Consider the following 72089-nt stretch of genomic DNA (forward strand, 5'->3'; position numbering starts at 1 on the left):
GGGGTTGACTTGGCAGAGTGAATGGCAAAGACAGATTGAAGTCAGATCTCCTGTCATCTCTAAAATAGACTTACAAATATCTCACTGTTGCTGAGAAGATTCTAAATAGCATAGGTCAACACCGAACTGGGCTTGGCTCAGAGAAGGTGCCTTAGAAGGGGGTGCCTACCACAGGATCAAAGCCAGGACCATACAAGCAGTGAGTCCAGCACAGGGTGGCTGCCCAAGGAGGGACACAAATAGAGGAGAAGACGTAGCCCCTCTCACCTGGAGGCACCAACGGCTCTCAGGTGAGGACCAAGTCCTCCCGGGGCCGGGATCCTGTCTCAGATTTGTCTGCTGTTCCACTGAAGGTCAATCCCATCACCTAAGCCTGGTGTCCCACCCCTTTCTGAGCCCGCAAAGGAGCCTGCTCCATCCTTCCTGTCTTGTTATCACCAATTCCTCTGTACTGGGGTGTTCCTGTGGCATACAAGCATGCCTTTTTTTAATCACCCTCTGCTTTCTGCATCATTTCTCTGCTCCCCTATAAACAAAGCTCTTGGAAGGAGTTGTTGGCGCTGGACACTCCCTCAGCTCTCGTTCCCTCCTCAATCCACTCCAGTCAGGCTATCGTCCACCTCCTTCTGCTGGGCCAGCTCATATCAAGGTCAAAAATGACCTACGGCTTGCCAAAGGCAAGGCCTACTCCAAGCGTCACTGTGCTGAGTTCTCTGTGGAAATCAACATGGGCACTCCCTAAACTCTTGGAACATGTGCTTCTCTTGCACCCACTTCTGCCGGCCATCTGTCTACCTCCCTGGCCCTCCCTGGTCACCCTCTCACTCTTTTCTGTGCTGCAGGCCCTGTCCTCAGCTTCTTCTCTTCTCTACCTGCACCTGCTTCCTAGTGATCTCATCAATGCTGTCAATTACATGCTGAAAGACTCTTGATTTTATATCCAGTTTTACATCTGATTTTATACTTTAAGCTTGAGCTTCTATAATGAGCTTTGGACCTTTATATTCAAGTGTCTATTTGAGTCCATGAATGTGTCCATTGACTCCATTTCTGTCTCAAAATGTTTGCATTGCCTGGCTGCCACCCCGTCTTTCGGATTTCAACTCAAATGGCACTTTTTAGAGAGCCCTTTGCCACCGCCCTGGCTGAAACAGCCTCACAGGAATTCTTTGTTACATTAACTGACACTATCATCTTTATAACATGGATCAATAACTGAAAGTTTTCTTCCCACTCTCTCTCCCCTCTCTTCCCCTCCTCCCTCCCACCTCCCTCCCTCCTCCCTCTCTCCTCTCTTTTTCTTTCTTCCTCCCTTCCTTCCTTCCTTCCTCCTTTCTTTCTTTCCTTCTTTCTCTTTCTTTCTTTTTTCCAAAGTCATCCAGCTACTAAGTGGAAAAAGCAGGATTTGAACTCAGTACATCTACCTTCCAAGGCTGCATTCTTCTACCTCACTGTAACTCCCTTTATTAGCATATCACAAGCCTTTATAGTAATTAAATTATTCTAATTTTGTCCCTTTAAAATTGGTAATTATGCAACTACCAATCAGAATGTCAATCAATGTAAAAGTACCAGTGTTTCTGAATGAGTTAATATAATTATGACTTAAAAAAATGAGTCTTAATAGACTGTCAGCTCCTTAAGGGCAGACACAATGCCTTAACCCTACCCATTTCTGCATCTCATCATCTAGACAAGGGCTTGCACAGAGTAGATTTACTCATGAGTGACTGCTACAAGAATGTTGTATAATGAACATCCCTAAATGTCAGTAGCTTATAACAACAAGCATTTTTTCTTTGTCTCATGAAGGTCAACTGTGGTTTAGCTGATCTAGGCTGGGTTTCACTGGGTGACTCTGTTCTAAACTATGGTCGGCTGGGCTTGGCTTCAGTTGGTGGGTTTGCCTTGGGGGCTAAGCTGAAGGACAACAGCTATCTGAGAAACTGTCCCATGACAGATCACCAGACCACAAGGGTCCAGCCAATCCACCAAGATATGTAAGGCTCTGCTTGCATCACACCTTCTGACATTCCATTGGCCAATGCAAGTCACATGCCCAGCCCAACATCAGCTGGCAGGGAGGGGGAAGAGAGTGACTATTTACTGAACACTAACCTGCACTACAACCTAGACCTTCATGAAGGCTGACCTAAGCTTTGGGGCCTGACTTTAGATAAAGAGCACTCTTCTTCCTGGGCCAGACACCCTGAGACTAATGCCTTTGATTCTTGAGAATCTGAGGATCACAAGTCAGAAGCCACTTAGCAAGCCAGTCTCAAAGGACGCTCTCAGGACCATGTTTGGTGAGTGCCCTGCCTGTGTCCATGGGATCTCCTGGCTTGTACCTAAGGGCAGCCCAGGGCTAGGAGAAGGACATGAGTCTAGTGTCAGGGAGACTGAATCCTCCACATAACAGAGAATCTAGATTCTCATCTAAGGGCCTCATGCCTGGCTTTGCTCCCTGGCTGAGCTCACCTCCCTTTATCTTTTCCCTTGTCTCCCTCATCCTGGACTTCCTCTGGTTTCTGGCACACAGCAAGCTCTCCTTCCTTCCTCAGCTTTCTACTTGCTGTTCTCTTTGCTCAGAAGGTCCTCACCTGAGATATTCACATGGCTGGTTCCTTCTTACCCTCCAGATTCCAGCTCAATTTTCATCTGTTCACAGAAGTCTTTCCTAACCAACTGATTGAAAATAGCACCCCCATTGCTCTCTCTTACCACCTGGATTTATTTTCTTTATTGCCTTTGCCATTATCCAAAATAATATTTTTTTAATTTATTATCTGTCTGCTTCTAGAAAAGAAATCCCATGAGGGGAAGGATCAAATCTGATTCAGAGCTGTTTTCGGAGGCTAGAATATCCATAGAAGGTGCTGAATAAATATTTGTTGAATGAATGAACACACGAATTACCTGGATAACCTGTGCAAATGACTCTGTAAACTTAGTTTCTTTTTCTGTAAAATGGGACCACTACAGTAAGCATTGGTAATTGACAGGATTTGGGGGTAATGTATGTACAATGCTCAGCATGGTTCTAGGTACATAGTAGGTGCTTGAAGTGGAAGCTTCTGAAATAATAATAATAATAATAATTATCTAAGCCCAGGGCTTTTTCTGTTACCTGCTCCAGCCCTGAAGCTTTTTATTTTTCCCAGGGCTTTCCTGGCTGGTCTTGGCAGTCCCCATCTCCCCACCCTCCAGGAGCCACGGAGGCCAAGAACATGGCTGAGGCAATGAAAGGAAATGGGATTGGAAAGGATACTTAATTCTCAGGAATTGTCCCCAAACCCAGAAACAACGTGCTAAATCAGAGTCCTTCCCATAACTCACAGTCTATCTCCATGGAAATGGGCACCACATGGAGTTAATTAGTAGAACAACAAAACAATCAATTAGTTCCTTAATTAGTTTTACTAAGAAATGATAACAAACAAACACAAACACTATTCCAACTAATGCCTGAACCACAGGGATAGTTTAATGGCCTTGGGAAGCCAGCTCAGGCACCCAGCAGCTGAGAATGGAGATTTATTCCCCTGATATTGACAGGTTCCCGGGTCTCTGTCCAGCTTGTGTGTTTCATCTTTATGATCAATTATTTACAATGTCTGAACACAGCTGAGGGGTCGTCTGGGAGCTTTTCATTCTAGATAGGGAAAAATATGCAATAACTCAAATCATATGAAGCCACCAGGCTCTGGAATGGTCATTCCCCGAATCATTTATTTGACAAATATTTATTGAGTGTTTGCTAGGTGCCAGGCATGGGGCTGGGCACAGGGTAGACAGGGCGGTAAGAAGTGATTGCCTGAGGGGCTCACTTTGGAGAGGGGTGTGGGAGGGGAGGGCAGATCAGAGGAGTAAGTCAACACAATTGTCACACATCTAGTTAAATGCTGGGGTAGGGGCTCCAGAGCACAGAGGGGGGACTGGGGGTTGTGAGAGGGCCGGGGAGGGATCTGGAAAGGCTTTAAGGAGGACGTAGGTGGTGGCTGAGCCTCCAGGGGTGAATAAAATTAAGATCCTTCTCAACAGGTAGACTGGTCCAGTGGAAGGAGCACAAGGCTGGGATTTGGAAGACCTAGACTCTCCAGGCTTGAGGCTGCATCAAAATCCATATGGTTCCCCACCTGCAAAATGGAGAGAATGATACCCAATGATACCTCTCAAAGGGTTGTTATGAGGATCAAATAGATGGAGAAGCTTCTTATAAATCACAAGAAGTTTCCCACAACCAGACAGAAGCTCTGAACAGAAGACTGGAGGTGAGAGGAGGGTCCTAGAGATGCTCCTCCTTCCTGAGGGATCTACAAAGGAGAGGGACACTCCAGGAGCACCTGGGACATATCTTTATCTATATCTACATCTATGTCTATATATATATATCTATCCATATCCATCTGTGCATGTGTATAAAGCATACATATATGTATGTATGTATCTAGGCATACGTGAATATCTATCTATCTATCATCTACCTACTTATCTATCATCTACCAAGGAAAATCCATTTTTAAGAGATAATGCATGTTAATGATAAAAATAATTGAACCCTAGAGATTGTCATACTGAGTGAAGTAAGTCAGACACAGAAAGACAAATATCACATGATATTGCTTATATGTGGAATCTAAAAAAAGGGTACAAATGAACTTATTTACAAAACAGAAGTAGAGTCACAGATGTAGAAAACAAACTTACGGTTACCAGGGGATAAGGGAAGGGGGAGGGATAAACTGGGAGATTGGGACGGACATATACACACGACCATATATAAAATAGATAACTAATAAGAACCTACTGTATATATAGCACAGGGAACTCTACTCAATACTCTGTAATGAACTACATGGGAAAAGAATCTAAAAAAAAGAGTGGATATATGTATATGCATAACTGATTCACTTTGCTGTAAACCTGAAAGTAACACAACTATTATAGTTGTAAATCAACTATACTCCAATAAAAATTAAAAAAAATAGTAATTGAAGCAGTGAAAAATAAGTCGCCTTCTTCCTGTCCCTGACCCCCACTTGCAAAGTCTCCAGAAGCACCACTGTTACCTGTTTCTTCTGCACCCTTCAGAGGCACTCTCTGTTTAGGCAGCACATTTTCATAAAGTCTTTCTTTTCTCTAAAACATACTGTTGTGCACTTTTAGTTTTTCACGTATTACACCCCGGACAGTGGTCCATCTCAGTGTCTTTGGATTTACCATATTCTTTTTTATGGCTAGTTGCCATTTTATCCTATGGATGTTAGTTTATTTAACCATTCTCCTTTTATGGACAATTAAATTGTCTCCCGTATCTTGTGACCCTAAGCAACGGGTTCTTCTGTTCATTATCTATGAAACTTTAAGTAATAGATCCATTTTTCTATTTCTTGAGGTAGTTTCTGTTGACTCACTTGATCTTTATTGATGGTTGAGGGTAATCAGTACCCCCTTTTTATTTTTGTGCCTTTTTTCATGTGTTTATTGCCAGTAAGAACTTGAACTAATGTGAAATAATTGATGACAAAACATACAAATGAAATGCAAGTTCAGTGTTGCAGATATCTTGGCTTAACTCACTACTATTACAGGGACAGAAACAGGTAGTAACACACTTGAACATAAACATTAAATAACAGTCCACTAAAAGGCAGACATGAGTCATCTTTCCCTCCATTCCCCCATCCCCACTCAAGACCTCACAGGTGTTTAGACTATAATTATGGTCTTCTGGTCCACTGATTGGCTGGCCTATAATTTGAACAAAGAGAACTAGGAGTGGGCAGTAGATAAGTCTTATAAGACGTGTGGCTCCCAGCCACGGTGGGCAAAGGAACCTGGTTGAGAGCCAGCCCAGGGAGAAGCAGAAGCACGTGGCCTGTAGGAACTGATACCTTTGGTTCCTGGTACATTCCTGCTTAGCTACTCTGAGCCTATGAAAACATTCTTGCCTGAGCTATCTCAGGGAGGGAGTCCGTTCCTTTGTTGTCAAACAACACCTAAGTCAAACAGTAGATAAAAATGATATTCCTTTCCTATAAGATTGCAAGAGACTAGAATAATATCTAGATAAAATGTGTTCATTTGATCACTAGTCCTTAAATGTGATCAGTTATGGCTTAATCAAATTCTGGTTTTTCTCCGCAGGCTTGAGTAATGCATATTTTTCTATCTCTTTTGGCCACCTTTTTTTTTTTTTTTTTTTTTGCGGTACGCGGGCCTCTCACTGTTGTGGCCTCTCCCGTTGCGGAGCACAGGCTCCGGACGCGCAGGCTCAGCGGCCATGGCTCACGGGCCCAGTCGCTCCGCGGCATGTGGGATCTTCCTGGACCGGGGCACGAACCCGTGTCCCCTGCATCGGCAGGCGGACTCTCAACCACTGCGCCACCAGGGAAGCCCTCTGTTGGCCACCTTTAATTGAAGACACTTTTTCAAAAGCTTGTCCTTAGGCAATAGCGTTCTTATGCCAATGTGGGCTCAACGTTGGAGAGGCAGCTTGATGTAGAGGTGGCAGTGTGGATTGTGGTCCCCGGGTTCGAATCCCAGTGGTACCTCATATTATTTGTGAGACCTTGAGCAACTTGTTGCATCCTTTTGTCTCCTTGTCTGTAAAATGAAAATAATGATAATAACCTCACTGGGTTATTGTGAGGCTTAAACGTGCTAATGTAGGCAACTGCTTTGAATACTGTCGTAGGTAGAAAGTTTTATGAGTGTTTCTCCTATTATTAGTTTCTCATATGTGTTGTTTTCAGGATTGTTAGAAAAACTTCCCTTTGAACCATGAGTTTCTTAAGAGCAAAACAAATTTCCCTTCTCTATGTATCCATTTCTCTCTGTTTCAGCTAACTTGCCGGAGAGGATATTATGGAGAACACAAAGCAAGCATCTTTCCTTCAGTTCTTACCATCTCCAATTAAACAAAGAAAAACAGTACAATTCCAGTCTCTCTCCACCTCAGGGACGGTGACCCTCTAGCCAGACTTTCAGTTTTCCCTCAGTTTGAAGAAAATAATTTTACCCTCTCACATCCAATCAATATCTTTGCTGGGTCTATTGTGAGCTGATAATTTAAATACAATTGTCTCCCTAGCAACCATCCTTTCACAGTCTGCCTTCTTGCCTTTGAAAGAGCTTGCAGTTACAAAATTCACAGTTTCAGCCAGAAACTTTTTTTGTTCTCTACAGGGACTAGCTTCTCTTCCAAAATAAACTCTTTAAAAAATGGAACAGAATTTCTAAAGTAAAAGTTAAAAAAAAATTTTTTTTTAATTATAAAGGTAATTGAACAGGATTTTAAACAGAGATGGAAGTGGTTTTATTGCCTCTATTTCTTTAGCTCCAGAATGGTCTATATGGGGCAGGGAGAACCCAGTTAGGCTCAGGGAATGTAGGAGTTGGAGGAAGGCATATAGGTAATTTAGTCTGACCTCCTGTTTCTCCTTCTCTATTTGACAGGTGAAGAAACAGAAGCCCTGAGATTTAACAGCAATGCCCAAAGGCAGGGAGCTGGGATTGGAGGCCAAACTGGGATTTCAGCCCTGTCCGGTCTCTAAGCCCAAAGGATTCTTGCCACTATAATGTGGCCTTTGAGATTTCTTGTGGGGAGGTGATGATGAACAAATACAAAGAGGACAGGGCTTTGAAATCAGGTAAACCCACAGTGGAGTCACTGGGTATAGTGACCAGCTGTACCAGTTTGCCAGCATGGGAGGGGGTTTCCAGGACATGGGACTTTCAATGCTCAAACTGGGAAAGTCTTGGGCAAACCTTGACAAGTAGGTCATCTTACTGCTAAGCCAGTCTCTAGGTGATTTGGGGAAATTTGGGTCTCAGTTTCCTTATCTGTGTTCAATCATAATAGTTCATCTCATGGGGTGTTGTGAGGATAAAATAACAACAATGAATATTAGCTTCTTTCCTTTCTCTTCTGACTTATTCTGTCCAATAAGAAGCTCTTGAATTTCTTTAGCTGGAAAAAGGTTAAAAGTGATAGTGATGTTTCTTCCCCAGGTTGGCCCAGGTCGGGGGAGGCAGAGGAATGAGATTTTTATTCCAGAAGGTCTGATACTCAGAGATAACAGTCCTAGGAGACTCCCCCAAATGCCACCCACAACGTGAAAAATCAAAATTAGCTTCTTGGCTGCTTTTGGCAGCTGTGATTAATCATTTCGTAATGAGACTGTCGAAGCACAGCTATTTATCTGCATGGGATCAGGAAGATTATGGAATATAACATTTTCATAAATTTGTTAGGATTCTAGATATATGTTAGTGTGATGAATAGTTCAGGCTGCAATAGATGTTTTCATTTCAATAAAGTTATTTTGGGGATATGTTTACATGATGAAATAACCTATTATTTATCCAACTGCATTTTTATGAACTAATTTTTCTTTTTATGCCGACTTGCAATGGTGATTCATTACTTTCGGCCCTTCAATTTTTCTTTCCTTATAAATGGTTTCTTGTTTATTATTATTATTTTTTTAGTATGATCACAATTTTATTATATCTTATATATAACTTTGATAGTACATATACCAACATGTTAATAAAAGTTACCTTTTGCTTTGCCATTATGGGCAATTTTTAGTTGCTTTTTTTAAAACTTCTTTATTAGAGTGTAATTGCTTTACAATGGTGTATTAGTTTCTGCTTTATAGCAAAGTAAATCAGCTATACATATACATATATCCCCATATACTCTCCCTCTTGCGTCTCCCTCCCACCCTCCCTATCCCACCCCTCTAGGTGGTCACAAAGCACCGAGCTGATCTCCCTGTGCTATGCGGCTGCTTCCCACTAGTTATCTATTTTACATTTGGTAGTGTATATGTGTCCATGCCACTCTCTCACTTTGTCACAGCTTACCCTCCCCTTCCGCATGTCCTCAAGTCCATTCTCTACATCTGCATCTTTATTCCTGTCCTGTCTCTAGGTTATTCAGAACCTTATTTTTTTTTTTAGATTCCATATATATGTGTTAGCATACAGTATTTGTTTTTCTCTTTCTGACTTACTTCACTCTGTATGACAGACTCTAGGTCCATCCACCTCACTACAAATAGCTCAATCTTGTTTCATTTTATGGCTGAGTAATATTCCATTGTATATATGTGCCACATCTTCTTTTTTTTTTTGCGGTATGCAGGGCTCTCACTGTTGTGGCCTCTCCCGTTGCGGAGCACAGGCTCCGGACGCGCAGGCTCAGCGGCCATGGCTCACGGGCCCAGCCGCTCCGTGGCACATGGGATCCTCCCAGACTGGGGCATGAACCCGTGTCCCCTGCATCGGCAGGTGGACTCTCAACCACTGCGCCACCAGGGAAGCCCTGCCACATATTCTTTATCCATTCATCTGTTGATGGACACTTAGGTTGCTTCCATGTCCTGGCTATTGTAAATAGAGCTGCAATGAACATTGTGGTACATGACTCTTTTTGAATTATGATTTTCTCAGGGTATATGCCCAGTAGTGGGATTGCTGGGTCGTATGGTAGTTCTATTTTTAGTTTTTTAAGGAACCTCCCTACTGTTCTCCATAGTGGCTGTATCAATTTACATTCCCACCAACAGTGCAGGAGAGGTCCCTTTCCTCCACACCCTCTCCTGCAGTTATTGTTTGTAGATTTTTCGATGATGGCCATTCTGACTGGTGTGAGGTGATACCTCATTGTAGTTTTGATTGGCATTTCTCTAATGATTAGTGATATTGAGCATTCTTTCATGTGTTTATTGGCAATCTGTATATCTTCTTTGGAGAAATGTCAGTTTAGGTCTTGTGCCCATTTTTGGATTGAGTTTGCTTTTTTGATGTTGAGCTGCATGAGCTGCTTGTAAATTTTGGAGATTAATCCTTTGTCAGTTGCTTCATCTGCAAATATTTTCTCCCATTCTGAGGGTTGTCTTTTCATCTTGTTTATGGTTTCCTTTGCTGTGCAAAAGCTTTTAAGTTTCATTAGGTCCCATTTGTTTATTTTTGTTTTTATTTCCATTTCTCTAAGAGGTGGGACAAAAAGGATCTTGCTGTGATTTATGTTATAGAGTGTTCTGCCTATGTTTTCCTCTAAAAGAGTTTTATAGTGTCAGCCTTACATTTAGGTCTTTAATCCATTTTGAGCTTATTTTTGTGTATGGTGTTAGGGAGTGTTCTAATTTTCTTGTTTATTATTTTAAAGTATATGTCTCCCTTCAGATCCATTGGCCAGTTTCACATGGGATCTTTGCCCTACAGCCAACTGCTTCGAAAAACCAAAGGATTTCAAATAAAATGAATCATTTTTTACTAAATTGTGTCTGGGCTGTGCCACTTCCTGTGTCTGTGACCTTAGGCAAGCCACTCTGTCTCTCTGAGACTGAGTTCCCCAACTCTGAGGGATTTTGATCACAATATGTTCTCAATTAGTACTTGTCAAAGGAATAAATGGATGATTGAATGAGGAGGGTGAAGGCATTTGTTTGGCCTTGGGAAAGGTTTAGGTTGGGAGGGTCATATCAAGGCATGCTTCTTTTGGTGGGAGGTTTACCTGTTATCTGCCAGCGAGGTAGACAGAAACATCTCTCTCTCTTTCTCTCTCTCTCTTTGTTAACCAGTCTGCCATTTTTTTCATCAACAATAAAATAAGAAGAGGCTATTGATTCTTGAAAGGCTTTGGACACCTGTTACTTTGCTGAGTTTGGGGAATTAAATTTCTTAGAAAAATAGGGGTTTTTTTTCCTTCTAATAAATCAGGGCAACCATCAATAAATGGCATAGAAGAAGGTTGTAATTATATGGAGAGAGTGTGATTAGGTAGATATCTATCAACCTAATAGCTATCAAAATAATCTAGAAGGGAAAGTAGATTCCAGAAGAACCAAACCCAGGAGTCCCAGGTTCTAATCTGCATTGCCATGTGACCTTGAGCAAGCCATACCCCTCTGGTTCTTCCTTTCCTCATCTATGTGACAAGGAAGCTGGATGAGGTAGCCATGGGTTATTTAACGTCCTAAGAGTTTAGTCCAGTGTTTCTAAAAATGGGGTCATGAGACTTTGGGGGCTGCAAAAATATTCTTGAGGACTCCTTGAGTTATGAGAATTTGTTTCATTGCTTTCATTTCCTTCTCCTTTTACAAGTTTTATAGACAAAGCTTCTCTAGCAGTGCTAATTCACCATTGCAAGACATTTTCATACAATAAGACTTCATTTTATTAACTTAATATTTTTCCAACCCAGGTTGGAGGACCTGGGAGGACTGGGGTGGCCTGTGAGAAGTATTTTCCTTGAAAGGGGATTTATATAGTATTCAAATTCTAGAAATAGTGCTTGGCTTATATGTATCAATACAGAGTTTTCAAAGCACAAGAAGGAAAGATGAAAAACTTGATTCATGAAATGGCCAAGAATGAGAATAAAATACTACAAAGCAGGTGGTGGTGACAGGATGGTGGTTGTTCTGTGTGTCATTGTTAGTGGTGGAAGGGAGGCAGGAGACAATTTAAATAATTCATTCAACAGATATTCACTGAGTGTTTACTATATGTTGAGAACCCATAAAACATAAGCACTGAGGAGACAGGAAAGTTATTCAGTACCTGCCTTCCAGATGGTCATGGTAAATGGGGCTGGTGTACAAGTAAGCATGTATTATAGTTTAGTGTGACAAGGGCTGTGTTAGAACAAGCATGGTGGCCATGGAGTCCAGAAGAAGGTGGATTTGGGTATATGGAGAGAGCATGGACGGTGGGAAGGTAACTTCTGAACTGAGCTGTGAAGAAAGGGTAAGAACTCTCAGACAGAGGAAATGCAGCAGAAAGAATTGCTTGTGCAAAGGGGGAAATGATAGAGGAGTGAGTAATTCACTCCGACTGGAGTATGAAGGCTGCAGTGGAAACATTTAGAGGGCTGTATCTTCAAGGACTGTGTGGACCAAATGGAGAAATTTGGTCCTTTTCCTATAGCGATAGGGAGCCATGGGAGGTTTGTACACAAGAAAGTGACACAGTCAGATATGAGTTTTAGAAAGATCCCATTGGCAGCTGTTTGTGTTGAGGGTAGACTGGAGGCAGAGGGGGATGAGTAAGGGGGGATGGATTCCGTTGTCCAGGGGAGAGATGATATATGCTGGCCAGGACTGTGGCAGAGGATGTGGGTAAAAGGGGGTCGGTGCTGGGCTGAGTGATATTTAAGGAGACTAAAGGGAGATTAGATATGAGAGGCGATGGAGTAGGAGACTCCAAGAAGACTCCTAGGTTCCTGGCTTGAAAGCTGTTTGCTGAAATCAGGAGAGGATCAGGTGGGGTAAAGACAGTTTTGTGCAGGTTGATTTTGAGATGTTCCTGGGAAATCTAAAATGGAGCAAAAGTTTGGAGGGGAGACCAGGAGACTCTTCTTTTCCCTCCTGATCTCATCATGAAATTGTTTCATGAACTTAAATTCCCAGCCACATAATGGGTAAGACAGGCAGTTCTGTCATTGGGACTTAGATCTGAGTTTGAATTCTCTTCCATTAGTTACTTATTCGGTGACTTTAGGCAGGTTACATCCTGCTTGAGTCCCGTCTAATTTCTGTAATGGAGAAAATAGTGTCTATGTCATGTGTGTCTAGGAAGCTTAAGTAACGTAATGAATGTAGTAGGTGTACCAGGAAGGGTAGTTCTTTCCAACTTGTTTTGTGTTTATATCCTCAGCTCTGCTTCTCCTCTAATCTTCCCAGTGTAGCAAATTCTTAAAAGTTGAAACCTGAATTTCTTTTAGGGAAGAAGTTGTCTTTGTTTATAAAAATACCTTCTTGGGGCATAGGGGCCATAAGAGGTAAAGCATTGGAAAGAGATGCCCAAAGTGTTCTGTTTAACTTAGTTAGGGAAGGTGAGAGGGAAGGGAGGAAGGGGAGAGAAGGGAAGGGGATGGGGAGAAAGAAAGAGAGCTTGAGGTAGTGAGAGGGATGGGGGATTGTGGTTGGTGAAAATTCCTTGCTGGTGGTGGGACCAGAGGGTATATTAGAAACCATGATATCTAATGTTTGCTAAAAAGTTATTTGCATTCATATGATATAAATTCCTTCTCTAGCCCCTTACCCCAAATGATCAGTAAAGTTGACTATGGCCAAGAATGCTCTGTGTGCATGAAATGTTTCTGGTGACAACTGTGGATGGATTTGAGTTTCTCATTGGGTCTGGGTGGTATGAGATAAGATAGAACATGATCAGAAGGGAGATGTTCCATTAATAGAGCAAATTCTACAGATGCAAGAAGTCAGAGTTAGGTTGACTCTGGAGAGCTGTGTGCTTCCACAGGTGTGGAAGGAACGGACCTGATTGGCAAACCTGATTATCATCTTCATTCATGCATTCATTCATTCATTTCTTCAACAAATATTTATTAACTGCCTACTATATGTCAATCACTTTCATAGGCACTAGGAACATCTCTGTAAGCAAAACAAAGTTCTTGCCCTTAGAGAGCTTGCATTCTTATTGAGGAGAATTACTAAAAATTAATAGAAAAAATATCTTATACCATGTCAGATAGCGATAAGAGTTATTAACAAAACTAAAACAGAGTAAGCAAAGATACAAGGTTGGTGATTTAGAAAGGGTGATTCGAGAAGTTCTCCTTAAGGAGGTGGCATTTGAACAGAGACCTAAATTAAGTGAAGGGGAAAGTCATAGTTAGATCCTGGTAGAGCTGCTGGACAGACATAGTAAGAGATTTCTCCTCATCTTCCTTGTGACCTTGGGCAAAGGACAACTTCTCAGCCCTCAGTGTTCTCATCTAAGACTAGGGTTGATATCAACTTCCCATGGTGGAGGTAAGTGTTCCAAGAGATCACAAAGGTTATTTGGAAATAGAAAATGCAGCCCAGAGCCGGAGGAAGATGGCGGAAGAGTAAGACGCGGAGATCACCTTCCTCCCCACAGATACATCAGAAATTCATCTACACGTGGAACAACTCCAACAGAACACCTACTGAACGCTGACAGAAGACCTCAGACCCCCCAAAAGGCAAGAAACTCCCCACATACCTGGGTAGGTCAAAAGAAAAAAAGAATAAACAGAGACAATAGGATATGGACGGGACCTGCACCAGTGGGAGGGAGCCGTGAAGGAGGGAAGGTTTCTACACACTACAAGCCCCTTCGCGGGCGGAGACTGCAGGTGGCGGAGGGGGAAAGCTTCGGAGTAGCAGAGGAAAGCACAGCAACAGGGGTGTGGAGGGCAAAGCAGAGAGATTTTGGCACAGAGGATCGGTGCCCTCAGGCACACACCAGCCCGAGAGACTTGTCTGCTCGGCCGCCAGGGCGGGCGGGGCTGGGAGCTGAGGCTCGGGTATCGGCTTTCAGTCGGAGCGCAGGGAGAGGTCTGGGGCTGGCGGCAGGAAGAGACCCTGAAGGGGTTAGTGCTAGCCCGGAGGGAGTCCGGGGAAAGGGTCTGGAGCTACCGGAGAGGCAAGAGACTTTTTTCCCTTTTGTTGCCTGGTGCGCGAGGAGAGGGCATTCCCCTCCCTCCCCTCTGCCTGAGTGAGCCAGAGCCCCCGAATCAGCGGCTCCTTTAAACCCGTCCTGTCTGAGCGAAGAACGGACGCCCTCCGGCGACCTACGCGCAGAGGCGGGGCCAGGTCCAAGGCTGAGACCCGGGAGCTGTGAGAGCAGAGACAGGGAAATCTCTCTGTGCAGCCTCCGAGGCAGCGGATTAAAGCTCCACGGTCCATTTGATGTGCCCTGCGTCTGTGGAGTGCATGAATGGACAGCGAATCATCCCAAATTGAGGAAGTGGACCTTGAGGACAAGATTTAAGACTTTCCCCCCCCTTTTTTTCCTCTTTTTACAACGAATTATCTCAAATTAAGGAGGTGGACTTAGCAAGATTTCAGACTTTTCGCCCTTTTCCTCTTTTTACAACGAATTATCCCAAATCGAGGAGGTGGACTTGGAGAGCAAGATTTTTGATTTTTCCCCCTGCTCTCTTTTTGTGAATGTGTATGTGTAATCTTCTGTGTAAGATTCTCTCTGTATAGCTTTGCTTCCACCATATGTCCCAGGGTTCTTTCGGTCCGTGTTTTTTTTTCAATAATTACTTTTTAATTTTAATAACGCTACTATATTTCATACTTTATTCTATTTTATTTTACCTGCTCTTTCTTTTTTTCCTCCCTTCCCTTCCTCCCTCCCTCCCTCCGCTCCTCCTTTCCTTCTTTCTTTTTCTTTCCTCCATCCCTCCCTCCCTCCCACCCTTCTTCTTTCCACTTTCTTTTTCTTTCCTTCCTCCCTCCCTCCCTCCCTCCTGTCTTTCTTTCTTTCTTTCCTTCCTCCCTCCCTCCCTCTCTTCTTCCATTCACTCTTCCTTTTGCTTTCATTCCTCCCTCCCTCCCTCCTTTCTTTCCTTTCTTTCCATCCTTCCTCCCTCCCTCCTTTCTTTCTTTCTTCCTTCCTTCCTTACTTACTTCCCTTCTTCCTTTCTTTCAATCTCTCTTTCTTTCTTCTACTAATTATTTCTTTCTACTTTTTCTCACTGTTATTCTGAGCTGGGTGGATGAAAGGCTCTTGGTGCTGCAGCCAGGAGTTAGTGCTGTGCCTCTGAAGTGGGAGAGCCAACTTCAGGACACGGGTCCACAAGAGACCTCCCAGCTCCACATAATATCAAGCAGCGAAAATCTCCCAGGGATCTCCATCTCAACACCAGCACCCAGCTTCAGTAAACGACCAGCAAGCTACAGTGCTGGTCACCCTATGCCAAGCAACTAGCAAGGCAGGAACACAACCCCACCCATTAGCAGAGAGGATACCTAAAAACATAATAAGGCCACAGGCACCCCAAAACACACCACCAGACGTGGACCTGTCCACCAGAAAGACAAGATCGAGCTTCAACCACCAGAACACAGGCATTAGTCCCCCCCACCAGGAAGCCTACACAACCTACTGGAACAACCTTAGCCACGGGGGACAGACACCAAAAACAACGGGAACTACGAATCTGCAGCCTGCAAAAAGGAGACCCCAAACACAGTAACATAAGCAAAATGAGAAAGCAGAAAAACACACAGCAGGTGAAGGAGCAAGATAAAAACCTACCAGACCTAACAAATGAAGAGGTAATAGGCAGTCTACCTGAAAAAGAATTCAGAATAATGATAGTAAAGCTGATCCAAGATTCTATTTCCCAGATCCAAAATCTTGGAAATAGAATAGACAATATGCAAGAAACAGTTAACAAGGACCTAGAAGAACTAAAGATGAATCAAGCATCGATTAAAAACACAATAAATGAAATGAAAAATACTCTAGATGGGATCAATAGCAGAATAACTGAGGCAGAAGAACGGATAAGTGAGGTGGAAGATAAAATAGTGGAAATAACTGATGCAGAGAAAAATAAAGAAAAAAGAATGAAAAGAACAGAGGACAGTCTCAGAGACCTCTGGGACAACATTAAACGCACCAACATTCGAATTATAGGGGTTCCAGAAGAAGAAGAGAAAAAGAAAGGGACTGAGAAAATATTTGAAGAGATTATAGTTGAAAACTTCCCTAATATGGGAAAGGAAATAGTTAATCAAGTCCAGGAGGCACAGAGAGTCCCATACAGAATAAATCCAAGAAGAAATACGCCAAGACACATATTAATCAAACTGTCAAAAATTAAACACAAAGAAATCATATTAAAAGCAGCAAGGGAAAAACAACAAATAACACACAAGGGAATCCCCATCAGGTTAACAGCTGATCTCTCAGCAGAAACTCTACAAGCCAGAAGGGAGTGGCAGGACATAATTAAAGTGATGAAGGAGAGAAACCTGCAACCAAGATTACTCTACCCAGCAAGGATCTCATTCAGATTTGATGGAGAAATTAAAACGTTTACAGACAAGCAAAAGCTGAGAGAGTTCAGCACCACCAAACCAGCTTTACAACAAATGCTAAAGGAACTTCTCTAGGCAAGAAACACAACAGAAGGACTATACCTACAATAACGAACCCAAAGCCATTAAGGAAATGGGAATAGGAACATACATATCAATAATTACCTTAAATGTAAATGGACTAAATGCTCCCACCAAAAGACACAGAGTGGCTGAATGGATACAAAAACAAGACCCATATATATGCTGTCTACAAGAGACCCACTTCAGACCTAGAGACGCATACAGATTGAAAGTAAGGGGATGGAAAAAGATATTCCATGCAAATGGAAATCAAAAGAAAGCTGGAGTAGCAATTCTTATATCAGACAAAATAGACTTTAAAATAAAGACTATTAGAAGAGACAAAGAAGGACACTACATAACGATAAAGGGATCGATCCAAGAAGAAGATATAACAATTGTAAATATTTATGCACCCAACATAGGAGCACCTCAATACATAAGGCAAATACTAACAGCCATAAAAGGGGAAATCGACAGTAACACAATCATAGTAGGGGACTTTAACACCCCACTTTCACCAATGGACAGATCATCCAAAATGAAAATAAATAAGGAAACACAAGCTTTAAATGATACATTAAACAAGATGGACTTAATTGATATTTATAGGACATTCCACCCAAAAACAACAGAATACACATTTTTCTCAAGTGCTCATGGAACATTCTCCAGGATAGATCATATCTTGGGTCACAAATCAAGCCTTGGTAAATTTAAGAAAATTGAAATTGTATCAAGTATCTTTTCCGACCACAATGCTATGAGACTAGACATCAATTACAGGAAAAGATCTGTAAAAAATACAAACACATGGAGGCTAAACAATACACTACTCAATAATGAAGTGACCACTGAAGAAATCAAAGAGGAAATTAAGAAATACTTAGAAACAAATGACAATGGAGACACGACGACCCAAAACCTATGGGACGCAGCAAAAGCAGTTCTAAGGGGGAAGTTTATAGCAATACAATCCCACCTTAAGAAACAGGAAACATTTCGAGTAAACAACCTGACCCTGCACCTAAAGCAATTAGAGAAAGAAGAACAAAAAACCCCCAAAGTTAGCAGAAGGAAAGAAATCATAAAGATCAGATCAGAAATAAATGAAAAAGAAATGAAGGAAACGATAGCAAAGATCAGCCAAACTAAAAGCTGGTTCTTTGAGAAGATAAACAAAATTGACAAACCATTAGCCAGACTCATCAAGAAAAGAAGGGAGAAGACTCAAATCAGTAGAATTAGAAATGAAAAAGGAGAAGTAACAACTGACACTGCAGAAATACAAAAGATCATGAGAGATTACTATAAGCAACTCTATGCCAATAAAATGGACAACCTGGAAGAAATGGACAAATTCTTAGAAATGCACAACCTACCAAGACTGACTCAGGAAGAAATAGAAAATATGAATAGACCAATCACAAGCACTGAAATTGAAACTGTGATTAAAAATCTTCCATCAAACAAAAGCCCAGGACCAGATGGCTTCACAGGCGAATTCTATCAAACATTTAGAGAAGAGCTAACACCCATCCTTCTCAAACTCTTCCAAACAATATCAGAGGAAGGAACACTCCCAAACTCATTCTACGAGGCCACCATCACCTTGATACCAAAACCAGGCAAGGATGTCACAAAGAAAGAAAACTACAGGCCAATATCACTGATGAACATAGATGCAAAAATCCTCAACAAAATACTAGCAAACAGAATCCAACAGCACATTAAAAGGATCATACACCATGATCAAGTGGGGTTTATTCCAGGAATGCAAGGATTCTTCAATATACGCAAATCAATCAATGTGATACACCATATTAACAAGTTGAAGGAGAAAAACCATATGATCATCTCAATAGATGCAGAGAAAGCTTTCGACAAAATTCAACACCCATTTATGATAAAAACCCTGCAGAAAGTAGGCATAGAGGGAACTTTCCTCAACATAATAAAGGCCATATATGACAAACCCACAGCCAACATTGTCCTCAATGGTGAAAAACTGAAACCATTTCCACTAAGATCAGGAACAAGACAAGGCTGCCCACTCTCACCACTCTTATTCAACATAGTTTTGGAAGTTTTAGCCACAGCAATCAGAGAAGAAGAGGAAATAAAAGGAATCCAAATTGGAAAAGAAGAAGTAAAGCTGTCACTGTTTGCAGATGACATGATACTATACATAGAGAATCCTAAAGATGCTACCGAAAAACTACTAGAGCTAATCAATGAATTTGGTAAAGTAGCAGGATACAAAATTAATGCACAGAAATCTCTGGCATTCCTGTACACTAATGATGAAAAATCTGAAAATGAAATCAAGAAAACACTCCCATTTACCATTGCAACAAAAAGAATAAAATATCTAGGAATAAACCTACCTAAGGAGACAAAAGACCTGTATGCAGAAAATTATAAGACACTGATGAAAGAAATTAAAGATGATATAAATAGATGGAGAGATATACCATGCTCCTGGATTGGAAGAATCAATATTGTGAAAATGACTCTACTACCCAAAGCAATCTACAGATTCAATGCAATCCCTATCAAACTACCACTGGCATTTTTCACAGAAGTAGAACAAAAAATTTCAAAATTTGTTTGGAAAAACAAAAGACCCCGAATAGCCAAAGCAATCTTGAGAACGAAAAACGGAGCTGGAGGAATCAGGCTGCCTGACTTCAGACTATACTACAAAGCTACAGTAATTAAGACAGTGTGGTACTGGCATAAAAGCAGAAAGATAGATCAGTGGATCAGGATAGAAAGCCCAGAGATAAACCCACGCACATATGGCCAACTTATCTTTGATAAAGGAGGCAGGAATGTACAGTGGAGAAAGGACAGCCTCTTCAATAAGTGGTGCTGGGAAAACTGGACAGGGACATGTAAAAGTATGAGATTAGATCATTCCCTAACACCATACACAAAAATAAGCTCAAAATGGATTAAAGACCTAAATGTAAGGCCAGAAACTATCAAACTCTTAGAGGAAAACATAGGTAGAACACTCTATGACATAAATCACAGCAAGATCCTTTTGGACCCACCTCCTAGAGAAATGGAAATAAAAACAAAGATAAACAAATGGGACCTAATGAAACTTCAAAGTTTTTGCACAGCAAAGGAAACCATAAACAAGACCAAAAGACAACCCTCAGAATGGGAGAAAATATTTGCAAATGAAGCAACTGACAAAGGATTAATCTCCAAAATTTATAAACAGCTCATGCAGCTCAATAGCAAAAAAACAAACAACCCAATCCAAAAATGGGCAGAAGACTTAAATAGGCATTTCTCCAAAGAAGATATACAGACTGCCAACAAACACATGAAAGAATGCTCAACATCATTAATCATTAGAGAAATGCAAATCAAAACTACAATGAGATATCATCTCACACCAGTCAGAATGGCCATCATCAAGAAATCTAGAAACAATAAATGCTGGAGAGGGTGTGGAGAAAAGGGAACACTCTTGCACTGCTGGTGGGAATGTGAATTGGTACAGCCACTATGGAGAACAGTATGGAGGTTCCTTAAAAAACTAAAAATAGAACTACCATATGACCCAGCAATCCCACTACTAGGCATATACCCTGAGAAAACCATAATTCAAAAAGAGACATGTACCAAAATGTTCATTGCAGCTCTATTCACAATAGCCTGGAGCTGGAAACAACCTAAGTGTCCATCATCGGATGAATGGATAAAGAAGATGTGGCACATATATACAATGGAATATTACTCAGCCATAAAAAGAAACGAAACTGAGCTATTTGTAATGAGGTGGATAGACCTAGAGTCTGTCATACAGAGTGAAGTAAGTCAGAAAGAGAAAGACAAATACCGTATGCTAACACATATATATGGAATTAAAAAAAAAAATGTCATGAAGAACCTAGGGGTAAAACGGGAATAAAGACACAGACCTACTTGAGAATGGACTTGAGGATATGGGGAAGGGGAAGGGTAAGCTGTGACAAAGGGAAAGAGAGGCATGGACATAAATACACTACCAAACGTAAGGTAGATAGATAGTGGGAAGCAGCCGCAGAGCACAGGGAGATCAGCTCGGTGCTTTGTGACCGCCTGGAGGGGTGGGATGGGGAGGGTGGGAGGGAGGGAGATGCATGAGGGAGGGGATGTGGGAACAGATGTATATGTATGACTGATTCACTTTGTTATAAAGCAGAAACTAATAAAAAAAAAAAAAAAAAAAAAAGAAAATGCAGCCCACATACAAGGGACTGTGGAAGACCCAGCCAAGAATGGGAGTTAATTCCACTTCTTGCTGTGGGAGTTTGGTGTGGATCATGTCCCGGGTGAGTTGTGGGAGCTCTCTTGGGGGATTGCCAGGTGTGGGAACTAGGCTTGAAGATGGACCATGTATTAGAATGTGAATGTCCAGACTCTGCTGAAGTGACCTGGGAGAAGTGCCTTAATACAGACTATTTCCAGAGTCTCATGAATTCTGTATTACAGCAAGTCATCTCATGATTTTGCAATTCTCTTGCTGATAATACAGCCCCTGATGTATTTAACATTACAACTCAGGCAGAAGACCTGATAAATCTTGGCTGCATAAGGACTTGGCTACTTGGATCCATTCCCTGCTTAACCCTTCACCCACTGGCCAGTCCCTTTTGAAGAATTACATTGAAGAATCTGGCGTTGTCTTCACCTTTACCTGGCCTTGTGGGTATTTGTTATTCCTTCTGGCCTCTGTGGCAGACATCTTTGGTTGCCTACCCAGTATCCATTATTCTTTCTTATTGAGGCTGAAAATACCATATATTGTTTTCCTAGCCTCCCTTGCAGCATGGAGGTGTATATCAGTTATCTCTTACTGCAATAGTGCTGTGTAACACACCTCCCCAAAACTCAGTGGCTTAAGACAATAAGCATTTATTTAGCGCATGAGTCTGGGAGAGTCGATTTATTCTGAGCTCAGCTGTGGGTTTCTTTTGGCCTTAGCTGGGCATACTCACATGTCTGCTGGTTGGCCGCTAGCATGACTGAGCTCTCATCCTCCATCAGGGTAACTCAGGCGTGTTCTAATGGCAATTGCAGAGGATTAAGAAGTGGAAATACACGTGGCCTCCTTAGAACTAACATGTCATCACGTCAGCCACATTCAACTGGCCAAAGTAAATTACAAATCCAGCTTGGATCCAAGGGATGGGGAAATAGACTTTGCCTCTTAGGTAAAGAAAAATACAGAAGCTCATGGCAAAGGTTATAAATACAGGGAGAGGAGAAGAACTGGAGCAGTTATACAATCAACCATAGTATATGACCTAATCCTAGATGATTCTATGCCTTGAGTGTGGAGGCCATATTGCAATCATGAAAGAACAAGCCTAATGACCAAGCCAATATAGTGAGAAGTAGAAAGTTGGAAAAAGTCCAAGTTCTTGACCATGTAGTAGTTGGTCCTCTGGAAAAGCCCTAGAGTCACCTGCCTATGGATATCATGTTATGTGAGATAACACATTTTTCTCATTGTTAAATCACTCAAAAACATTGGATATTCTGTAACTTGCTGCTGAACACATTTCCAGCTATGTTAACCCATGAACTTTGGCCTCCCTTTTCTCTGTTTTGGGAGTTTGCTTTATGAGCAGAGATTGAATGCTATGACAGATGCTGGGCTTGCTGGATGATTGCATTCCCAGTCTCCCTTGTAGCAAGGTCATAGGCCCATGATCTAAGTGTTCACATACACCCCAGATTTTGAATTAGAAAGTAGCAATATGAAGAAATGGGATGGACCACTTGGGCAGTGGTGGCTTTGATGGCAGCTGCCTGCCATCAGGGCATATCCTGATGCCCTATTGCCACCTTGGAATAAAAATCACAGCAGTTAACCCAGTGATCCACTGAATGAGACCCAAGAGAGGGAGACTAATTTTATCCAGAAAAGAAGGTTTATCAGAACCCAGAGGTCTGCCTTGATGCTGGGCCAGCATCTACCCCACACCTGGCAGCACTTTACACACCTGTGTTTCTTTCTTTTTTGTTTCTGATACAGAAACTAGCCTATTTGGGGGATGCTTCCTAACTCTTAATCTGGGTTTAAGGTCTGAAACAAGGCAAAAATACACAGATGACTTCTGTTTGGAGATATTTTCCTAAACCTTAGCCCCATACTTCCTCTGTTGTGACACACATCACTCTTAGTTGGTGCCCTTTTCAGTGTCCTTTTCACCCTACTCTGTGCTCTACAAAGGCAGGGAAAAAGTCTGTCTTGTGACTGTATCCTCAGACCCCAGAACAGAGAAAGGCACACAATAGGCACTTAATAAAGAATGAAAGAATGAATTGACACTGGTCCTCTTGTAGAATAATGCCCCCCCAAAGATGCCCACAACCTAATTCCTGAAACCTATGAATATGTTAAATTATACAGCAAAGGGGAATTAAGGTCGCAGATAGAATTTTGGACTCTAATCAGCTGACTTTAAAATAGGAAGATTATTCTGGATTATCCAGGTAGACCTACTGTAATCACAAAGATCCCCAAAACTGGAAAGAGAGGCAGCAAAGGAGATCAGAGTGATGCAATGTGAAGTCTCCACCTGCCATTGTTGGCTTTGATATGGTGGAAAGGGCCACGAGCCAAGGAATGCAGGTTCCTCTAGAAGCTAGGGAGGAGTTGCTACTTTGTGCTAAGTGCTATTCTAGGCACTAAGGATACAATGATGGGACCTGCTGGACTTCAGAAGCAAAGAAATAAATTCCTCCCTAGAACCTCCAGAAAGGAATACAGCCCCGCCGATACCTTGATTTCAACCCATTGTTGGACATCAACCTACAGAACTGTAGGACAAATAAATTTGTGCTGTTTAAGCTGCTAAGTTTGTAGCAATTTGTCACATCAGCCATAGAAAATAAATACACCTCCTGCTATGGTCTGAATGTTTGTGTCCCCCTAAAATTCATATATTGTAATCCTAATGCCCAATGTGACAGTATTAGCGGGTGGTTAGGTCATAAGGGTGGAGCCCACATTAATAGGATTAGTGCCCTTAGAAAATGGACCCCAGCCCCTTCTGCCACATAAAAATACAACCAGACAGAAGTTTGTGACCCGGAAGAGAGTCCTCACTTGACCATGCTGGCACCTTGATCTCAGACTTCTAGCCTTTAGAACTGTGAGGAAGATTTCTGTCGTTTATGAGCCATCCACTCTGTGATATTTGGTTATAGCAGCGAAACAGACTAAGCCATCTCCTCTTACCTCATGACCCTGAGGGGATGTCCTGCTCACTTTAAGGGTCTCTCCCAGATGTAGGAAAGCCCCTAGTGGCAGGTTCCAGGCTCTGTGTTTGGACTTGTCCTGCCTATTCTTTGTGTTAATGACTCAATGAGGTCATTGTTGGTATTACAATGCTGTGAGACCTGAAGGGAAAAGCCGAAGTGGAATTATGCGTTCAACTGTTTAAATACGAAATTTACTGGGGAAATTGTAAAGTTCCATGGATGGGGAGATTTTGAGTTTGAGAAAAGTCAGTAGAATGATGAGGATGGTTTTGTCAATGGATGGCCATTTGGTGGTGTGGACTAGCAGGGCCAAACCCAGGGCAGCCTTAACCCAGACCTTTGAATCTTAAGTTTGTTATTCTAGAGGCTTTTACTTAAAAAAAAATCTGGACCAAGACTGAGACTCTGGGAAACTTGTTAGTGACCCTCAAGTGTGCTACTAATCAGCTATGTGTCTAATTAACTCCTTTGGGCCTTAGTTTCTCCATCTGTGAAATAGAGTCCTTTTAGCTATGAAGTCCCTGGATCTGTCTGGAATAGGGGCCCCACCTTGTCAGCCTTCTGTCTTCCAATCCTAGTTCAAATGTCATCGTCTCCTAGTGGTTTTCGTTTATATTTTCCCTCTCCCCAGGCATAGTTGATTGTGCTCTGTGTTTCATTCATTATCTATCTAGCTATCCATTTACTTTCTGATGTTTTATATCATAAACATCTATCTTCAAGCTTATACTCTAAATGCATGGACTTATTTATCTCTGCAGCCCCAATGCCTGGGAAATAATAGGTGTTTAATAAACCTTTGTTAACTAGAATTGAATTCAATATGAAATTTGTTATGTAGTATCATTTAATCTTACACTTTCCAGCTAAGCTTAACAACTACCTGGTCAAACCTCTTTGTATCAGCAGGAAAACTGAGATCAACAGGGAAACTGAGAGGGTGGGAAAAGCCTCCCCAGAGCCCCACACAGCAAGTTTGAAGCAGAGATTAGAACTCATGTGCCCTGATTTATGATCCAAAGTTCTTCTTATTCTACTAAGTGGCCTTTCATCTCTGTCTTCGTTCAAGTGAGTCTAGCTGTTGTACCGAGAGGTCCTAAAGGTTGACAACTTCACACAAGAGAGGTTTTAGATTGTGTTCACATAAAGTCCTCTGGCTGTGGGATTGCCGAGGACTCTGCCATCTTCAACATGTGACCTCCAAGGTCACCTTGAGCATCAGTGTCCAGCTGGCAGTTGGAGAAAGAGAGAGAACAGAGGAGTACATGGGGCTCTTTACGGGCCAGGCCTAGAAGGGATATACCCTGCTTTGGCCCATATTCTGTTGGCTGAAACACAGCCTGGGAGCCAGCTAGAAGCAAGGAGGCAAGGAAAGGCTGATTTAATAGACAGCTGCCAGTCTTTGCCGTGCCATCCAAGTTCTGGGCATGGGTTTCGATTTCTATCATGACAATTTAATGTTTTACGTACCTACCTAAAAGCCTCTCATAGGCTCCGAGTGAGCTAAAAGCATATCAGGTAGTGTTGATACTATTATTATTTTTGTTATTTGCACTAATAAGAGGGGGGAAGTGGCAGACAGGAGTCAACTTGAACGACTTTGCAGGGTTTAACCCAAAACACGTTTTGCCAGGCAATTTCCCCTTAATCTTGAAACCTATGCATATTTCAAGGGAAATTTAATCCTTGTGTTTCTGATTCATTTGCACTTAACTCATCAAAATGTTACTTTGTAAGGCGTGTTTGATGTTCAAGAAGGCTCATAAGCCCTTTCATAAGCCTTTCAAATGCCTTTTTTCTTTGAAGCAGAAGTTTGCGTTCTTCCAGCGCTAAACAGAGCTAAAACCAGAAAAAGCCTTCAGTTGCCTTTCCACCCCAGAGGCCACCGATTAGTGTGATTTGTTGGGTCAGCTGTGGACTCTGGTGAAATGCCCAAGGGAAGGGGGTGAAGACGTACAGATGTTTCACACTCTTCTGCCTCCAGGTCTTGGCTGCTCCAAAGCCTGAGCTCTTTCCTCTCTGCTAACTTACAGCCAATACCTCCCACTCCTCCAATACTCAGCCCCTCTCTGAAGACCTGTTAGAAAGAACTAAGCACTCCTTCCTTTGTAATCCATTATATCCTACCATAATAACAACAAGAACAATAATAATGATTAGCATGAATTGAGCACTTCTTAAGTGCCAGGCACTCTGCTAAGTGCCTGACTTGTGTTAACAAATTTCATCCTCCCAACAGCCCCATAAATAGGCATTATTTTCAGCTTGCTCTTACAGATGAGGAAACCGTAGAAAAAAGTGGGAAGGTCACTTGCCCAAGGTCCCACAGTGGGAAAGCCAGCATGGCATCTATAGCACTGACTACATTTAACCAGGGCACCCCTGGGCTCTCTGAAAGGAGGTGCTGTTTCCTCTCTGTGTCTGTACTGATATCAGAGAACCTGGCCCCGAGAAGGCCCTCTGTCTCCGCTTGAGGGGCTGGACAGTTCGGTACTGACAAACACAGGGTCAAGTCCTGCCTTTGCCATTTTATTTGCTGAGATCCTGGAGGAGATATTTAACCTCCAGATGCCTCGTTTTTTGTCTTCTGTCAAATGAGGATGGCGAGAGTACCTGTCTCATAGGGGTGCTGTGAAGACAAAATGAGCTCATACACGTAAAGCTCTTAGAACGCTGCCTGACCCACGTGCTCTGTAAATGTTAGACATTATAACCGAAGGAAGAAAAGGAGGTGTGGACGGCGTGCATACCTCGGTTTAAAATACTGGAGGGTCAGTGAATGTGTTGGGAGACAGACTCAGACTCAGAAAAGGTCTCGGCAGTTTACAACTTGAGCTGGAATCCCACAAAATGAAACACAGGGGGGATAAGTAGCCATCCCGTGCTTAGGTCTCAAACATCAGCAGCACCAGCTTAGGACAGGGGGAGATAAGGCTAAGACCTAGCAAGTGTCAAAGGTACACAGGTATTAATGCTGACAGTGAGCCCAACTCTGGGGTGTGTTACCGCCCAGCTTAGATCTTGTCAGCAGGAATGTGTTGTCTAGAACAGGAGGGCGCTGTCCTGTTCTCTTATGCATTCAGTCTCCACCAGGAGAAATGCAGAAATGTACAGCATCCTACTTAATGATTTTCACCTCTAATATTTTTTTGGATTATAAAATATATTCACTGTTGACAACTTAGAAACTTAGAGAAAAATGAGGAAGAAAACAAGGTTATCCATAAGTGTCCAACCATCTCTTAATAGTTTGATATTTCATTCTTTGTAGTCTTTTATAGACATATTCTTAACACAGATGTGAATTGGAATTTCTTGGCCTCCTGAGAGCTGGGTAAATTTGGCCTCAAATACTTATTCCATACTTTGGAGAAGCCCCACCATCTCAAGATTCCTGCAGATACCTCAGGACCTTACATTTTTATCACTGTCACTGACTTAGATTTCTTGTCTCTCCCAAATTCTTGTTCTTGAATTTGCTTTCGGTTCTTCATCTTTGGAAGAAGTCTTCCCGTCACGCAAGGAGAGGATGGCTCTTTCTTCTTGGCTGTCCTGGCCAATGCAAATGCGTATCTGGCTGTGGCATGACATGCAGAAGAACTTTCACTGAAGGACTGAGGGTTGCAGGGAAGAGGGGTTGCATTCCACTGCATTCAGCAAACAACTGAAGCAGACAGCTAGGGAGCACACTCCAAATCCACTTGTTCTTTTCTTTTTTAATTGAAGTATAGTTCATTTACAATGCTGTGTTAGTTTCAGGTGTACAGCAAAGTGATTCAGTTATATGTATATATTCAGTTATATATAAAAGAATCTTTTTCAGATTCATTTCTATTATAGGTTAATTCAAGATATTGAATATAGTTCCCTGTGATATACAGTAAGTCCTTGCTGATTATCTATTTTATATATAGTAGTGTGTATATGTTAATCCCAAACTCCTAATTTATCTTCCCCACTCTCACTAACCCCTTTGGAATTGGGAAGTTTGTTTTCTATGTCTGTGGGTCTATTTCTGTTTTGCAAATAAGAAATATTTACAAAATAGTCAAAAGATACTTTCTGTTTTGTAAATAAGTTCATCTGTATCTTTTTTTTTTTAGACTCCATATATAATTGATACGGTATTTGTCTTTCTCTGACTTACTTCACCTAATATGATCATCTCCAGGTCCATCTATGTTGCTCAAATGGCATATTTCATACTTTTTTATGGCCCAATCTACTTGTTCTTATTCAGTCCTTTCAGTAGCCCTGTCACAAAGCTTTCTCACTGGCCACATCAGTGGTACCCAGACACCTACCACCTCTCTGGTTTCCTCCCCAAACTTACACTCAATCTCCTCCTCTCCTCATTCACCAAGTTGCCTGGACCACAGCCTTAGGGTTAACTTTGACCTCTCTCAGCTCTATTTTAAAATAGAATGTGAGTCTGATCACATTTCCTCACCCCATCCCTGCCACCCTAGTCAAAGCCATGTGCTACCTGGATCATTGCAAAGCTGGTCTCTTCACCTCCACCATTACTCCCTATAGGATATTCTCTACACAGCACCCAGAGTGACCTTCCTCCCCTTGAATCCTGCCCATGGCTTCCCATCGCACTCGGGATAAAATCATAGTCCTGCTGATGGCTTCCAGGATGCTTCACGACCTGGTGTCTTGCCTTCCCTCTGATCTCGTCTCTTGTTGCTCCAGCAGCAAAGAAAGGCTTTGCTGTTCCTTCCTTGTGGCTTTTGCACTTGCTGTTCCCTCTGCTCAGGTACTTTCCCGAGATACCTTCATGGTCCTCACCATGGTCCATACATACTGGGTGTCCCAAGTTCAATTCGAGACCAGGGGCCATTGATCCTGAGGCCATCCCATGCCTGGAGGAGGAGGTGACATTAAGGTGGAAGGCTGAATTCCTAACAGCCAGGAAAATAAAATGTGATGAAGTGGATGTTCTGATGAAACTTTTTTAATGGAAAACTACAGATCCTGTGTGGCTACACTTTGAAACCAGAGAATAAGCAGTTGCTAAGCTCTTTGCAAACAGGCATGTTGATATGGAGCCATGGTTATGGGATGATGCTGGTCACAATATCCCTTCAAATCAGGGGACCCTATTTCCTCCATTAAACTGTCAAGGCTTTACTTTATTACTTCCTTTGAGAGAGAACTATTTTATCCTTTTTTTTTCTTTCCGGTTGTCCCTTATTCACTAACTCAATTCATTTGAAGTGGAGCTAAAACTGGGCTTCTGGTCGCCTCACTGTTCCCACCCTAGTCCTGGCTCTGCCTTCTCTGGCCACACAGAACAATCCTGCTTTCTTTGTCCTGTGGTGACCATAAGCGATTTGTATACCGTAAGCAAGTCACGTGAGTCTCCTCTTCTCTTAGTGAAATAATTCCAATTATTTTCATCCATGTGTCAGAAATATGGTTTTTAGGGAGGCTCACAGAATCGTAGTCTGGTTAACATTCCCTTTTCTTCTATCCCTCAGGCACCACAGAAAGATGCTCAATAAACTTCAGCACCTTTGGCTTGTGGTGGAGATGCTGCTGGTGAAACTCATGTAAAATGAGCCTGTAGGAAGCTGCAGGCCCTGCTGCAAGCACTCTGCGTGCATTCATCGAGATAAGGACTATTACCAACCTCACGATACAATGAGGAAACCAAGGTAGGTAACTTACTTAAGGTCACTTGGTAGGTATCAGAGGTAAGATTCAAAACCAAGGCTATTTATGACACTAAGTGCGTGCCTATTATTTGCCAAGTGCTTTTCTAGAACTTATCGAATCCTCCATTCAACTCTGCGAGATAGGCATCATTACTTCTATTTTATGGACGAGGAGGTGGATGTGCCAGGGTTATGTAATCTGCCCAAGGTCACCTAGTTTGTAAGTGACAGAGCCTAGCTTTGAACTAGGTCTGTGCTGCCTTCTGATGAAGGCTCTCTGCACTGCAGGGCTGCACTCTATTGCCCAGATTCAAAAGGAGATCATTAAACACATGCCCTTCCCTGCACCCACATCCAAGCATCACACACGCTGGGAAATAGCTCTCCGTTCATTATGTGTGGTGGGTGAAGTTTATACATAAGGCACCGTGACACTAATGCCATTATATTAAAAGTGAGAAGATTCCAATAAGTTTCCAAGCACACGTGTTACAGTAGAGTTGCCTCTCTCTCCCCAAGTGAGTGTACAGCTTTCTGTTGATTTGCTTCACCTCACACAGTTATTACAGCGAGATTTCCCCCAGTGTCCCAGGCTCCCTTCAGCTCTCATTTAGATTTTCCTCCTAGATGCAGCCATTTAAATGCATATCAGCAGCAGTTGAGCCCACCAGATTTCTTTCCCGATTAGCTGGGAAGATGGTCCTGTTAGTTATCTATCTGTGAGCTGAGCGAAAAATCTGGCGGGCTGGGCAAAACTGCTCTGTGACACGACCTGGTTTTGTCTGTGTTGGCAGAGGGATGACTTGCAGTGAGTTCCTAGGTGGTGTGAGAAGGGGGAGGGGCTCGTGGCGGCGCCCAGGAATGGAGATGGGGAAGGATGCATAGAGAGAGAAGTGTGTGTGGGTTTGGGTGCTTGGAGGGTGGGTGGGCATGTGTATCCATAGCATGGTGTTAATAGGTGAGATAGCTTGTACAGCAGAGTAGGTTTTAAATGAGATTGAAGAGATGTACACATAAGGTAGTGGATGGTTGGAAATAGTTTGGATGGATGGATATGTCATTGGGGTCTCTGAGGCAGCTCATGGCTCTGTTCATGGACCCTTAGGTTTAGGAAGGCTCACCCACCCAGTTGGGGAGTGCTGGCTGGATGGGGGATGGGCCTTCCAACATGGCAGCCCTCCCAGGCAAGATTTAGGGCAGGGACTGCAGAGGGGAACCGTATACCGGGAGTTCAAGCTTGTTTCCAAAAAGGAGGGCTGAGCTGAACTGAGCATGCTCTGTTCACAAATCAGATATAAGCCTCACCAAGTCCCCTGGGCAGAGGGAGTAAAGTGATAGAGCAGGAGTTACACTAATTGCACTCTCACTCCTGGGGGGAAACAGCAGGGGCCGAGAAGGTGGGTTCCCTATCATCACACATGTAGACTGTGAGCTCTACCACTGCTGTCCTCCCAGCGCCCAGCACAGCTCCCGACCCCCAGCAGGCACTCCATCGTGGGTGGTGGGAGAGAATGACAGTGAGAGGGCAGTTACAGCTTAGGGAGAGGTGGGGACGCATACATGTTGGTACAGCATACAGTATGTCGTGTGCAGTGTGTGCATGCATAGGATTCTCCTATAGTTGTGGAACAGGTGCTCCTAGGGATGGGATGCAGATGTGGAGACTGACTGTATGGACAGGTGATTGGGTGATGCGTGGGTTTGATGGTATCTGGGGTCACAGGTGTGTGTGCTGGGGTGGGAGCAAGGGTGGATATTTGGAGAGGCCAAGGAGTGTCCCTAAGAGCTGTGCTTGCATGAGGGAGGGCTGCATGCATGGGTGTGTGTGTGTGTGTGTGTGTGTGAGAGAGAGAGAGAGAGAGAGAGAGAGAGAGAGAGGAACAGTCAGTTTGTAGATGTTTTCCTTTCCTTTTTCTGCCTGTCACACTCTCACCTCCCTCTTCTCTTTCTGGTTGTTGTCACACATTTTCTCTTTCTCCCTAAGGCATCCCGGGGAGTGACAACACACTGACCTCAACAAACATCCTGGTAATCACACCCCACACCCACAACGATGCTTGTGCTCATGTGTACCTGCACACACACACACACACACACACACACATGCCTGTGGATGACCCAAAGACATGCATGCTCTGATCCGAACTCCATGGGGTAGGGTCCCCCCAGGCAAGTGGACAGACCCCCATGGGGCAGCTGGCGTTTGCTGAGCACCTCAGCATGCCAGGCTGTCTGCAGAGCTCCCTGCACCATCTCATTTAATCCTGATGAGGCAGGATTTGTGGGTCCTGAGTCTGAAAAGAGAGGGAAGGGAGGCTCAGAGAGGCGAAGTGGATCACTGACTCCCGTCTCACAGTCGCCCGGTGGATACGTCTCTTGGCATCCCCGCTCCTTCCCTCTGGCAGGGAGGCAGACCCCTTCCCCTTTCCCTGCCTACCCCTTTGGCCTCAGCTCTGCCCTGACAACCCACCACCCCTTCCCAGGCCTGACAGCAGGTTCCTAAGGCCCCGGGCCTGGGATGCTGAAGGCTGCTGGCTGACCTGGCAGCCCAGCAGGCCATGGGCAGAGTGGAGGAGGCTCAGGTTTGCGGTCAAGGTGGACTTGGCCTTGGATCCTGGTTTTATGACCTAGTGATGTGACTCTCCACGGGGCACTCCCCTTTTCTGACCTCCATTTGCCTCCTCTGTGAAATGGAGATGCTAAAACCTGCCTCCTGGGGCTGCTGAGGGAGGTGAACAGGGTGCTATTCACAGAATGCTTGTCTCAGAGTACACATCTAGGAAAAGCCCATTCCTTTCCTGCACACAGCTCCTTCCTGCCTGGATCACCCCACTTCACCTCCATGCCCTCTGGTGCCTTTCTTCCATTTGGAGCACAGCTAGAGGCCAAACCTTGGCCGTCAGGAAGGGTAGCTGAGGACATCAATCCACCTCTTTCTCCTATCTCACTTTCCTTCAGAGCTAGTTTATTCATTATTTTCTTTTAATTGCTTATTCCCTCCCTGACATTTTTTCAACCCCCGCTCCTCAAGATGTCTGAAATCGAACTCAAGTATTTGTCCCCAAGGCTGCTCCTCTCTTACCTCTTGTGTCTTGTAAGGATGTTACATTGTAGGTAACATTATTTATTCCTATATTACAGAAGAGGAAACCAAGGCTCAGAGAAGGCAAGCAACTCGCCCAAGGTCACACAGCTAGTCAAGTGCTGGAGCTGGAATTGGAGCTGGGGGTCTCTCTGGAACTAAACTCAGGCCCTTTCCCTCTACCAGGCTGCCTGCCTTATGTGACAGTGCCCATTGTGAAGGGTCTGGGGGGGAGAAGATCACACAGATGCCTCCCTCCCTCCCAGAGGGCCCAGCCGTTCTCTGGCCTGAGGTGAAAGCTTCTTGTAGAGGCTTGGAGGTTAAGCCAAGGTGCTTCCTCTGTCCCTCCTTGGTCACACCAGCAACATAATCAGCCCATTACCCAGTCACCCAAAGAACTGAGAAACCTTCCCTGACACGCTATGGGGCTGGCCCGGAGGTGGGTGGGGCGGCTGGAGTGTACCAGAGGGAGTGGTGGGCCACAAGCCCGGCTCCATCCATAGTTTAATACCAGGGTAGTGTCTTCCATCTAAACGTTCAGTGCAGTTTTTTTGTTGTTATTGTTTTTTTGCGGTACGCGGGTCTCTCACTGTTGTGGCCTCTCCTGTTGCGGAGCACAGTCTCCGGACGCACAGACCCAGCGGCCATGGCTCACGAGTCCAGCTGCTCCGCGGCATGTGGGATCTTCCCGGACCGGGGCACGAACCCGTGTCCCCTGCATCGGCAGGCGGACTCTCAACCACTGCGCCACCAGGGAAGCCCAGTGCGGTTTTTTCTTTCCTTCTCCCTTTTAAAATATCAGAGGGCGATGAGGAGAGACAGCCGAGGCTCATGGTGAGATCCCTAGCATTGGGGTGAGCCACAGCAGCTCAGTCTCCAGCCTGGCCACTTAGGAATTGAGCTGTGTGGGCTGGAGCAAGCCTGTAACCTCCCTGAGCTTCAGAGTCCCTGTTTGCAAGGCGGGGGTTATAATCCGTCCCTTCTGGGCCCGATGTGAAGACAGAGCAGAGTGCCCACGAGCACATGTCTATTTCCAAAGCTCGGCTCTGTCGCTCTGTTGCTAAGTGACCCAGGGCAAGTCACTGCTTCCCACGGGGCCTCAGGATTCCTATCCTGTAAAACAAGGACAAAGGGATCTTCCTCATGAGGCAGAGGCAGGGATTAAATGAGCTAACCTATATGAGCCTGTAGCATCTGCCTGGCACTTGATGAGCAAGCAAACCCCCCCAAACAAACAAAAAAGTCCCCATGGTCCCAGACAAACCTATGTTTTTCACACTTCCAATGAGCCTGTGCTACAGCGATGATGGCCCAGCCTCTGAGAGTTCCATGAACTTGTTCAAGGTCAGACAGCTCAGGGTGGCAGAATGAGATTGAAGCCAGGCAGTCACGCTCAAAGCTGCCTTCTTTCTTTTGCTCTACAGATGCCACAGAGGCAACTGGGATGCACCCAGACAGGAGGCTTCAGACATGAGGAGGAGACACAGATTAGCTTGTTTGGACTGGGGCTGTCGGGATGGACTGTCCTGGGCCAAGGGGTAGAGGGTGCTTATCCTCAGAAGCATTAAAGCAGAGGGTGGATTCCTCCCAGGGCTTTCTGTGTGATTTAGAGGGAATCAGGAAATCAAATGATGCAAATGTCACTATTTGCTGGTTAATATGCACGGGGAGAAGTTTGGGGAGCCTGAGGCATGGAGAGGCTCATACACTTGACCTCTTACCTCATCATACAGCTGCTGCATGGCCACCTGGCCCTGCCTGGACTCATGGTTCCCATCTGCACACCTCCTCGGACAGGCTGCGATGACAAAAGCCCATGGTGTGTCTTGGGCATCCTTCCCACCTTGGCCGCCCCATCTGATAACAGAGGGCAAGAGCCAGGGCGGTGAAGACATCCACAGCCCCAGGTGCTTCTGGAGACGTGCCCCTAGCCAGTGATTTCCTCCAGCAAACCCCCTCTCAAGGATGCCCGGCAGCTGCCGAGCACACAGGGTCCCTCTAAGATGCTCAGGAGACTGTGGCACATTGCTGATCCTTTTTGCCAGCTTTCCCTGTTGACAACCACCCCTCTGGAATCAGGGGGTGGCAGAAGAGAGATCCCAAAGCTACCCGGGGTTGGGAGGGGCATGTCTCCTTTAAAGAGAGTTGAAGTATTCAATTTACCAGGCGTCTGCCCCGCCCATGCCTTCTCTCCGGTCCCCTCCATGTGGGACTGGGTCTCTCCTCTCCTGGTTATCGGGACTTCAGTTCCCAGCAAGTGAGACTAAAGACTGGAGATTGTCTCGTGCATCTCCCTCACTTGTGGTGGGGAAACTGAGACTAGAGAGGTGGGAAGATTTGTCCTAGTCAGTGGAGGAAGTCTGAGGTACAGCCAGGGTACCTCATTTCAGGGGATGCAAGGGCTGTGGGCAAAGGCCATTGGGAGTCAGCTGCGGGGCCAGATCATCATCATTGTCCTTCCCCTGCCACTTTCCCCTCCCCTCTTCCATCTCTCCTCCTCCCTTTTCCCCTTCTCCTCTTTCCCTCCCCCTTCCTTCTCTCCCTCCCCCACCCTCCTCCTCCCTCCTCCTCTTCTTTCCCCTGTACCTCCCTTTCCTCTCCCCACTCCTTCATCATCATCATCCAGAGACAACAGCAGTCAGTAGCAGACAAGCCAGCCTTCCGTGACAACGTGCTCTGTCTGCTATTGCACTAAATTCTTCTTATTATTCATTTTAACTCCCATAATGACCCGACAGATAGATTTTATTTTTCCCATTTCAGAGATGGGTACGGTGAGATTTAGCAAGGTTAAGAAACCTGTCTCAAGATCACACAGCTAGCAAACCCAGGTCACTCTGGCCAGCGTTTTAACCACTATGCTATTCTGCCAGGGATTCTGATGGGGGAAGAATTTGAGAAGTTCTGTTACATCTCCAAGCCTCAGTTTCCTCAGCTGCAAGATGAGGCTCTTAACGACGTCACCCCTGCCTTGCTGCAGAGAATTTTGGGGAGGGTCCAGTAAGAGTGGAGAAGAAAGGGCTTTGTAAACTGTAAAGTGCAGTAGGTCTGATGGTTTGCTTAGAATGGGCACACAAACAGGGTTTCCCTTGGCTATTTATCTCCATATGTCAACTGCCTAGCTCAGTACCTGGCATACCTATGGCAGGTGGATAAAACATACTTAAATAATAAACTAATCATTATAAAGTGGTTATGCACATTCCCTTCCCCCGCCATCTTATTTCCTAAAAACATGGGGCTCTGGTCTATCGAAGGGGACAGGGCTTTGTCAAACTGATGGGAAATGTAGGGCCATCTGGTACCTAAAACCTTTGCATCTCTGTCCGGCCGCCTGCGGAAGGCCTGGGGTCTGGATGGAAGTGTGGCTCTGTCCTGGCAGCCTCTAGGGCTCAGCATCCCCTCAAGGTTATCAGTGAAGCTTTAGAAAAAAGGCCTGGAGCTGAGGGAGAAGGAGGCAGGCAGGCTGTCCCTTCAAAGCTTTGCCTTCTTCCTTTTTTATTTTTTAATTTCATTTTTTTCTTTATCCAAAGGCTGCAGAGCTGAAATAATTTATTTTGGATTTGAATAGGATGTGATAAGCCGAAGAAGGGGCAGCCAGGGTGGACATGGTAGAAGCATTAGGTTTTAAATTAGTCATTTGATGCTGGTTCGGGGGCCAGAGCAAGGGCTCTGGCTGACAAAGAGGCGCCTGAGTCCCCTTGGCTGACTGCAGTGGTGGCTGGGCGGGAGGGGACGGGAGGGTGCCGAAAAGTCTGCTGCAATGGATTTGGGGTCGGGCATCCTGGGTCCACCTTCCTGGTTTTACCTTAATGATCATCCCAGGCCTCCTTGTCCACCTCCCTGCTTCCGCTTACAAGCCACATGACCTTGGGCAAGGCACCTCATCTCTCAGAGTCTCGGTTTTCTCATACATAAAATGGGGATGAGAGTCATTCCCTCTAACACAGACACTGAGAGTCTTTTTCTATACAAGGGTCAGATGGTGAATATTTTAGGACTTGTGGGCCCATCTTTGTTGCAACCATTCAGTCCTGCTATTATAGTGAAAGCAACCACAGAGGACACATAAACAAATGGACGGTGGTGGTGACTGTATTTAAAACTGTTATTTACAAAAACAGGCAGCAGGGGGCATTTGGTCCACAGACGGTGGGTAGTTGGCAGACTCCCGTTCTAACATCATTGGGAAAGCTCCGTGGGATACGTGGGATACGTGTGTAGTGCCCAGTCCATCACCTGACCTAGGCCCTCCAAAGTTAATTTTCCTCTTAATATCTGCCTCTTCAAATCAATCTCCAGGGATGGAGCGTTCCAAATCCCAGCTCTGATCATCTCACCGTGTCTGCTTAAAGCCCTCAGTGGCTCTCCCCGCTGTGCTCAGATGAAGCCCGAATGCCTTTTCTTGACACTCAAGGCCCTTCAAAGTCGTCTGCTATTTCCACAGCCCTAATCATTTTATCCCCTGACTAACCAGATCCCGGTCCCCCTCAGGGGATAAGCTGAAAGCTCTAGGCTCCTGTTCCTTTGCACTGGCTGCTTTGGGGCTTCCTCTCTGCACTTGGTGAATTTCCCCCATCCTTTAAAGCCCATTCAATGGGCCCTTATCCTCCCAGCCTTCCCTGAGCCCCAGGCAGAATCACCTACCACCTCTGCATATGAAGGGCGTCCTGGGTAAGGGTTGTATTTTACTCGTCTCAGGCGGAGGACAGGTGGGATCAGGCACTGAGTGGCTTCACTGGAGACAAGTAGAAAAAGAGCGCACAGAGGCTGTAACCTCCTCCACCCTCCACTTCCTGGGAGCTCTTTTTGCCTTTGCCTTGGAGAGAATTGGATTTGCTGCTTTAAAAGACTGATTCCGGGCTTCCCTGGTGGCGCAGTGGTTGGGGGTCCGCCTGCTGATGCAGGGGACGCAGGTTCGTGCCCCGGTCCGGGGGGGTCCCACGTGCCGCGGAGCGGCTGGGCCCGTGAGCCATGGCTGCTGGGCCTGCGCGTCCGGAGCCTGTGCTCTGCGACGCGAGAGGCCGCGGCGGTGAGTGGCCCGCGTACCACAAAAAAAAAAAAGACTGATTCCTTTATGCTCCCCTAGTCTGTGGTGGGTGGGTGGGTGGGTAGCGGTGCGTTGGGCAGGGAAGGGACTGGCTGGCACAGAAGGTTTCCACCTTATTGTTACTTATGATTTACAGAGTTGGGTGATATCTGGGGCAAATCTCTTTATCCCCACAAATCTATTTTCTTAGCTCTAAAGGAGGCAAGTGGCTGTTTCACAGAATGGTGAGGATAATAGAAATAATCATTATAATTATAGTGGCAAACATTTATTGAGTCCTTATCATGAGCCAGGAACTGTTCTCAGCACTTTACAAGTATTAACTCATTGAATCCTCACAATGACCTTTGAGCGGAGTGCTGTGTTTATCCCCAGCTTTGGGTGAGAAAACGGAGGAGCAGAGGTATCCCCAGCAAGTAGCCTGCATGGATGAAATGGCTCCAGAATCTGTACTCTGTCAATTTGCTCAATGAATGGGATGAGGGTACACATGCAGTGTAGGACATACACACGCACATAGTAGGACCTCAAGAAATATCACGTCCTTCCTGCTCTTTGCAAAAATGTTTAAGGCCAGATGTGAGGGATGGATTTGGCTCGACTGGGGACAAGGCTGGTCTGTAAAGTTTCTCTCTTTCCCATCTTCTTGCGGGGGGAGGAGGGGACGTCTGGGCGTGCTGTGGATGGGGTGGCTGGGGGCACCCGGGGAGGGTGTACTGTGCTCTGCTCAATCTCACCTGCACCCATTAACCAGATGGGATGAGGAAATGAGTCTCAGAGTGCAGTGGGGACAACATGGGAAGGAAATAAACACCTGGGAAGAAAGATCTCTATTTTCTCTTTAGAGCCCATTAAGTTTAAGGAAATTCGTGAATTTAGCACAAACCTAATTAAGCTCAAATAGGGACGCCTAAGGGAAGGCAGTGAGTGCAGGGAGGCCTTGGAGGTGAGGAAGGCAAGCTCTGGAACGGAGTGAGTCCTCACAGAAAGGTGGGGTCAAGGGTAGACTTCTGGGTCTTGACCATCTGGGTCCAACCTTTAATTCCCTCACGGATTCCTAATGGGCAGGGACGGTAGTGGCAGGTACATAGGGTTTTGTGTCTGACAGACCAGGGTTTGAATCCTGGCTTTTCCGTACCCAAGCCTTGATTTCTCATCTGTAATATGGGAATATCTGCCTTGAAATGAGATAATGGTGTTGAACATCTGACCCTGTGCCTGGCACAGTCTTGATGCTCAGGAAACAGCGGCTGTTGTGGTGACGGAGGCGTCCTCTGGTCCAGATGGGACAGGAAGAGTTCCTTCTTCCCCCCATCCTCACAGCTCACTCAGCTTTCTCTCTGGCTCTTCTCTCTACTCCTGTGCAGACTCATTGCATGAAGGAACACTGTTCTTCTCCTTTCCTTGTGCTCCGTAACTCTGTAGTGTCCTCCTTTCTGATGCCAGCCTCAGCCATGTGATTTCTGATGGCCAATGAGATGTCAGTGCGTGTGACACAATCTGAGTCTTGGAAAAAGCTTGCACATTGTGGCTTGCTCTCTCTTCTCTTCCTCCATGATCCCCTGGAGACCATTCCCGGATGATCCTGCTGGAGGATGAGAAGCACGTGGAAAAGAGCTGAGTTACCCTGGTTGTCCCAGCCATGGTCATTCTGGACCATCTGACTGCCAGCCAACACTGAGCTACATGAAAATGTCAGCCAAGATCAACAGAACCACCAGGTTAGGCATGGACTCATGATCAGAAGTCCACGCCTATTGTTTGAAGCCACTGAGTTTTGGGATTGCTTGTTACACAGCATTTATTGTGGCATAAATAGTTGATACACTACCCATCAAGTTGTAGCCCTCTTTCAAAGCTCAATTTGAATTCCCACTTCCCCAGGAAGCATTCCCAAGGCCACCATGTAGAAGTGATCCTCCTCCTCAGGGGTGTACTCTGCAGCTACAGGCTGCAGACTTTGCTAGGTCTGCGAGCTCTGTAAGGATCAGAGCAGCATCTGAGTGCCTTCTGTGGGCTCACTGCCCAGCACAGAGCTGAACCAGGGTAGAGAGTGAGAGGATGTCAGATGATGAAAGACCGTGTTCCACAGAATTGAGTAGGTTCATGCCAGCGTTCTGTTCTCCACCCTTCTCTCAACAAAGTGTCCAGGGAAGGGTGAAGTTTGGATCTCGTTTCCTCTTGCACTCCCCAGAGAGGGTACCAGGAGTCGTCCCACCTAGTGGGCTGAGCTCTTTTTTGTATCTTATATTATGCGATGTTTAAACTTCCCCGTGTGGCAATAATGCCAGCAATGACTATGAAACTATTACCACGTTTCAGGCCAAATGATTCCCATGGTTTATCTCAGTGAATGGTTATAACCCCCTGTGAGGGAGGGACCACTGTCACCCCTACTTCATACATGAGGAAATGGAGACTTAGAAAGGTAGACAAATCTGCCCTAGGAGACATGCCAAGTCAGTAGCAGAATCACTGTTTGAACTGGACCACGGAGCCCGTGGTGGTGGGTATTGTCCTTGACTTGTCCTGTAGAGCAACAGAGCACAGAACCGGGAAGACTGGGTGGATTGGAATGGAAGCAGATTTCAGCTCCAACAAGGACAGCAATCAAACCGATTGATTCAAACAATCACATAGGGTGGAATCATGTTCTCCCTCCCCAGGTTACTGCTGCCTCACAGAACAGAGGACTTGCAGAAGTTTGAAGGAGAAATCTTTCACTGGGCGTTGGCCTCTTGTTGGCTGCAAGCCTTAGGAAGAGATGGTGAGATGATGAGAGAGTCTGCATCTTGGTCCTGCATGTTGGGTGGAGCAAAGGGCCACATGCCACTCGTTCACAGAGAAGCACAGGGCGGCATTCTCATACCCTCTGGGCCCAAGTGGGGTGTGAGGCAGCCAGGGTCCCCCAAGTTGCTGGGTGGGTGGGATGCTGCTCTGCATACCCACCTCTCATTGAGGCTGGCCCTAGGCTTGGGGGAGTCATAGAAAGCCCATTCTGGCCTCATGTCCAGTTTGCCTACTCCCATCCCCGTATATAAACATTGAAGCTGATATTATCCCCAGCTGACTAATCTCTTTCATAATTGATTCAAAATTGGAGGGGAGAAGGGTGTGCTTATTTATCACTCTCAAGGACCTAAAAGACAGAACTGTAGAGGAAGGAGGTAGTGAGCCTATTGTCATTAACGATGTGCAAGTAGAATCACTCTATATTGGCTTTTTTTGAGAATGGATTAAATGGCTTTGGGTTTCCCTAAAATTCTATGATTTTTCTTTGAGACCACCCATAGGAAAATTTTAGATAGTACACAGTGTTAAAACTGGCACAATTACAGGAGCAGTTTTGGTCAAAGGTTGATTTTCATGATTATATATACCCTTCAGCCCACGTATTATAATAAATAGCACATCAACATTTTTTTTTCTTCTGGTTCTGGCAGGACCATTATCAAGAGAAGAAAGGCTCTAATGACAACTCCCTGCATCTCTCTAAAAAGACCTTTCATGTCTGGCCTCAAAGCACACAGTGGAGAGGCAGATCTGGCTGTGTATCTTCCCGTGGGCATCCTCCTGTGTACCGTCCATGGTCTCTGCTCTGTTTGGTCTAAGGCTGGAAAAATGCCTTTCCTGCCATGGGCAATGGCCAGGGGGATGATGCAGGCAGAGATTTCCTGGAGATAAAAGACAAGCAGAGGAGAGATCTGTGTGAAATCACGTTAATGTGGATCCCCTGAGCACTAGTGAGAAAGAAACGCCAGGTCACCAACGTTCCTGGGGGACAGATAAGGAAGGTGTAGCACTACATCCAGAAAAGAGCAAAGTAACGTGTTCTGAGCCCCTACTGTGTGCTCTGCCCTTTGAATACACATACATATTCTTCCTCATAGCAACCCTGGGAGGTACGATGCTGACCCCATTTTACAGATGGACTAATTGAGACTCAGAAAGGATGAAATGACATGCCACAACTCACACAACAAAGGCGTGTCTGAGTTGGACTTGGAACACAAGGCTATGAGGGGCTAAAACCAGTCCTCTTTTCACTGGATCAGGTCTGACAGGGGAAAGACGAATTCAAAGAAAATGTACTTTTCCTACTGTGGTAAGCTGAATAAAGGTCAGCCCAAAGTTGTCTGTGTCCTAATCCCCAGGACCTGTGAACCTTACCTTATAGAGTAAAAGGGAGTTTGCAGGTGTGATCACGTTAAAGATTTTGAGTTGGGGACATTATCTGGTGTGCCCTAACTAGAACCAAAAGGTTCCTTATACGGGGAAGGCAAGAACATCAAAGGCTGGCAACAGTGATGCAATGCTGGAACAGAACTTGGAGTGATGTGGCTAGAAGCCAAGGAGTGCTGTGACCTCTAGAAGATGGAAGGAGGCAGGGAAAATTCTCCCCTGGAGCCTCCAGAAGAAACCAGCTCTGCAGGCACCTTGATTTTAGCCCTTGAGGCTCAGTTTGGACTTCTGACCTCCAGAACTGTAAGCAAATAAATTTGTATTGTTTTCAGCCACCGAGTGTGTGTTTATTTCTGACAGCAGCTATAGGCAACTAGTACACACACCATCTTTGATAGGAGATGCGACATGACATTCACATTCTTGATGACTTTCCCCAGCTCGTAAGTCTGTCTTAACCTGTATGGATCTGAGAAATTAATCAAGTCAACTTTCACTTAGCACAAGACCGTGCTCTTGAGATGAGGGGATAAGACTTGGTAACTTGGAAATGACTGCTTTGATCTTTGATGGCCAAAGATGATGTTATGCAAACTATGGTCCACAGACTGGTGCTGGTCCATGACTGTTGGGAAGAAAGCATTTACACTGCCCTACGCCACCCAATGGCTCCACCTCTAGCAAGGAGGAGTGGTAAGAAAATGGGAAGAACTAAGTGTTTAAAACATTTTGCAGCTATTTGGCATGGCTGGGACATCCAAGTATGTGATCAGAGTCTTCCCTTGCTGAATAGGGCACAGACCGGTGTGGGTGTGTCTGGAGGTGGGTGGTGATTTGCAGGTAGAACAATCCATGCCTTAGTCACATACACCAGTCCACACAATGGCCCATGATGGACGGGGAACCAACAACAACAATTGGTCCCTGGCCACAAAAAATTTGAGGAGCACCAGTCTAGGGCCCTCTAAGTTCTATGGGCACAGACTTTGTGAGACCCAAATGTCTCATCTTTTGCCAGCCTATGGCTACTAACAGAATCATATTAATATTTGTATTCATATTTTGCTGGTCTGAAGTCTCCAGAGTGAGTCTCTCTCCTGGCTTGTAGATGCTCATGGAAATTCTTCCCTTGTTTGTCTGTTCTGGTTCCCACTACAAAGGTCTCTGTTTTCCATGCTCTTCCTGAGATTTCAGCCCCCTTGGGCACAGCTGTCCTTATCTACTGGCAACCCTACACCAAGAGGATGGCCAAAGAACATGGTGGCTTTTGGTGGAGTTGGGGAAGAAAGATTCTTTCCCTGATTCTGTGCCATACACAGTGGCACAAAGCCACATTGCTTGGGCCCTAAGTCCCACACAGCCTGTCACTAGCGCACCTCTTTGGCTTCTCTCCTAAGACCAACCATTCCCAGGCACTAGTGGGAAAGGGAGGAGATGCCATGTCATTGCTTCCAACATTCCCATCACCTCCCCTGTTCCCTGGACACTGACTTGGGGAAACAAGAAAGAACAAAAGACTTCTAGGAGCTTGGGTTTAATCTTGAGGTAGAATCAACAGGATTTGTGATGGGATTAAATGTGGTAGGAAGATGGAGTTAAGGGGCTAGGATGATGTTCAGATATCTCACCTGGGTCCCCATGTAGGAGGGGGTTCCACTTATCAAGGTGAAGGGACACATTTGAGGGGAAGACAACAAAGTCAGCATCGAACATTCTGAACCAGGGTCCCTGGGAGATCAGCTATAAAACTGATTTTCTTGTAGGTGTGGTACATATACACAATGGAATACTACTCAGCCATGAATAAGAACGAAATAATGCCATTTGCAGCAACATGGTTGCAACTAGGGATTATCATACTAAGTGAAGTAAGAAAGAGAAAGACAAATGCCATATGCTATCACTTATGTGTGGAATCTGAAATATGACACAAATGAACATATCTACAAAACAGAAACAGACTCATAGACATAGAGAACAGACTTGTGGTTGCCAAGGGGGAGGGGCGAGGGAGAGGGATGGACTGGGAGTTTTGGATTTGTAGATGCAAACTATCACGTTTAGAATGGATAAACAACAAGGTTCCTACTGTATGGCACAGGGAACTATATTCAATCTCCTGGGATAAACCATAATGGAACAGAATATTAAAAAAATACATATATGTGTATAACTGAGTCATTTTGCTGTACAGCAGAAATCAGCACGACATTGTAAATCAACTATACTTCAATTAAAAAAAATAAAGACACTGATATTTTGGGAAAAAAAAAAAGAACCACCCACCACCAACAACAAAAAGAACCAAACTGATCTTCTTGTATGGCTGTGAGAAGGAGGAAAGCAGCCTCTGATACCTGCTGACAGTTAGGCCTCCGAGCTCTTTGGAGCTGGCCTGGCTCTCCCATTGGGCTGTGTGCCCAACTTTTGGACATAAACACCCTCACGGAACACCAGAGTCAGACAAGGTCATTCTTCGACTCAAACAAGGTGAGACAAAAAACAAGACCAGGTTTCCCTGGTGGTGCAGTGGTTGAGAGTCCGCCTGCCAATGCAGGGGACACGGGTTCGTGCCCCGGTCTAGGAAGATCCCACATGCCGCGGAGCGGCTGGGCCCGTGAGCCATGGTCGCTGAGCCTGCATGTCCAGAGCCTGTGCTCCATGGCGGGAGAGGCCATAACAGTGAGAGGCCTGCGTACCGCAAAAAAAAAAAAAAAAAAAAAAGAGCCTGCCATGTTGATGAATTATTTAAACCTCAGCAGCACTCAATTTATGCAAATCCGATTATCTGTTTAAGGGCAGGTTGGCTTGGAACAGCTTGTAGTTGTGATACTTATTATTATTATTATTTTTCGGCTGAAAAACTGGCAAATTCAGTTGAAAGCGGACTTTAATTTCACCCGAGGACAGCTCAGCCCAGAGCTACGTCTTGATGGGGGTGGGAGGTCCCTTCGGGTTCCCATGGGACTGTTTTCCACCCTGATGTTTCCATATCATTTAGGCCTAGGAAGGGCCTTCCAGACCAGCTGGTTCAATGCCTTCCTGTTGCAAAGGAGGAAACTAAAGTCCAGAGAGAAAAATCGACCTGCCCCAGTTACATGCAGGGTTTGTTTTTGTTGGATAAATGCTCCAAATCTTGCTCCAGATATGAGACACTTCCTCCTTAAACTATTCTGCCTTTGTGCTGGGAGATCAATACCAGAGCTCAGAGGCCTTCCCTCCATGTCTGTGTGGTTTAACGAGTAATAGACAGCTTCATGGGGCAGCATAGAAGAAAACGGATCCTCCAGTCTGGAGGCAAGAGACCCAATCTCTGACTTGCTCTAGGATTTGGGCCAATACCTAGTCCCTCTGTAAGGTTCAGACCCAGCTCTCCGAGTGAACTGTGAAAGAATTAGCATTGGACTAAATGATCTCTACCAGTGCTTCCAGCTCCAGTCGTGTGAAACACAGCACCCAGGGCTGGTATCATGGGTGAGTGGCCTGTGCCACCCACACAAAGCCCCACACTCAGAAGGGCCCCACTCCTGGGTTAATGCTGTGCTGTTGCCATCTTGATATTCTTAACACATTTTCAACAAGAGATCCTGCATTTTCATTTTGCACTGGGGCCCACAAATTATTTAGCTGATCCTGAAAATACATTTCTCAGGGGGATAAAACAAGAAGCTGAAGAACCAACTTCCTTTGTCCTGCATTTTCCCAGGCAGGCTGTGGCCAGGTGGCCCAAGAAAGAAGCACTCACCCATTCCTTCCCATGACCCCAGAGGAACTGGATGCCATTTGCTGTGTCATGTAGGTACTTCCATGGGGCTTTGGATGGCTGAGCTGGAGATTTGGAAAGCAGGAAGGGACTAAATAGATTTGGCTTTAGGAAGATCACCCTTGGTAACTGGGGTAGAGGATGAAATGCAAGGGATGGGACTGGAAGCAGAGAGAAGGCAGGCAATATCCCCAACACTCCCAGCAAGAAATGATGGGACTGGGCTGAGGTGGAATTTATTGCACGAGCAAAATTAGAGCCATGAATGAAAAATGCTCATTAAGGTGGCATCTGGTTCTCAGGCTCTGTGACAGCCTCTTTACATTCTCCACTGACTACCTATGGAAGCTCGAGGTAAAAGCTCACAGAATCACCTAAAACTAAGAGTGGTAACCAGCCTAATATAGAATCAAAGAGAGATTTTCACTAACTCTAAAGCAGGTGGATTTGAGCTAAGAGAAACCTGCCTTACTTTTTTTTTTTTTTTAATGAAAACTGAGACCACTTGAAGAAAAGTAAGAAGGGACTTTGCACTTCCTCCTTGTCTCTAGACCCCGGGACCATTAAAATCAGAAAGTAGGGCAGCCATCCTTCCACTGGGAGGCAGCCAGGGTGTTACTCTTCCCCCCACTCCATCTCCTCTGCCCTCTCCCCTCCCTCCTCTTCCTTTTGTCTGCACTCAAGCAGAAACAGTAATTCGGAATTTTCAACAGAAAATGTGTGTGTGTGTGTGTGTGCGTGCGCGCGCACGCGCGCGCACTCACTAATTACGCCATATTCCAAGCCATGGAGTTCAAGGCCTGCAAATGAGATGCTAAAGAGAGAAAAAGGAACAAGGGATGAGCCACATGTCACTGCATGCTGGGAATTATGGTTTCTCCATGTGTCTTACCTGATTAGAGAACTGCTGCAAATCGAGAACTTAGCTGTGGGCTGCATCCTTCAGGCTGTCCTCCTGAAGACTGAAGAGGGGGTTTAGCCATCATCTCTAAGAACAGAGAGTGGGTCCAGAACAATTCTTATACCCTGTATTTTTATAGGATTTAGATATTTACAGGTTTAGATTTTCTTGAAGGTGAACAATAGGAAAAAAAAGCCAATAAAAATCTTAGGTTGCAGATCAAGAGAAGAGACCTATGATGAAGGTACCTCTCTTTAGCCTCCAGAAATAAAGAAGAAAACATGAAAGAACTCAGGAAACCATTCTGTATCCTTGGCAGACATTAAGAAGACATGGTCTGCTGGAAAAAAAATCAGAGACTCAAAGGAGGAAATTTGAGCCCTGAGAAGGATGTTGGATGAGATAAGGAAGAATATCAATTACTCTTTAGTCAAAGATCGTTAAATTAAAACAAACTATAATTACAGACTGTGACAAATGCACGAACAATGAGAACATAGCATATCAACACGGATGGAATATTGCCAAAGATTTATCCCAAGGAATATTCACAGCCTTTAATAATTTCCTTAGGTAGGAAAGAGAAAAAAAATATGGACTTGATATTCAACTTCAGAAGTGAGGTAGAGGATCACGGAGCTAGCTCAAGGAAAGTGGAAAGAACAGAATACATTTAAGAGAAGAAATGAAAACATGAAAAAAGAAAAGGAGAATTGGTAAAGAAATTTAGGATTTAATTTTTTTGGAAAAAGATGAGTACAAAACAATCTTTGGCAATCTCAATAACTGAAAGGGATAAAACACAAGTAGTCGACATTGAACAGGAGAAAGGGCATTTAAACTCTGATAAACCAGAAATTTAAGTAAAATACTACATAAAACTTTTTGTTAATGAATTTGAAAATCTGAATAAACTGAATGATTTTCTAGAAAAGATAAAAATAAAATGAAAGAAAAATGACCTTAATGGTTATGACACACAATAACAATAAGTATGACAAAACTTGGGGGAAAATCTCAAAGAACTACTTCTAAAATGGTGAAGTCTTAGGTGGGTAGGTAAATTCTTCTAAACCTTCATAAAACAAAGAACTCCTATTTTGTGTAAAATTTTGCAGAGGATAGAAAAACATGGAGAACAAACTAAGTTTTAGAATATGAAGCAGCGATTTTGACAGAATTTTGAGAGAAAAATTAGTGATTCAAGATTTTATACTCAGTCAAATATAATCAACAGAAAGACTTTCTCAGCTATGTAAGGGCTCATGAAATACCACCCACAATAGAGGTGACATGTCACATTAGTGGAAAAGAATGGATCAGTCAATAAATGATGCTGGGATGGTTGACTATTCATAAAATACATGGATTTATATCATTACCTCATATAGATTACTCAATTCCAGTTAGAGTGAAGACAAGAAAATTTTTAAAAAGCATATTTGGGTTAAAAAATGATTTTAAAATATTTACTTAATTGCAGAATGGGGAAAACCTTTCTAAGTATTAAAAACATACAGTAAAGGTAAATATTGGTAGATTTAACTAAATAAAATAAAGCTATTATGCTTCAAAAACTCCATAAACAAGTTCAAAAGATAATATAAACTAAGGAAATATTGACAGTATATATGGCAGACAATGATTAGAAGATGCATACACAAGGGAAAAAAAGCTCCAATAAGAAAATGGGCAAAGAAGGAAGTGACAGCATTGTGTAATTTAGCCATCAATCAAATGTTGCTTTCCTTTCAACTTCCCCCTAGCCTATTTTTGGTATGTTTCAGTGTTCTGTAAAATTTTCTTTGATATTTCAAGATGTTTCTGATTTTTAAATATACACACAAGATATATTCTTTCTTAAGACAATAAAAATATTTTCATGGAACTAAGTGAAAAAAAATGGGCAAAGAATGTAAGTATGTAATTTAATAAAAAATGAAATACAAAGAGCAAATAATCAATCTCATGGGTGATCAAAGAAACAAAAATTAAAACAATGTTGAGATGACATTTTCACTCATTAAACTGGCAGAGATGAAACAAGATTACTATGCCCAATGCTAAGTGACACTGTAGAGGAAATGGGCATTTTCATGCATGGCTGGTGGTTATCTAATAGGTACCTTGTCTGTGGAAGGCAATTTGGGCAAATGTGACAAAAGCCTTAAATGTATCCATTTCTTTGACCCAGGAATTATATTTCTAGAAAGGGATCCTGAAGAAATGACCAAGTATTTATATATATATATATATATATATATATATATATATATATATATATATATATATATATGCAAAGGTTTATGTGTCAGGACATTCATTGGGGCATTATTTAGAAGAGTGAATTCTAAAATCGGGAGATTTGGTTAAATTATGTGCCATGATGTGGAATACTATATAGCCATTAAAAGTGAAATAGAGAAAGAAATTTAATGCTACATGAAATGCTGATATTATATGGTTGAGTAGAAAAAGTGGAGGACAGAAAACCCAATGTATGTGGCCTAATACACGTGAGTGTGTGTGTGTGTATGTATGTGTAAGTCTGGGTGCCAGCAAGCACATGAGTGGGAGGAGACTTGGCTGACATACACCAAAATATTAACAGTGGTTTTTCTTCCTTACGCTTTTCTGTATTTTTCAAAATTTCCACAGTGCCCATATGTGACTTTATAATTTAAGAAAATATTTTAAAAATCAAACACAATTCTCCATCATGATATATCACCCATTTTATTTTTTTCTTTATATCTTTGTTCATGTAGTCAAATGTAACCCAGATGCCAGCACAGGCCCCCTGATTCTCCAATTCAGTGTAGGAGTGTTTGGACTCTTCTCCCAGCTTTGGAGAGTTTCTGTGTCCCACTGCTCCCTGGCTTTGCTCCGCTCCTCATCTGTGTTCCTATGTTTGATTTTTATTTTCCTTTGCATCCATCTGGGCACAGATCCAGCCACTTCCCTCAGTGCCCAAGCAAGCCCTGCACTGTCACTTGTGCACTAGTTAGTAGCTTGACTGAAGTGCGGGGGCTCATGGGAAGGCCTCCCACATCCTACAACAGGGGGTCTCCTGCCTGTGTGCCTGCTGCATCTCCTCTCCCTTCCCTCCTGAGCTCCTCCTCCAAGACCACCCTTTCCTGGAGTCACAGGAAAGGCCTCCCCCTTCTCTCACCCAGATTAGTTCCCACATTTAGCCCACTTCTTTCCAAGTAATTTACCCAAACAAGCGTATTTCCTTAACAGAAGAATTCTGGTGAGGACCGGGAGAGAAGTAAAAGTTTCTCCATCTTGTTAGATCAACATATTTTGTAAAGCCTTATGCAAATGCACTTTCCCCTCCCTTTAAAATTTTGTCACTGCCTTTTTACTTACATCATAACATTTTTTCAGATTGCTACCCCGTTTCTAAAGTTATTCTATTTTTATTGGAAGAATAGGTGATCCACTGATCAAGACTACTTTTCTCTAAAAATATCTACATTTGCCTAATTCATTTTGACTGCTGCATTCTCTCCACATTGCATTAGACTGAATTGCTGAGGTTTTGAAGGAAGGCTAACGTGGACTGAGGACCTCTTACCTGCTAGGTAATGGGCTAAGTGTTGGGTCTGCATTACCCCATAGGTGCCGCAAATCCTTTCTGGAACAGGGCGGGTGTGTAAATACCTTCTAAAATTACACGCTCTCATTCGACCCTCACAGCCACCTGGGCAGCATCCCAGTCACAGGTAAGGAGACTGAGGCCGACAGGAGTGAACGTTGCTGTAGATTTCATGGCGGGTAATTGCAGTTTTAGGAGTCAGTCTCAGCGCAGCTCACACATCCTGAGTGACTGTGCTTTCCAGGCACCAGGCAGTCTTCCTGTGGAGCTCCTGACCCACTTTCCATCCACGCACATAGATCCTGCCAATCCAGGTGCATCTGTCTTAGGGTTATAGCGGATGGGAGTAAACTTGGCAATGTCATATTCAAGTTCATATAAATCTATTTCTCTCTTCCTCTCCCTCTCTCTCTCTCTCTCTCTCTCTCTCTCTCCTGCCCTCCCTTCCTCCTTCCATCTCTTTTTTCTATCTCTGTCTCTATCTCTCTCCTATCTTTTTGGCACTATATGGACGCTCGCCTAGTAGGGGCTGTGTTGAGCCCTGGAGCTGTCATTATCTCCGTTGACCTGAACTAAATCCAGGCTCACCTGAGCTGGTAAGAAAAGGCATCTTTGACATCCTCAGGCCCTGGAAACCACTCGGCTTCCCTCCTTTTGCCAATGGGCAGAATCAAGAATCAGAACCAGTGCATCTTGACTAGAAAACATTTGATAAATGCCTCATGAGATCTCCTTCCTCTTTCCAAAGCAAGAGCATTGGAGTGACTCCCTACCAGGCTCCTGATGGGAGGTGGAACAGCCTGGTAGCTGAGCCTACCTTGTGTGGTGTCTCCTGGCTAGGGCCAACACTCAGCTCTGCTGCTAAGAATGCGAGCCCTAAGGCTTGGGCAACCGCAGCTCTGAGAAACCAAAATCCTGCCCGCCTCACTCTCTTTGGGTCAGTCATTGGCTCTGTCGCCTCAGGGTCCAGAAGTTCTGCCATGTGGAGACACACAGCAGTGGGGTGAAGTGGAGGGAGCCCCAGTTTGGAGTCAGTACACCTGGATTCTAGGCACCTTGGACAGCTCCATTCACCTCTCTCTGGGCCTGTTTCCTCAACCATATGCAGCAGCCCAGGTCTCTCTCCCATTGCCCATGCATTTCCTGAGCCTGCACTTCTTGTCATGAAGTTAACAGAAAATAACCCATGGTTGGGTAGGAGAGTGTCTATTTCAGCATTATTAGGTACTGGAGAAATTCTAACAAGAGCTTTATCTTCATAGTGCAAAAGGTCTGATTTTCTTTTAATGTATTTATCCTAAGGATTGTGTCCTTTGTACTGGTTTGAATAGTGTCCCCTGAAATTCCTATCTACCTGAAACCTCAGAGTGTGACCTTATTTAAAAATAAATTCATTGTAGATATAATTAGTTAAGATGAGGTTATATAAGATTAGGGTGGGCATGAAATTCAGTGTCTGGTGTCCTTATACGAGGAGAGGACACACAGACACACACAGACAGAGGGAAGACGGCCCTATGAAGACAGAAGCAGAGATTGGGGTAATGCAGCTATAAGCCCAGGAATGCCAAGGACTGCCAGGAACCACCAGAAGTCAGGAAGGGGCAGGGAAATTTTTCCTTAGATCCTTCCTTTACAGGGAGCATGGCCCTGCCAACATCTTGATATCAGAGCTGGGAGAGAATACATTTCTGTTGTTTTAAACAATCCAGTTTGTGGCCATTTGTTATGGCAGCTCTGGGAAACGAATACACCCCTTCTCTTCTGCCCTTGTGGTCTAAGTACCATATCCCACAGAAGAACCAGATGTGGCTGAAGATTATTTACAATTCATGCACACAAGATGAATAGGAATTGTTTAGGAGGCAGAAGAGCATTGAAGAAAAGAGTTTAAAAGGACCAAGGAAAAAGAAAGTGTGCAAGGGTGGGGTCTGTGCTAAGTGAGGGAGGGGCTTCATGGAGTTCTCAGAAAGTGTAGGACCATGTCCTCCTGCCCTAGGACAGAGTTGGGGGCACAGGATGAAGATGCCCCAGAATTACATCTACATTCTTACCATCCTGTGGGCTCTCTATGATTTAACTGCTTAAACCTGAAAAACAGAATCACATTCAGTAGTTCCCAGATTTCTCTCTCTCTCTCTGAACGAGTCACAATAGCTTTCATGAGGACAATATCACCTCTCACTTTCATTACGGAGGGTGCTGGCCTGTTATCTGTGAGACGGATTTGTGAGAAGAGGAGGTTCCCCAAAGGGTGATGCTTTTCCCTTTCTCCAGAAGGTTTTGCCATGAGCTCCAAGGTTCTCACTCACCTCTTGTGTGCCCTGCTGGACACGATTCCTCACGGAAGATTCCAGCACCGTTGCTTGGCAAATCTAGAGGCTGTGTTGGGTGTAGGGGGCCTCATCAGCATTGCTGTGTGCTATGTTCTAAGAGAAATTCAATATGATAGAATTTACAGCTGTGAAATCCACGTGCCTCTCTCCCCACCTCATCCCACTGTCTCTCCTATTTCAGGCTGGCCATCTCGGCAGGACGCCACTCTGCTGGGATAGCATCTCTGCAAAGAAGGGGAAATTATGCTACTGCTGAAGCTTAAGCTTACTGCTGAAGCTTACTGCTCCAGCTTTTTCCTGGAGACAGGAAAAAAGATAGACCAGGATGCCTTCCTGATATCGCTTCCTCGGGGCACTAGACACCCAGGAGATGCTGGAAGCAGGGACTGGTCTGGCTCCATTCCCATTCCAGCCCCTGCAACTTGCTCCCAGACTGGATCCAGAGTCATCCTTCTGAAACACATTTTGACCATGACACACCCCTGCTCCTGAACATCCCATGACTCCTCGTTACCTTGGGAACTGAGTCAAGCTCCTCTGCCTGCCTTTCCATTCCACTGTCTGTGGGATTATCTCCCTAACCTGCTTCCTCCTGCTCCAGCCACCTTAACCTCTGTGCAGTTCCCCTGAGCATCAACCATGTCTCACTGCCAGAGCCCAACTCTTTTCCTCCTGGAATATTCCCTCCTCGCTTCTTGTTACCGAACCAAGCTAGGGTCCGTGTGCCCTCATGCAGTAAAGCCAATCTACTGACACTGGGCTGTGGTGAAGGAAAGTGCAGCATTTATTGCAGGGCACCATGCAAGGAGAACGGGCTTCTCATGCTCAAAACACCTGAACTCCCCAATGGCTTTCAGGGAAGGGTTTTTTTTTTTTTTTTTTTTTTTTTGCAGTACGCGGGCCTCTCACTGTTGTGGCCTCTCCCATTGCGGAGCACAGGCTCTGGACGCATAGGCTCAGCGGCCATGGCTCACGGGCCCAGCTGCTCCGCGGCATGTGGGATCCTCCCGGACTGGGGCACGAACCCTTGTCCCCTGCATCGGCAGGCGGACTCTCAACCACTGCACCACCAGGGAAGCCCCAGGGAAGGGGTTTTAAAGGTGGTGTGAGGGAGGAGGCTGCTGGGTGTGTGATCAGCTCATGCAAGATTCTCGGATTGGTTGGCACCAAGGTGAAGTTTTCAAGCATTATCAACCTTCTGGTTTCAACGGGTCTCAGGTCTATGTCCTTATGGTCAGCAGTTTCCATCTGGTGGGGGTCTGTTTCCTGTAAAAACAACTTTGGAACGTGTGTCAGGCCTTTATCGATATCTTTCAGGGAACTGGGAGTTCTGTGATTCTGCCATGTCACAGGTTTATAGTCTAAATTGCTACTGTTTTTTCAGCCTAACAGCTCTTTTTTGTTTCTGTATCTTCAGATTTCCTAATCCTTAACTCTTGAGCCAGGACTTTGAGACTGAGGGTAGGCCTGGGAGGCTAAAGGAAAAGGTTTTTACTTCAAAAGACAGGGACACAAGGGCCTGTATACAGTTCCATTCTTGACCCTTTTCCTCATGAGGCTTTTCTCACTTTTTTTGATGTCTCTTCCACTCCCCTTGTCCCTTCCTCCCAAAGGACCTTGCTCACACCTCTGGGCTACACCCCTGCATGGTGTGGCCACGGCTTTGTCGAGCCTTTACCTTCCCCATCAGTGGAAAGTTCCTAGAGGATTGAGAGAATGCATTTTCCTTTATGTCACCTCACAGTTTAGCACAGCACTTGGTGCCTAAGTGCTTCTCAAATGCATGTTGAATAAATCATGTAATCTTAGAATTAGAGAAGTAGAAAAGATCAGCTGAGTCAATCCTCTCATTATTTACTAATAATGAAGGGTCTTAACTAGTTGGGATATAAACATGAAGTACTTACATCTTCCCCCCTCCTAACTGCCACCAGCTGTGCCCGCTGTACCCCCCTTTCGTGCTGAGTGGAGAGCTCTTGTAATGACAGCTCAGGCTGATTCCAGGACTGTCAGTTACTTTTAGTATTAGCCTTATTTTGATGATTAAGACTCAGGTCTGTTTATTTTAAAAATTCTAATCTCATATTAGATTCAAAGCTCGCTTTACCACCCTTAACAGTCTAGAGCTGAGATCTCAGAGGTCAGAGTGGGGTTTGGATGGGAGGTCCATGTGCTCACACAAACCCCCTTTCTCTTCTCTGCATGGTCCCCTCTGGCACTGGGGTGGGAGCAGGGATGAGAGGAGAGTGTGTTTCCCTCATTTCAGTTGATTATTAGTGGTCTAGCTTGTGGATCCTAAGCTCAGAGTGGATGCAAGGGACTCCAACAGGGCACCCTACCCCAATGTGTCCTCTAGGTTTTGGAAGTACCTTGTGTGCTGTGGCTGAATCCTCCAGCTGACCGTGTCCAGGCAGCCTTGTGCCAGAACCCTCAGATGGGAGTTCCTCTTGGCTCCTTACCACCATGGTCCTGGAGGGGTGCAGCCCCCAATCTTCTTCCTCTTTTCCAGGACTCCACTGCTTAGATCGGCCACATACTCATGACCACCCAGCTGGTAAGTTTTGGTACTGAAACTAAATCCCAAATCTCTTGTGTTCTGATCTTAAGTTCTTTCCATTCAATCACACTCTCTCCCAAGGTAATGAGTCAAAGTCAAGAAGTGACCACAGTTAATAAGTACATAGAAGTACTCTCAATGGAAAATAAATGAAAATAACAGCAGAAATGAAATTTTTCACTAAAGATGAAAGTGAGTCCTAATAGCCAGTCCTGGTGAAAATGAAAATGGGCCCTCCATGCCCATGTAGGATCTCAAATGGACATCACATTTTGGAGAGCAATTTTGAAATATCGATCAAAATTTAAAATGCGTGTGCTGTTTGCTTCTGTAAATCCACTTTTAGGAATTTAGCCTACAGATATAGCTGCCCAGTGCTGGGTGGCCTGAGATGTTCACTGTATGTTGTTTGTAATCATGAAATACCAGAAATGACCTAAATGTCCATCAACAGGGAAATGGCTAAATGAAATAACATATCATGCACTAAATAATATTATGCACCCTGTTAATTCTCTTTAAGTAGCACTTACCATATGGATTTATTGTATTTTTCCCCACTCTGCCTCCAAGACTGGGAACTCAATGAGGACAAGAACCATGGGTTCACTTAAGAATCTGGGATCAGGAGTTAGACTGCCTGGGTTCAAATCCCGGATCCACCAGGAACTGATAGGGTGACATTATGTGAGTTACTTAACTTCTTGACACCTCTATTTCCTATTCTGAAAATGGAGATGTTAAGAGTACCCATGTCATGTTCTGATAATAAAAGAAGGTCAATGTGAAGGGCTTAGCATGTGTCAGCTCCTCAGATGAAGGTGATGATGGTGGTGAAGACCGATTCATTCACCAGTGTATACTCAGCACCTCACAGAGTGCCTGGCACAGTGCAGAGTTCCATTAATAGCTAATGCCAACTATGCACTGGTAGAGAAGGCTGTCTAAGATATATAGTTGGAGGAAGAAAATCAAGCTGTGAAAGTTTGTCTAACCTAATCCCATGTGTATCAAACATATTAAAATTTCTACTGGGGGTCAAGACACAAATTATATATGTGGTTACCTCTGAGAAATGGGTTTGGGAGCCAGACAAGAGGAAAGGGGCATTCACTTTTTACTTTATTCCCTTTTGTACCACTTGATATTATAACAGTTACAGTGCATTACTTTTAAAATTAAAAATTAAAAAATCTATCAGGTTTGAAGGGCCACAGGATTAATTCTTTCCCAGGAATAATTATTTTGATCATCTTAGGATTTTATCTTTGACTTTAGTCTTCAATGAGATTAAAAATAGCCACGAGTATCAGAGAAGAGAAGCAGCAAGTGAGTGGGGAAGGCGGTTAAGAGAGGATGTGGTCCTCCATCTGAGCCTGGGAAACGGTCAGACCCAGTGTGATGGAGCTTCAAGGGGAGGCTGAGAGTGAATTAGTGCTTATTATTTCATGGCAGAGGCTACGTGTGAGATAAAGGGGGACATCACGGCAACCTTGCCTTGTTGGGATGACGGTGGCATCACAGAAAGGGGCGTGTGCTTTGGACTCAGCAAGGCTGGGCTCCAATGGATGCACTCTTCCTTGACCTAAGCCTCGGTTTCCACATCTGTGAAATGGGAATAAGTATAACTACCTTGTAAGGTTGTGAGGGGATTAAATGTGATAACTCAACATGTTACCAAGAGCCAGCAATCCATAAAAGGCAAATTTTGATAATAATGATAATAAGTAATGATCTTAGAAAAGCAAGCTAGTCACAACCCTGGAGCCTCAATTTCCTCACCTACAAAAGGGGATAATAGTATCTATTTAACAGGTTGATGTGTAAACATATAAATGCTGCACAAGAAGGTGCATGTGTACATTTATAAGTATTTGAACAATTAAATACAGTGTCAGACGTTGGTACCCTCGCCATCCTCTTTGTCTGGAAGGCTCCTACTGAACGTTTACATTGTTATTATCCTCTCAGTAAGGGCGGCGCTGGCCTCCCGTTGTTCCAGGTGACCATCAGAATGGGAGAGGACCTGAAAACAGAGGCCATGAGCTCAAATACTGGTTTTGAGCTAACTGGCTGCGATGCCCCTTAGTGAGGTGAGAAGCTCCAGGGAAATGACAGCTGACCTTTCTTTTTTTTTGGATCAGCTTCCATATTGGTGGACCCAATTCCATCTAGAATAGTGGGGTGAGAGGACTCATGCATATATAGGTCAGGTTCCAAGCAGGAAAGAGAATTCACTCCTGATGAATTCTGGATGGTTCTGCTGAAGAGTGTTTACTGCAGGGACCACTTCCAAAGGTGTGAGTCAGGATAAGGGGGTAAACGTGGGAGATGGAGGCACCCAGAGAGCAGCATGAGTGGGAAGCCGTTAGCATCTCTAGGGATGAAGGGACAAGGGGAGGACAGAGGGTTCTTGGGGGATCCTGCTGGGAGCTGGAATTGTAGGTGGGTAGTCACTGCTAGGGGGTGGTGCTGAAGCAGGGAGGGTGGGGCAGTGGGCAGGAGAACTGTGCCTGTTCCTTTCTCCTCCTACCTGCTGATCTCCTGGGGGAGGGGGCAGGGGGCTCCCACTGGCTGAATGCAGGGAGGAGGAAGACTGATGATGAAGTCCTTGGGTATGAGCTTCCTGGGCCCTAGACGGGGGCAGTGGAGGGCCGAGAATGGATCTGCAGAAGGGAAGGCGTGGCATATGGAGAGTCACCTGAGCATTAATTAGGCTTCCTGTCTCCATCCTTCCTTCCTTCCCCAAGCCCTCACATCCTCCTGCTGGCCTGCCTGCCAATCTTCTTCCCTTCTTTCCTCCCGCCCTCCCTTCCTTCTTGCCTTTTCTTTCCCACTTTCCTTCATTTATTCACTAAATATACTTACTACAGTCCCAGCCCTGCCACTGAACATTTTTGTGCCTCAGTGGGCTCATCTGTAAAATGGTCATGCATTCCCTGCCTTGCAGAGTTGCAGGAATCAACTGAGATCATGAATCAAAGTGCTTCGTAAACTCTACCGTGCTGTGCAAATGTAACAAATTATTATTAACATTTTATCCTAGAAGTATAAATGTGACTAGGGTGGGTAATTAGGACAATTTTGCATAAACTTCTTACTTTGAAATTGCCACCAGAGACCCAGTAAGATAAAAGGGACAGCTCTCCGTTCCAATTTAGAACTGATGTTGAGGTGATGAGAAAGTTCTTTTTTCACCTGGGTTTTTTTTTTTTTTTAATTATTGCTGAAGGGTGAAGAAATATTTTCTTTCTTGCTCTTGGGTGGAAGCCAAATAATATTTCATGGCTACTGCTTACCCCAAAAAATAGATTTCCTTTTCATCCTCAGCTGGTGATTTGGTTTGCATTAATGCCTTTCATAACTCATACATTTTGCTATTAAAAATTAATGCTTGGCACTGACATAAACAAATGAAATTTGTATTATTAATGTTTTACATAGGTAAGGCTCTGTAATAACAGATTCATCACAGCAGACTGTTTTAATTAAAAGATTCACTGGTTCCTTGAACACATCTGAGAGACTGGTTTGGGGAGAATCAGGGATGCGAAAAATGACAGGTAGAGAGAGGGCATCTCTGATTACTGGGGGATCAAGGAGTCTGAAGCTCCAGGTATTGGTAATGGCATCACAGGTGGATACCTTTAGGAGCACACCTAGCACAGGGCCTGGTTCACAGGAAGTGTTCAATTAATGGCAAGACTTATAAAGGAGAAGAAAAGGAAAAATATTTATTCCTTGAATAAACATGCCCATTCACGTGTTTATTCAACAAGTATTTAGTGACCACCTATTGTGTGACAGGAACTATTCCAGGTACTGGGGATACAGCAGGGAAACAGATTGCTGCTTTCAAGAAGCCAATATTTTAGTGAGAAGAGACAGACAATATATAGTATGTCAAATGGTGATAAAGCTTATGGAGAAAAATGCAGCAGGGTCAGGTGTTAGGGACGGCTTGATAGGCTGTGGGTGAGTGGGAAGAGAGGTTTGCAATTTTAAATAGAGTGGTCAGGTAAGGCCTTAAGAGAATGTGACATTTGAGCAAAGGCTTGGAGGAGATGAGGGAGTGAGCGTATTGCTATCTGGAGAAAGTTTGCCCAGGAAGAGAGAAGAGCAGGTGCAAAGGCCCTGAAGTAGGAGCGTGTGGACAGAGCAGAGTGGATGAGCGTGAGCCTAGGAGATGAGGTCTGAGAGGTGGTGGTGGGGGGCGGGTGGGTCATAGGACTTGGTAGGCCAGGGTGAGGACTTTGACTCTGATCCTTATAAGTGCTTTGTGAGTTGGATGTATTGGCTCCATCTCACAGATTGGAACATTGAGCCATAAGGTGTTTCTTCCACCAGGAAGGACCTTGGCTGGGATTCCAGGTCTGTCTGACTTTGTGCCTCTAGTGTGCTTATTGTACCACCTTCAAGTGGGGTTTAATGGAGTCAGGTTGGTCATCTCCATCCAACAATGGACTCACACCTCTGACATCTTAGTCTAGGATGTTTAAATGAAAAATGACCTTGGATATCACCTAGCTCAACACCCCAGTTTCACAGATGAGGAACCCAAGGTCCCAAATGTGATCTACCCAAGTTAGTGACAGAGTTGGAACCAACATCACAGAACATCAGGGACACCTGTTCCTTTGGGTCCAACCTCATCTCACCCCATCTTGATCAGGATGCAGGGTAGCCTGGTGGTTCAGATCCTGAGTTTGAATCCTTGTTCTGTCACTGTGCTGGGTTACCTCGGGCATGTTTCTTGACCTCTCTGAATCTCCATTTCTCATGTGAATAAAGGGGATGATAATAATCTGATTTGAAAACAATTGTTGGAAAGATGTGGTGATGGGATCAAGCACTCAGCACTCTTTGTGACACATAATAAGCCCTCCATTACTGGTCACTACGAGTAACATTAATCATATGAAATGGGTATCATAACCTGGGGTTCACGGATGGGCAAACAGAGTCCCGAAAGGGGGAGTGGTTTACCTAAGGACACTCAGCACACTTGGGGCTGTTGCTCAGGCTCCCAGGTTCCCAGGGTGATGCTCCTATCTGATCACTGAGCTGTGAAGAACACTTTGGCATTCTTGGTTGACAATCAAAGCCCCTTGGTGGAAGTGAGTTCTTGCCGCACTACCTGTTGCAAGTGCTGGGGACCCAGAAGCAGGGGTTTGAGCAGGACTGAGATCATATGATATTGGTGAATGCAGTGTGTTGAGAAAGGAATTTACCAGCTCAGCTCCCAATAAGCAGGGGATGGTGCTAATGGGCTTTCCTCATCTGTATGAAAATGTCAGCAACACAGCACATGTCCCATCAACACCACATCTGAAGCCCTCATTTTCTTGAGGGCAGAGGTGGCAGGGTGTGTCGAGGGAGACTTTGCTGTGTTCATTATATGATAATAATAACAGCCCACATTAATTAAGTCCCCACTATGTGTCAGGCCCTGAGCTAAGTGCTTTATATACCTTCTTCCTAATTCTCCCAACAGCCTCTTATTTGGTCATTAATTTATTCATTCATTCAGTTGTTTGACAAATTCTCATTAAATACTTCTACGTATCAGTCCAGCGCCCTGCTGGGTATCTGTGAACAAAATCAGTGCGATCATGAAGCTTAAAGTCTAATAGGGAAACCAGAAAATAAACAAATAATAGCAGCAGTAAGCCTATAATTATGATTTGGGGACTATGAAGGATTCTTTGAGTGAGACCCAGAGAAGGGCTACTTAAGTGACTTGCAGGAGGTTCCAGATCTGAGCTGGAAACAGAAGCCCCCTCTGGAAAGACTCAGAGCTGGAGAAGGCTTGGTGCTGCCTGTTTCCCACCACAGAGGAGGCAGGCTTCCCAGGAGACTTGGTCTGAATCCCGGCCCTACAACTTCCTAGTTGAGTATTCTTGGGTCAGTCCGTTCATCTCTTCATGCCTGTGTTCCTTCCTTGAGAAATGGGAAGAAGACCCACTGCATTGATCTGGTGAGAGTTCAGAAGAGGTAACACAGGAGGAAGGTTGGAAAAGTCAAAAGTGCTTTGCATATCATAGCTCTGATGACATGCCAAAGATCTTGCATGGCTCTGGCCAAATGACAATGTTAGGCTGGGGTTTGAGTACTGCTACAGCCATGTTAGGGAAATGCCTCCCGGCAGGGCCAACTTCTTGCTTTGCTTCAGATTATGTAAAATGGGTGTAAGTCTGAGAATTTTTTTTTTTAAAGCATCCTTTTTTTTTTCTTAATTTTATTTATTTATTTATGGCTGTGTTGGCTCTTCGTTTTTGTGCCAGGGCTTCCTGTAGTTGCGGCAAGTGAGGGCCACTCCTCATCGCGGTGCGCGGGCCTCTCACTATTGCGGCCTCTCTTGTTGTGGAGCACAGGCTCCAGACGCGCAGGCTCAGTAAGTGTGGCTCACGGGGCTAGTTGCTCCGCGGCATGTGGGATCTTCCCAGACCAGGGCTCGAACCCATGTCCCCTGCATTGGCAGGCAGATTCTCAACCACTGCGCCACCAGGGAAGCCCAAGTCTGAGAATTTATCTCTTGAATGCCAGCAGCCTTGCACAGAGGATGCAGAGAAGGCGTTTGCCCAGGTGAGGTGTGTGTGCAGGTGACAGCATCAGAAATTCATGTGTATGTATCTCGAGGTTTTGCCGGGATGAGATGAGGTGAGTTTCACGAGATTGGAACTCAGAGGCGAAGGAAGGGGTAGTTTGACCTTCTCTCCTTTGCTCTCCTCTGTCTGCCGTCAGGATGTCTGGATTAGTCAAAGAGGAAAAATAAAAGAGCCCTTAGATCCCCACCCTCACATTTCTTTCAAGAAAGTTAGGCTATTCCTCTGAGTGGTAGGAAGTCCTCAGTGGGTGAGATGGGTGATCCTGTGGATTAGGAAGAAAGAAGGGGCTGTAATTATTGAGGACACTGTCTTGTAAATGCACGTTGTTCATTGACTTTGACAATTGCAGTGTAACTATACTAGTAACTGTACTGTACTCTACTTGGGAAAGGTAGTGAAATTTTAATTGCATTCGACTTCCCTCCCTGCCCGGGATCCAGGCTCTGCAGGGATGTGTGAGCAGTCAGTGGCATTTCTAGAGAGAAGGACCAGGAAAGCATGGAAATGACTTGTGGAAAGTTTCACTACGTGCCAGCCATACTGGGATTTATGCTGTGTTGTCATCACAACAGTCCCGGAGGGTAGCCCCATTTGGTAGACGGGGACCCTTGAGGCCAGAAAGGGAGGTGTCTCATCTGAGTCCTCAAAAGTGATATTAAACCAAGTTGGTGGCCTCTGGGTGGAGAATTCTTTCTTTTACATTCTGAGGCCAGGGAACTAAGGACCGGAAGCTGGACCCAGTTTCCGTCAAATGTCACATTTATACAAAGGAAAGGAAATGGAGCCTTGGGGTATCACCATTGGAGATCAGCAGAGCTGGGTGCATAGAAAGGTAAGAAATAGTCATTTCTTCTCATCAAGGAGGTGTTGAGTCGTGTGACAGTGGAGACTTCATAGGAGAGCATTCAGGATGCTGGGGTAATCTGGGAAGGCTTTCTGAAGGAGGTGATGTTGGGGCAGCTGATGCCATCTTGAAGGATTAGTAGCTATCCTCTGAGAATCTGCCACTCTGAGTTGTGTCCTTGTCTGTAACTGTCCAGTAGACTGTGGGTAGGGTCTGTCCTATGTGCCTTGGTAGGTACCTATTACAGAGCCTGGCACATAGTAAGTGCTTAATAACGTTGTTAAATCAAATTCAATCTTACATGAGTTCTAGTAAGCACTCCATTACTGTGGGAGCCTGGACAGTGAGGATTATATTGAAAAAACACCCAGACTTTGATAGGGATTTCTGCTGGACGGGAGCTGGATGCACACTGAATGAACACGAATTATTACTACCACTATAATTACTGCTAATGATTAGGGGGGCTCTGGATGATGATGAGGGTTTTGTTAGACAAAAGATGATAATACAGAGGAAATGGCCCAAGCAGAGAATCGAGGAAGGAGTGCGCAACAGGTTTTCTAGAAAGAGTGAAGTGTCAGCTGAGTGGCAGTGAGGCTGCTGGGCATCCTTGGCCTCTGCCGCTCACTGGCATCCATCTGCCTGACCACTAGACTCCGAGCTGCCCCGGGGACAGGGGCCACCTTGTCACTCCTGCATCCCCACAGCCTGGCACAGGGGCTGACATGGAGCAGACCATAAAAAATACTTGTTTGGTGAAGGAAGGGATTTCTCTGCACCTCAACGCCCAGCAGCATCTAACCAGATGCCTTTGGTTGAAGGAGTAAGTGGGCAGAAGCTGAATTCTGCTAACATTTCAAAACACTAACCATGAGAGACTCAAAGAGCACACCCTTTGGAAATGTGATGCCCCCTGGATATCCTACATAATTTGGAAACAAGTCCCTGGTTGTCAGCCTTCAAGCCATTCTTAGATCCTGAGGGCTTTGAGACCAAGGCTGGAGTCTTTTACATATATATATATATATATATATATATATATATATATATATATATATATATGCATATGTGTGTGTGTGTATGAATTATTTTATATACACTTCTTCCACTTTAATTGTTGCTGAGCTCATGTTTTATTTTAATTAATGTTTTAATTTAGTACATGCACCATGAGGCACTTTCTCCGAGGGTATAATTAAGTTAGGAAAAAAACTGGCTACTCTAGCATTTGAGGCTGGGAAACCAAGGCTCAGAAAGGGTAGGTTTGTGGCCCAAAGTCAGTTGGAAAATTGGGGATGAGTTCGGGAGGTGAAAGGTCTTTAGGGAGCCCTGTAGAATGTCATAAACTCCTCTTGAGTTGAGCAAACTCAGAGAGGAGGTGAGTGACATTTATGGAGCACCTTCTAGTGACATGCACTGTACCACATGTTATATACAACATTATATAGTATCATTTTTTTCCTCTCAACCGCCCACAAAGCAGCTCTTCTTATTCTCATCTTGTAGATGAAGAAAGGAAGGCTCAGAGATTTAGTAGACTCTTCAGATTCTAGCAAATGGTAAAAGAGTCAGAATTTGAATCTCCATCACTCTTCTCTCTGACTCTGGGTTCATTTTATCAAACCACACTTTTTTTCTATGGGGGCACACAGGAAATATTGGGCAACCACACTGGAGCTGTGCACAGGAATCCTCTCACTAATCTAAGAATGAAGAGGCTGTTTGAAGCCTTCAGTAGAATGAGTTACTCTCGCTGGTGATGTTCAAAATCAACTTTAGTCCCACATATTTTTGAGAGTAGCTTTAAAACTCTCACAATACTTGGACCTAGAGATTATCCTACTAAGTGAAGTAAGTCAGACAGGGAAAGACAAATATCATATGATATCACTTATATATGAAATCTAAAAAAAGAATACAAATGAACTTATTTACAAAACAGAAATAGACTCACAGACATAGAAAACAAAATGATGTTACCAAAGAGGAAAAGGAAGAGGGATAAATTAGGAGTTGGGGATTAACAGATAATATATAGTACTTTTATATAAACTACTATATATAAAATAGATAAACAACAGGACCCACTGAATAGCACAGGGAATTATATTCAATATCTTGTAATAACCTGTAATGAAAAAGAATCTGAAAAAGAATGTATATATAACTGAATCACTTTGTTGTACACCTGAAGCTAACACGTTATAAATCAATTCTACTTCAATAATACAAAAAAACCCCCAAAGTCTCACAATACTTCTGCTACCCCCACCTCCAGCACTACCTCAATTACTACTGACAACATTGCCTGAACTATTTGAAGCACATTCTATAACAACTCTGGGAGGCAGCTCTATTATTAACCCCATGAGATTCATGACAGCTCATGTTTTCAGAGATCACATCTCCTTCAAAGCTAGTCCTTCTCAGATCATGGTTTCTGAGGACATCCTTGTTGGGAAAGCTGTGGGTTCAGATCCAGTTGGGATTTCAGCCCCACATCTTTCTGGTCGTATGTCCTTCACTGGTAGATTCCATGTTTATTGGTTCCTATTATGGTTGTTCCAGAGGCTGGGAACACTGGGACAGCCCCAGCTCTCATACAGCTTACTGTCCACCAGGCAGACACAGACAATGAAGTAATGAAGGAATATGTGTATATATACAAAAGGGAATATCAGATGATGACGTGTGCTTTGTGGAAAACAAAATGGCGGTGTTACAGAGCTCCTGGAGAGATGCTTAGGGAAGGCTGTTCTAAGGAGACGATGCTAAGCTGAGATCTAAGAGACAAGAAGGACCCAGCCCAGTTCAGAGCTGTGGAAGGCATCCCAGCAGGGGAAACAGCAGGCGAAGAACCCAGGGTGGGAAGTCTTCTCACTGCCATTTTCTTCCATTTCCTACATCTTCCTGCATTTCTCTTTCAGGACACTCTTACCACACTGGGTGATCTTATATTCACTTGTGGGATTATTTCATTAGTATCCACCTCTCTACTGACCACGAAGTTCGAGGGGGCAGGGACCAGGTCTGCTGTGTTCACATTGTAACCACAGGGTGCAAAGATGGCAAGCTGGCTTGTAAATATTTGCTGAATGAATGAATGAATGAATAAATGAATGAATGCTCAGAAGTGCTATTCCCAAGCCCTGTTCACTTTTGTAAACTGTCACATGCAATGGACTGACACTCAACCAATGAGGCGACCGAAAGTTCCAGAGCACAATACTCACCTTCTATCTTGTACAGTGCTTTCCACTTGACCAAGAACTTCCACTATGTTTCATTCATTCCAGACACGTTTGGAGTGCCTACTGTGTACCTGACCTTTCACATTTGAATCTTGTGAGAGACGTGACAAGAAGTACAGGCTGCATATAACCATTTCTCAGATGGGAAAATGTCCCAGGCAATTGTACGGCTAAAGTCACTGATCCTCTAATGCCGCATTAATTCTTCTTCCAGGTTTCATCCCCTCATTCTGGTCTGTCTGGGGATGCACTTCCTAGAGCTAACTCATAGGCTCGATGTTTGCCTGGGGGGCGGGGCAGGGCAGAGGTGCTACCAAATGTTTTGTTTCCTGCAGTGTTACCAGCACTTTCATGGTATCTGTGACATGGTGTGTGCTTGATAAATCCACTTCTGCTCAACCCTCTCCCGGCCCCCAGGGACCCCCGTCCACTCAGGATAACATCCAAACACTTGCACATCCTTTGCCCTCCAGGCTGCCTGGGACCCCTAACTTGTCTCTCCTGTGAACAGCAAGGACACCAGCATGCCACCGGCTCCTTGCTCCTCTGTGCCCCCAAGAGACCAGATACCTTAATGGCAAGGCCATTTCTCTCACCTCTGTATTTCCAATTCCCACACAGGGCCTGGCACATAGTGGGTCCTCCATAAATGTCTGTCAAAGGGATGCTTGAAGGAAGCATGGCCACCCAGGGGGGCTGTAGGGATGAAGCAGGTTCCCCTTGTTCATTCGTCTCGCCTGGTGTTGGGCTCTCCCTGTGGGGCAATTGGCCTTTGCTGCCCCTTCCAAAGTGCGTGGCGTCACGGGTCTGCAGCTGTGTGTCTGGTGTGAGCTTGCATCCATCGCTGCAATTTGCAAGGCTGAAGCCATTTCATGAAAAGGGACGGAGTTGAATCTGAGAGGCTGTTATCGCTGATAGTGTTTTCTGCTCACGTCCTGGCAGCAAGGGAATCCACGGGAGGCCTGGGAGTGAGCTCCTCGCTCATTCCCCACCCCCGGCCCAGATGATGTCGGGAGGTGGCTGAGATTCTGGGCTCAGATCTGAAGTCAGGGGTTCAAAACCCCTCCACGTGCGCCTCCCTCTTGGTGCGTCTGAGCCGCATGCATGTGCTTCTCCCCAGTAGGCAGCCGGAGCTGGGTAAGCCAATTGTGCTGAGGGGAACCTTGCCAAGCCAGAGCAAGCTTTCATTGGCCTAAGTTTGCATCACTACTGAATCCAACCTGGTTTTACACAAGACTTGACAGAAAATTATTAGCTCTGAGAGCTTGTCTTCAGTTCCTCCCAAAAGAGGGCTATCTGGAGCCCAAGAATTGACAACCCATGAGAAATCAGGTGGGCAGCTCGGAAAGTCATTTTTTCCTTCCCCAGTTCAAGCTCCCTCTGTGGCTCCATCAGGGCTTTGGCCATTGTCGGCCATGACTTTCAGAAGTCTGGGTCCTTCAATGGCTGTCTACCATGTTCCTAATTCAGTACCGATTCCCACTGGCATTTCCAATATCCTCTGCTTTCTCTCTCACAACTCCCCTCTAATTGCCCTCTGTTATTGCCAAACTGCCATTTCTGTGGGTTGAACTCTTATTCATCCTTCAAGGCTGAAATCCAATGACACCTCCTCTAGGAAGCCTTTTCTGATTTCCCCAACAATTATCTTTTTCTGTCTTCCAGTCACCTCTATTTTGAAAGGTACCTCAGTCTGTCTTGTACTACATCATCTAGGTACATGTCTTCATCCCCAAGAGAGAGCTTATGTTTCCAGAGGACGGCTAACAATAATTAATAAGGGAATACCCGCTCAGCGTCAGTGGCTCTAACCATGGGAAGGAGGCAGAGGATGCACTCGTTGTTTCTTCCCCTGAGCTAGATTCTCAATCTTATTTCCAAATTTGGCTAATAGTATCAGTAGCTTCTCAGTTACATGAACTGAAACCTTGTTTTTTTGACCATATGTTTTTTTCTTCTTTCTCCAGCCAAATGGTCAGTAAGTCTTATCATCTGTCCTCACAAACATCTCTCGAATCTAGCTTGCTTTCCAGTTCTTTTACTATGGAGAGAGCCCTCCAAAGCTCTTCCCAAGTAAGGAAACAGCTTCGGACCTGCCATTCCTACCTGGGGTCTGCACCAGCTGGGTCCTTTTCCCATCGCCCCACTGCAGCCCTGTTCTCCTGCTCACAACCACCCTGCCCCTACTGCCTAAGTCCAAAGCTCTAACTCCGCAGCCAGACACTCCTAGACCCATGTGTCACTGCTGCCCAACCTACATCAAGCCCCATGGAACCCCCCATTGCTGCTCAAACGTCCCTGCATTTCAAGGTATCTCTGCAGTTTCTCCAGTCTAGAAGAAACTTCCAGGTCTCTCACCCACCTACCCACTCTCTACCTATCTTCCAAGGCCCCACTCCTTTATGGGAGTCACCTCCTTTATGACCCATCTCTCCCTTTGCAAAGTTAAGGAATCTAGTCTTTGCTCCTACAACACATTGCTCCTACCTTGATGATATCAGTGGTTGCGTTGTGTATCTTCATCCATGCCTCTGACCCCTGCCTCAGCACCTGAGCCCTTTGAGGGAGGGCAGGGACCACATCTTAGTTTTTATATCCCCTTCCCCAAAGGCCTAGCCCCATATTTGGCCCATTGTAGGGGTTCAATCAATATTTGTTGAATTATTAAATAACTACTGGAGAAGTTGGAAATTAGAGAAGGCAGTCTTATGATCTACGGGGCAAGAAGGTATCTGCTATTGTTATTGTCCTTGATTTGCTTGCTGTTATTTCTCAGACATTAAGTAACGTATAGACTTGTTCATCTGTCCCAGACTCTCAGGCAAGTTTCTATTTTAAATATTCCATAGTTTATCAAAAAACTTAAAGTAGAACTACCCTATGACCCAGCAATTCTACTCCTGGGTACATATCCAAAAAAATCTAAAAACTCTAATTCAAAGAGATACATGCACCCCAATGTTCATAGCAGCATTATTTACAATTACCAAGATATGAAAGCAACCTAATTGTCCAACAACAGATGAATGGATAAAGAAGATGTGGTATAGATATACAACGGAATAGTACTCAGCCATAAAAAATAATGAAATTTTGCCATTTGCAGCAACATGGATGGACTTGGAGGGTATTATGGTAAGTGAAAGAACTCAGACAGAGAAAGGCAAATACTGTATGGTATCACTTATGTGTGGAATCTAAAAATGCAACAAACTAGTGAACAGAACAAAAAAGCAGCAGACTCACAGCTATAGAGAATGTACTAGTGGCTACCAGTAAGGGGGGAGAGGCAATATAGGGGTGGGGTATGGGAAGTACAAACTATTGGGTATAAGATAGGGTTACAGGGATGTATTGTACAACACAGGGACTATAGCCAATATTTTGTAATAACTGTAAGTGGAGTGTAACCTTTAAAAATTGTATAGAAAGTAAAATTAAAAAGTACAACAAAGATCCGACACACGGCAACAAAAATCTTGCATGCCACAACTAAGACCCGGCACAGCCAAATTAAAAAAAAAAAATTCCATTTCATTGTCCCCCAGAGAACATTCAGATCAGACATCCCAATATTTTGTTTTGAAATAAAATCCCTTCAAAAATATATTTAATGCTATATCTCTGCCCTGGGTTAGATGCTGGGAGAGGTATCCGAAACAACATTGTCCCTGCTTGGGGAGAAGGTCACCATCTGCTTCTGGGACAAGGCACACATGGACTAGAGTGTGTCTGATAATGGTGCTCCTAATCATAAAGTCAGTCACCAAAAGGCAGCCTCCGTGGAAATAGAGCTGTAACTGTACTCTCGCTTTTATCAGTCAGCAGTAGCAAGGAGCCTTTCAAATGGAGAGTGAAATCACCGTGTTTAGAAAGGCATCTTGGAGGTGCAGTTGGTTGAACAAGATGGATTGAAAGCGTCTCTATTTTCTTTGCCGGTTGGCCAGCACACCTTCTCCCACAACCATCTTCTTTTTTTCCCTTCCACCCCTCATTCAATCTCAACTGCCTTCTCTTTTCTTTCCAATAAATCTCCCTTTGTTTCTCTTGAGACTCCCCTGCCAGCCTGTCAAGAACTCTGCACAAAATAGTGTATTTCTGTCAAGAGTTCCACGTGAAGTGTTAACTGTCTTTTGAACACTGGCGGCAGCCTAGGCAGTGTGAGGGGACAGCCTTGTCCCGATGCCTGTTGACTTCCTTTCTGGAGAGCCCTGAGCTGACTCAAGCCTCCTGATTCAGCTGAGACAATGAGATGGGGTCCACTGTCCTGTTCAGCTTCCGGATGCTCCTGCAGAAAGAGCCATGGAGAGGAGAGGATGCCTGAGGTCCTCCAGTTTTGTGACCCCCCAGAGCAATCCTTCCACTTCAGCGCAGGACAGCACCACACAAACAAGTCAAGGTGAAGGGCCTCAGCTAACTGCCTGTCCCTGGACTAGGTCCCGCTCCTGTCTTTAGTTTCCCCACCTGCATGATAGTAGGAGTAGATAATCCCTAGGGTGCCTTCCTGGTCTGTCATTCCATCATTTCACAAAGCTACAGCAGCTACAACTTGTTAAAAATGTGATTCTCTCTTGGGGATCAAAAGTCAATAGAAAAAGAAATGGTCTAAGTAACTCAAAGACCCAGGAGGGACATTCTTTTAGGGAAGTAAGATAGCAATAAGAAAATCTCAGATCACAGTGCTTTTCCATCTCTTATCTGATTCTCCCAACAGTCCTGTGGGAAGAAAGCCAGCTACACAGGACTTTCCCCTGGACCATCAGAGCCACTGTGGACAGATTTTCAGGTTGTGCACTGCACAAGGGCAGCACATCTGAGGAAATGCCATTTGTATTAGAAATACAGACTGACTTCTCTGAAAGGGTGTGCTTGGTCATGAAGGATCCAGGGCTCCCAGCTGGCACACAGGATTGTGCAAGTGTTTGGGGAGCCCCTCACAATACACCCACTTGTGAAAATACGGCTGCTGCTGTCCTGACCACACTTTAGATGACTCCTGAGAGCATCTAACTGGTCTCTTGGAGGGAAGGGGTTGGGGTCTCAGAAAGTGTACTCTGCAAAAGCACGTGTACCTGTGCCAAGCAAGGTGGCAGTGAGTGGGCGAGGTGTCAGTGTGTTTGTTCACTGATCTCTGATCTCTGAAACTCCCACTGGGGCAGAGCCAGGCCAAGCCCAGGGGACACACCCACACAGCCACGGTGGCACCTGATTCTTAATGGGACACACGCACTCTGGCATCTATTTAAAAAGAAGCTGGAGATACTGAGTGTCTGTGCTGGTGAATTTTAGCTGATGGAGCAGATTAAAGTCAGCTCGAGAACTTTCCCCACCCTGGCCCTGTCCCCTCACTTCCCTTCCTCCATCCTTCCCATCGTTACATGAAGGCCATGTCTGGGGCCCCTAGCATAGGTGGAGGGGCCATCTGCCCCCATCCCTGCTGTGCCAAAGCCAGACTGCTTATGGTTGCTTGGGTTAATATACTGACTCTCAAAAAATGTTGCTGAAGGTAGGGTGTCTTTTTCTAATTTGCACAAGGGCACTGTTTGGCTCCTGGTGGGCAGGCAGGCTACGGCATATGCATGGGGTTTTCCTCCGTCCACGCTTTGTTGCAGATACCAAAGGTGCCTTCCCAAGATACACGTTGGGTCATGCCGCTCCCTCCCTCAAACACCTTCTATGGCTCCCCATTGTCTGTGAGAGGGCTTTGCAAGGCTGTTGGGAAAAGGACATATTCCAGAATTTCATGGGTCACATTATCAAAATACTGTGATTTCCAAGTTCCCCCAGGTTCCATGTTCCCCCCAGATGTAAAATGTTGGAAGTGATGAGGAGTGTGGAGAGAGGTGGAGAGGGAAGGTATGTGTATGATAAAAAGGTCTGCTCAGGGATCTGACACACCACCCTGACTAAGAAACACCCTCCTTCAGGATACAATTTAGACCTTGCTATGGCATTCAAGGTTTTCCAAGACTAGTCCTCACCTAATTACCCACCTCCTTCTCTTGCCACTCTCCTTCACACAACCCACAGTCCACTCACGTTTTCCCCCACTATCTAGACACCGCG

The sequence above is a fragment of the Hyperoodon ampullatus genome, assembly GCF_949752795.1.
Source record: "Hyperoodon ampullatus genome assembly, chromosome: 6".
Lineage (NCBI taxonomy): Eukaryota > Metazoa > Chordata > Mammalia > Artiodactyla > Ziphiidae > Hyperoodon > Hyperoodon ampullatus.